General features: G+C 41.3%; 2 protein-coding genes and 2 pseudogenes across 2 annotated transcripts; 1 reads left to right on the top strand and 3 right to left on the bottom strand.

Moving 5' to 3' along the window:
* Positions 1–250: 250 nt before the first annotated feature.
* On the bottom strand, positions 251–7363 carry LOC124033395 (galactosylceramide sulfotransferase-like). Its single transcript, XM_046345419.1, has 3 exons — positions 6838–7363; positions 2543–2689; positions 251–2259 (listed from the first exon to the last, which is right to left on the bottom strand). The coding sequence occupies exons 2-3, from the start codon at positions 2668–2670 to the stop codon at positions 1104–1106; spliced, it is 1284 nt and encodes a 427-aa protein (XP_046201375.1). The 5' UTR covers positions 2671–2689; positions 6838–7363; the 3' UTR covers positions 251–1103.
* A 3243-nt stretch (positions 7364–10606) lies between these two features.
* On the bottom strand, positions 10607–43700 carry LOC124034567 (annotated as a pseudogene).
* Positions 43701–44725: 1025 nt separating this feature from the next.
* On the top strand, positions 44726–51863 carry LOC124033394 (P2X purinoceptor 2-like). The gene is made up of 12 exons (XM_046345418.1): positions 44726–44865; positions 45575–45710; positions 48573–48644; positions 48921–48996; positions 49122–49218; positions 49352–49432; positions 49706–49853; positions 50172–50302; positions 50601–50691; positions 50823–50888; positions 51004–51081; positions 51327–51863. The coding sequence occupies exons 1-12, from the start codon at positions 44726–44728 to the stop codon at positions 51432–51434; spliced, it is 1224 nt and encodes a 407-aa protein (XP_046201374.1). The 3' UTR covers positions 51435–51863.
* Positions 51864–57636: 5773 nt separating this feature from the next.
* LOC124033041 overlaps positions 57637–60948 on the bottom strand; it is a 6972-nt pseudogene continuing 3660 nt past the window's right edge.

The raw sequence follows: 60948 nt of genomic DNA, 5'->3' as shown, positions 1-60948 counted from the left end.
CCTCCCGGAAGCTGACCAATCAAAGACGGAAGCAATGGATAGAAAGGAGCCGCTGCGCTGAGATATCCCATCAATCTACATAGTCCTGTTTGGGAGAAAGAGACAGGGTAAACTCGGCATGCTGCGGGTTCAACTGAATCACATGGGCTGCGTTAACACAGGCAGCCTATTTCGGATCTTTTTTTCTACAGATGTTCTTCTAATTGGTCTAATACTTTTTTATTCACAGAATAATCACAGAAAAATGTAATATTATTACGTTATCAAGAAAAAGGTATTATGTTATCTGTTAAACAATTACGTTATCTGGTGATTTATAACATAATCCAGAAAGAGTAGTACATTATTAAAAGTTATTACATGACATGGTGTTATTACAATTATCTGTTGTTACAAGCATGACTTCTAAAGTGGGAGTAAAGTAGTACAATATAAGTTATTACATGACCTGGTGTTATTACAATTATGTTGTTACAAACATGACGTCTAAAGTGGGTGTAAAGTAGTACAATATTATAAGTTATTACATGACCTGGTGTTATTACAATTATGTTGTTACAAACATAACTTGTAAAATTGAGATGATGTGATTTCTAGATATACGTCTTGAAAAGTAAAGCAAAATGCACATCAAGACATAATTTTTTAACTATTAACTTTGCGAACAACCTTGATAAGTCAAATCAACAGACATCTTTTTAATTTAGTCTTTATTTCAAAAATACTCTAAGATTGGCAGGGCTGAGGGTATAAAGGGTATGCAGTATACTATACCTATAAACACATACATTTTAAAGAGGGATGCTTATGCTTATCTTCAGATTCTAACGCAAACGCTGCGGTTCTCAAGCACCTATCAGGTACATTACATACTGCAAACATGTACTGTATTTAAGGCAAACAAGTCAATACTGCTGACACAGAGGAAGAGTTCATCATACCATGATTGAGAAGGCTATGCAAAACCAAACCCCTTATGATCTTCTGCAGGCATTCAGGCCTTGGAGGCTATGCAATCCAATAGGGGCTCTCACACAAGCAGGCACACACCCACAGCCGCACTCTCTTGGTCCATGGCTCGTGTCTCTCTAATCACCCTCTAGTCACCAGTTGATCACGTCTCTCACATGACCCCACAGTTTAGTGATCCAAAGGTTGACCCCCAGCTCTGTCAGGTACTGCAGCTCTGGGGTGAGCATCTTAAGGCACAGCTTGCGGTGGGCCTTGTCCACATTATTTTTCAGGTTGTAGCCCATGATTGACTTCTCCCCGATGGGCTGCCAGGGCTGCATGGCTGTCTCCTGGATGCTCCCTGCGTCCACAGCATGGCCTCCCTCGATACAGACTGCCGCCATCACTGCGTTCCTCCTCTGGAGCTCCGCCACATCGTCGGCCATTCGCTGGCGTCCATATGCATCCACCTTCCTCCAGAAGGTGACGTTAAAGTGTTGGTAAAGCCTCCAGTCCACGGCATTCCACTGCAGGGCCTTGACCCTCAGCTCCGGGGTCAGTTTAGACACGGTGGAGTCCTTCCGGGCGTTGAGCTTGAAGAAGAGCAGGTCATCCATCTCCCAGCAGAGGGCGTCCTTGAGCAGCATGAGGGACTCATCAAAGTGCTCCACCAGCATGACCAGCTGGAAGCGGCCTGCGATGGCCCGGATGCCCTCCTCTACCCGCGGGTCGCCCAGCTCCAGAGTGTTTTCCTGCCCAAAGTCGAAGAACAGCAGATTCTTGAGGTAGAAGGAGTTGAAGCCATTGGGGTCAAAGTAGTGGCGGGGTTCGCGCAGGAACTCCCCCAACTTGTCCTCGCCTGGTATTTTCCAGGTCATGGGCACCAGGCGGCCAAAGTAATGGAAGGAGGATTCAAAGAGCTCAGCCGGGTCTCTGAGGATGGTGATATAGGAGGTGTCTGTAGGAAGCACCTTGGCCACCTCAGGTGCGTTGAAGCGCATGTGGTTGCAGATGATATTGAAGCACATGCCAGGCCTGTAGTCCTTGACCTGGGAGCGCTGGAATGGGTAGGGGTAGAAGAAGTCATTACGGCTGTTTGGGAAGGCAAACTTGAGCCGGTGCTTCTCTCCGAATCGGAAGAGAATGTTGAGGAGTGTGCTGCTAGCTGTCTTGTGGGTTTTCATGAACATGATGTCCACTTTGGGAGTGCAGGTGCCTGTCTGCCCCGGTGAATGGTGTGAGCTGTTTTTGAAAAGTCTGGTGTGGGCTTGAGCAGGTCGATGGGAACAGGAGTAAGGCACTGGACCCCTATGGAGAGCACGCGTACAAATACAACACATTATCAAATTACCAATGTTATTGACTGATTTACCATCATGCAATGTTATAGAAAACTCCTTTTGCCTCCCATAGTACAGTAGCGTACTACCATCATTCATATGGCAAATAAAAGTATCTGTATCATCTGTGGGCTATATCATATACATGTATATTGCTACTGAATGTTGTTGATGCAATATATACTTCAAAGGATGCCCAACCATTGCACCAACATCCCCCCCCCAGTAAGAAGAGTATGGATGAGGCTTACTCAGGCAGGTTGAAGTGGGCCTGTGGAGCAGAAAGGCAGTAGAGCAGGATCATACAGCTAGTGAGTAGGGTACCCAGGACAAGTCCTTTGCACATCGACCTCCATTGCCTCCCCTGCTTGCCAACCATGGTCCCAAATAGAAGTTATCTGAAGCAAAAATGTAAGTTAAGTTGAAGTTATCCAGTGTACCAAAACAATGGACTGGCAGTCCTGAAATCTATGGTTATGGTTCATCGATGACCTCAACTTTTTCATTGACATGGATTCTGCAAGTCCCTTGGATCCACTGTCTCCTGTGGCCAATTATTTGGGAACACACACAGCAGCTCAGTCAGATGGCTGTCTCCAATTAGGACATTGTGTGCCTCTGGTAATGGAACAACTCTTAGAAATCCACTCTGTTCAATCTGTTGAGGTTATCTCTAGGCATAATTGAAATTTCGGTAACACTTTACTCGACACCCAGCGTCCTAACACATTATGACACGGTCATAACCATGTCACAACAGTTGACATAACGTGTCACAATCTGTCATAATAGGTCATAACACTGTCATGACCCATATATTTACACCTGTTGTGATAAATATTGTGCTTTTTTATGGTTGGTTATGATAGCCTACATAAGAGTGTCAAACCCACATTTATTCAAATGTGTTTTTTCCCTGCAAATAAGTTTCCTTTTGTTTGAATGTTTGTTTCTTAATTCCTTTGTTGTTGTAATGAATTCTTCACAGTCGGAAGTAGAAAATACACTTTATGACTCTGTCAAGAAGCATTAGGACCATCCTGTGTCACTTTACTTGGACTAAGAAAATACACTTTATGACTCTGTCAAGAAGCATGAGGACCACCATAATCATATAAGCCAGATAGGCCTGTCACGTACATGCCCTTATGTCAGTCATCAATCAAAAAGAGGGTGTCTAGTCCTGCTCCTGTGTTCATCCCAGTCATCAGCAACAGAGCACTGGAGTAGGTGCATGTATGGTCAATTATGGAAAATGTTGTATAACAAACATACTGTTGACAAGAAGGCTATGGTGTAATGGAATGTTTTGCCTTGTGTGATAGGTTTCGTGGGTTTTGACACTCTTATGTAGGGGTCATTACCGGCCATAAAATAATGCTACATATGTCACAACAGGTCTAAATATATGTGTAATGACAGTGTTATGACCATATTATGGCAGGTTATGACAAATGAAATGTCTCATGTTATGTGCTATTATTAGATCACTATATTTCAATGACATATACATTTTTTTACGCAATATTGTTTTTTCAAAGCATGCACTTAAAGCATACAGTGGGGAGAACAAGTATTTGATACACTGCCAGTTTTCCTACTTACAAAGCATGTAGAGGTCTGTAATTTTTATCATAGGTACACTTCAACTGTGAGAGACGGAATCTAAAACAAAAATCCAGAAAATCACATTGTATGATTTTTAAGTAATCATCAGTGAATCAAGTACTTATTCCCCCCACTTTAACTTCACATCAACTACTAGGTTAATGTTGAGCAAATGTAAAAAAGAAAAGAAAAAGTGCATTCCTTGATCGTTTCAACCCACATACTGTTCACTGGACGTGCTACCTTGTCCCGGACCTGCTGTTTTGTACTCTCTCTCTACCACACCTGCTGTCTCTAACTCTGAATGATCGGCTATGAAAAGCCAACTGACATTTACTCCTGAGGTGCTGTTGCACCCTCTACGACCACTGTGATTATTATCTGATCCTGCTGGTCATCTATGAACATTTTAATATCTTGGCCATGTTCTGTTATAATCTCCACCCGGCACAGCCAGAAGAGGACTGGCCACCCCTCAGAGCCTGGTTCCTCTCTAGGTTCTGGACTTCCTGGGGAGTTGTTCCTAGCCACCGTGCTTCTACATCTGCATTGCTTGCTGTTTGGGGTTTTAGGCTGGGTTTCTATACAGCACTTTGTGACATCGTCTGATGTAAGAAGGGCTTTATAAATATATTTGATTGATTGATTGATACTGCATCCTTTATACAATTCCTAGAAAACTGCCCAATGGCATATTGTCCAAAGAAGGTATATGTCCCAGCACCTAATCATGAAAGTTGTATACTCAAGAGTTTATGATCATTTAAGTTGAAATGTTATAGAGACTTAAAATTGTAAGACAATATAAAGGCTTAAACATTCTTATAACAAGTTATAAGCATTACACCTGCATGCTTTAAGCAAAGTGTTGCCACTGTGCCTTTAATCGGAACAGTGCACAGTGAAGCTACACTACAGCAAGGTCGGATATACCCTGTGTTTCTGTGTCATCTATCCTTTAGATGAATAATGCATTGGGCTGGAAAGTGATCCAGTCTGAGTCTGCAGCTATTCACTCTGTAGCCTGGAATCCGATCGGACTGCACACAGGCTGCATTTACACAGGCAGCCCAATTCTGATCTTTTTTCCCCCCACTAATTGGTCTTTTGACCAATCACATCAGATCTTTTTCAGATCTTATTGGTCAAAAGACGAATTAGTGAAAAAAAATATACAAATTGGGCTACCTGTGTAAACGCAAACACAGTGACCCAGAGGCTAAGTCATCATTCAGTAGGTAACATGGGTCACCCGGTTTCCACCTGTAGCAGTGTGGAGAAACTATACTAAAGACAAACCAAATCAAGAAACCTCTATCAAAATACTCTTGACTTCACAGAAAGCTCCCAAATCTTTGTTTATGTTTGAGGTTTCTCCTCAAAACCACTCCTTGAAAAGATCAAAAACTAGTTTCCATAATTTTGAAATCTCTTAGAAACATTTGGGTCTAACATCAGCTAGAATCACTGTTCCAATTTTGCAGACATTTGTGTGATACATTTTTTTGTCTGATGGAAAAAAATAAGTTTTGTTACTGATAATTGTTGTGATGAAGTAGATAAAGTAGATAGTGTCTTTTGCTCCTTTGTCAGGGAGCTTCATGAAGGGGCCATTATGGAGGCACATGAGGGGCCATTCTCCCTGCCCTCAAACCAGCCCAGGCATTGGGATATATGGGAGACATTTGAGCACTAGTCCTCCTGAACAGGGGATTTTGCATGGAGCTGTTTAACCTGAAAATGGACCTTGGTATAGATTGATGTGTGCTTCGTTAGGCTGAGTGCTTCCTCTACCTCTGGGAGGGATGCACCTGGAATTAAACCTGAGGGGCCACCAGGGGCCTGCGTTTAACACCTGCTGGCAATTTCTAAACCCGAATGAAGTCATCATTTCAGATAATGATGGCTGTGATATAGAAATATAGAGTGGGGTCTGAAGATATTGACAACCTTGATAAAGATGAGCAAAAATTACTGTGTAAAATAAATAATTCAAATACTGAGCTATTTTGTATGCTCTAAAATTGTTTTGAAATTATATTATTTTATACTATACTGAACACAAATATAAACGCATCATGTAATGTTGGTTCCATGTTTCATGAGCTGAAATAAAAGATCCCAGGAATTTACCAAATGCACAGAAAATATTTATTTCAAATGATATGCACAAATTTGTTTATTTTTTAGCTAGCATTTCTCCATTACCAAGATAATCCACCCACCTGACAGGTGTATCCCTCGTTTACTCAAGCGTTTCCATTATTTTGGAAGTTACCTGTAGCCCAGTATTTGAATAGTTTATTTTAGAGTGTCATTTTTGCTCTTTATCTAGGCTCGCAATAATTTCGGACCCCATTTTATACTGTAATGGCATTGTATTGTTTGTTGGGCAGGTGTCTGTTAATGTGTCCCGTTTTATTGCATCTACTGTCTGAGTATGGTCTGATATAAGTAGGTGCTAAGACGTTATGCATACAATTCAAATCGAATCGTAAGGTGAAGGTCAAAGGCAAAAGTCACGCTCTCCACAAATTACATAAGCAGCAATGTATCCATTATCTAATGATGTCATAACCTTCAGTCACAGACGCACATAATGACATAAGATGCATGACGACATACGGGACAATGAACCCCCAAAAAGAGACATTCAGGAAAGCATTCAATATGAGGGCAAAGTTACTATGCACTCCATCTCATTGGCGATGCCCAAAGAACTCGTCTGAATGAAACTAAATGGGCTGCTCTATCGCATGGCAGAAACAATTTTCTTCAGCTCACATTTCAGAGCTCATAAACTTGAGATAAAAATATATTATAGTTGCAGTCTGATCATTCTATTAAACCGTTTGTCAAAGAATACGACCAAAAAACAATATACATTTAATTTTCAAATGATCCTCATATCATTCTCTTCGTAAAACATAACACTTACCCTGTTGTGCATAAATCCCGCAACTGCAGTTAGATGAAAAATGCAACTGAAGTTAAAACCTAAGACTGTTGTTTCTCCTCAGAGTGCATAGCAGTGAGTCTCAGAGGAGCTGTCCGGTCCACTGGTTGCTTGTGCCTGCTCGTCGGGTCACACACGGTGTCACAACCCCACCACATGGTCAAGTGCTTTCCTTTTCATTACATACGTTATGCGCAACGCTCCATAGCCAATTCATCTGGCAGGTGTGCTCGCTCTCTCTCTGTATATTATGCACACCTGATTCTTCTGCTCCACTTTCGACTGTGAACGAGATCCAGCTGAATACAGCCAACTGTGACATCAGGCTCCGTCAGGACTTGCACTAGTTTGTGTTTAAAAGAGAACGAGAGGGGAGGGAGAGACACAAAGGGAAAAAGAAAGAGGGAACGAGAGATGGAGAGGAAGAGGTGGAGAAAGAGAGGGGGCCAGGGCATGGGCTCTATTCTCTGGCTGCATACAGAAGGCTATTGAGAGCAGACACTAGTCTGAGCTGAAAGCTGATAGGAGGGGTAGCAAATAATATAAAAAGAACAATTGCAGAGAGCCAAGGCACAAAGAGCTCGATTGTGCCATCTTCTCCAAGCTTGCCGTCTCACTACAGTATTGCTCAAAAGTTGTTTTAGCAAGCTTTGCATATACTGTAGATACTTTTTACAAAAATTGGATGAATAGAATATACAAATATTAAGTTACGGCATGCGAACACATGGATTATTGTAAATAACACACAACCAAGGGCTGTTATTAGGAGTGACAGACAATAGATTATTGTCCAAATAAACTGAAAATAAATGGGTATTCCATTTCATGTAGTCTTTGTTTTGTGGTGAACCCAGTTACAGTACAGAATACATTTTAGAAACAATCCTAAATTAAATTCACTCGGAGGGAATGGCTGGAGAACTGTTACCGTTCTCAAATTAAAGGACCAACAGCCTATTTATATTTTGAAGCTATAGATTGATTATGCTTCTAAAAGCTTTTTGTATTCATTCTGCATTTTGTTTCAAATTGAGGCACTATTACCTGACTCAACCTACTACTGGACTAAAAAACAATTAATGGAAATTTGCCTAGCTAGTCTTTTGTATTTGTGAGAATATGGAACACTGTATTTTGTACCACTACCGGCCATTCTACAGCAGTAAGATGTCAATAGAGAACGACCATATGAACCAGGGATTGAGGAGTCCATTTGGCTCTGGGAGACAGGATGTGACAATATGTGGTCATACAGCACTGACCATTACAGTAACGGAGGTGGGCACTGTCCTACCCTTTCTGCACACTGTAGCCCTTCAAACCAGAGGGACTATACCAATAGTCTCCCCCCCCAGTCTGAACACTCAACCTTTTGTTGAGCGTGGAGCACCCTGGCGGGCACACGCTCCAAGTGCCAGGCCGAGACTCGGACTGGCATCTGTGGAATGTAGTTGAGGCATGCTGGTGAGTGGGAGGGTCAGTCAGTGAATAAGGAGATTGAGTAGCAGGAGGGACTGGCCCCTAACCCACTGAGATCACAGCATCAGAGGGCAGTCCCTCATCATTACCACCCACAGGTCAGGATAGTGGACCAAACTCAGCCCCCACCACATGCCTGATTTACCCAAAGCAGGCCAAGCCAAATGTACTGTGCTTTCACGTCATGGTTTCAGGACTTTTCAATGTAACCTTAAGAACACATTTTTTTTTTACAATGATGGCCTACCACGACCAAACCCAGACGACACTGGGCCAATTGTGCGCAACCCTATGGACAGTGGCCTACAGCAATGAAGGGGATGCATAATCAGGCCAGCTCAGCACTGTGGAAAAGGCTACTTTGATAACATGGCATCCTCAGCCTCTGGCCCCGCCACAGTCCTCATGATGTGGCATCAGATTCCACCTCTTTGGTATCAGAGTTGGTCCGACGGTGCCACCACCAGCATATACGGAACCCAGAAGGCTGCCTTCTGCCACAGACCGACACAACCGGCACCAATAAATGATTTGGCTCCCAGTGAGTGGTATAGTGAATAGAAGGAATAGTCAGGAATGCATTACAATAGGACACTGACACAGGTGTCTTAATCCAAAGGATCAGCACAACTTAAATCTTCATAATGGAGTCTTGAGAAAAGGTTGTAATGTGACAAAATAGTGAAAAGACATTAAGTTGACATGGGTACAGTTGAAGTCGGAAGTTTACATACACTTAGGTAGGCGACATTAAAACTAGTTTTTCAACCACTCCACAAATGTCTTGTTAACAAACTATAGTTTTGGCAAGTCGGTTAGGACATTTACTTCGTACATGACAAGTGATTTTTCTAACAATTGTTTATTTCACTTATCATTCACTGTATCACAATTCCAGTGGGTCAGAAGTTTACATGCACTAAGTTGACTGTGCCTTTAAACAGCCTGGAAAATTCAAGAAAATGTAATGGCTTTATAAGCTTCTGATACGCTAATTGACATCATTTGAGTCAATTGGAGGTGTACCTGTGGATGTATTTCAAGACCTACCTTCAAACTCAGTACATCTTTGCTTGACGTCATGGGAAAATCAAAAGAAATCAACAAAGACCTGAAAAAAAAAATTGTAGACCTCCACAAGTCTGGTTCATCATTGGGAGCAATTTCCAAATGCCTGAAGGTATATCACATTCATCTGTACAAACAATAGTACATAAGTATAAACACAATGGGACCACGCAGCCGTCATACAGGGTAGCCTAGTGGTTAGAGCATTGGACTAGAAACCAAAAGGTTGCAAGTTCAAATCCCCGAGCTGACAAGGTACAAAATCTGTCGTTCTGCCCCTGAACAGGCAGTTAACCCACGGTTCCTAGGCCGTCATTGAAAATAAGAATTTGTTCTTAACTGACTTGCCTAGTAAAATAAAATAAAATAATAATAAATACCGCTCAGGAAGGAGATGCATTCTGTCTCCTAGAGATGAAGGTACTCTGGTGCGAAAAGCGCAAAATCAATCCCAGAACAGCAAAGGACCTTGTGAAGATGCTGGAGGAAACAGGTACAAAAGTATCTATATCCACAGTAAAACGGGTCCTATTTCGACATAACCTGAAAGGCCGCTCAGCAAGGAAGAAGCGACTGCTCAAAAATCAGCCATAAAATAGCCAGACTACGGATTGCAACTGCACATGGGGACAAAGATCATACTTTTTGGAGAAATGTCCTCTGGTCTGATGAAACAAAAATAGAACTGTTTGGCCATAATGACCATTGTGATGTTTGGAGGAAAAAGGGGGAGGCTTGCAAGCCGAAGAACACCATCCCAACCGTGAAGCACGGGGGTGGCAGCATAATTTTGTGGGGTACTTTGCGGCAGGAGAGACTGGAGCACTTCACAAAATAGATGGCTTCATGAGAGAGGAAAATGATTGTGGAAGGCTACCCAAAACATTTCACCCAAGTTAATCTATTTAAAGGAAATGCTACCATATACTAATTGAGTGTATGTAAACTTCTGACTCACTGGGAATGTGATGAAAGAAATAAAAGCTATAATCACTATTATTCTGATATTTCACATTCTTAAAATAAAGTGGTGATCCTAACTGACCTAAGACAGGGAATTGTTACTTGGATTAATGTCAGGAATTGTGAAACTGAGTTTACATTTATTTGGCTACGGTGTATGTAAACTTCCGACATCAACTGTAACTTAGCGTTACCCTATGCATCGCTCCCTGCCCTCAAGTTCAAAGAAGTGGGTTACTTTAAACAAAAACGATTTATTGTAATTACACATCAAGCAAAAAGAGTGTCCTACTTTTTAAAAAGTATACAAAAAGTGTTGTTTTTTTGTTAGGGGAGGTTTCAAGCCAAGTTAATTTCTCTGATGACAGCAGGGCTTGTTGTTTATGTTATTAGTCATTAACAGTAAATGGAGTACACAGAACCCCATTTAATAGATTAAAATAGGGTTAATCAGTGGTCAAATCTTTCTTTTACAGAGTACTGACCAGAATGTCAGAGTTCACACAAATAAGAACAAAGCAGACATTCACCTCAACGTTTGACGAGGCAGGGTGGATAATATTTTGCAACAATGTGACTGCTCCAGTATTCCTTGACAAATGACACTAACATTGATCTCAATCTCCATGGGACCAACTCACTTTTTTTCCATAATAAACCCATGAGTTTCATGAGACGTTAACCTTGTATGATTGACAACCATACAAATCAAAACCAGTCCTTGATGAATTTCCACTGATAGGTGGCTACTGTTTCTTGGCTTTTTTCTGCTTCTTCTCTGCCTTCTGGTGTCTTCGTGAGCCTTTCTCTGGCAGCCAGTTTGTTTGCCTGCGAAGGGAAATCAGATTGAGTTAATGAACAGTGGAGTGACTGAATAATTCATGGGTGTGCAACCAAGGTCACATGCTCTTTAAGGGATTTGATAGATTCTAAATTACTGTTTTATATTACTTTTAGGAGTTTTATAGCCTTATATATTTTTAGTATGAGTAGATTGTTTTTATATCCTAAGAGATTAAAAGTACTGTTGGGAAATGTTCCCTCAATTGTTTTGGGGCACTGAGCAAATTTAAGGTCTGCTGGGCGCAAACTTGAACATTGTGAAAACTTCCGCCGCACATTTACTCTGAACAGAGGCAGTACCCACTTCAAGTTACAGTTAAGTGGTCAAGTAGCCTACTGTGGCTATTTGATCATAATGTTGAAACAATGGAGAAAATAACTGTTCTAGCATGCAGCCTACAGTAGCAGCCAATGTGCGGTGTTCAATGTAAGGCCTACAGTCCATGAGACTTAAATAAAAATGCATAATTATTCCCATACCATTATTACTGAGAATCAGACAAATTAAGCTAACCCCTGCCTACTTAGAGTATTCAAGCTGGTCTCAAAATACAACACTGCCCCTTTGAGGGGAAAAAAGCTATTAATTTGACTTACCTGACAAAGACGGCTAGAAACGCACACGTTTTGTGCTCTTGTAGGAAGCACCCACTCCCCCATTGTTGACAACAAATTATCTATAAATGGGCTAATAATTCACTGACAAGCAAAACATATGAACAATGGTGCACACACGTGGCTACATGTAGCTCTCACTTTGATCTCAAAACAAACACATCTACTCACGACTGTTCATGCTATAAACATAGTCCAGTTCAATGTAAATGGTACAGATCCATATATGGCAATTTGCATATGACCCTACTGCAGCTCTGATTGAATATGGCGCACCGGTTTGTGTAGAGTACGGACCGGAGCCATGCCCATCAATGCAATAGAATCCTACTCCAATGCACTCTGCCTACAAGAAAATCTCTCGCACAGTTAGTTTTGCATACTAAGTCTTGCATAGTTAATTTTGTTTCGGTAGATTACATTGAAAGTGGCTAATATTGCATTGATTCTAGCACAATTCCCACAGAACAGCGAAACACTATCAATGTTAACTATCCTTTCTAGAGAGTTCTATAAAGTTCAGTGAAGTTCAATCTTGTGCTTCTTCTACACGACCGTCTGAGAGGTTCAAACTATGGACCGCAGGAATGTGTACTCCCAATAACACAAAACCTCTCCTTACTGATCAGGTCTGTGATATGAACAGAGCAGCACAGAGAAATCCTGGTTGATGGAAAAGTACATATTTGTGGAAGGGGTGAGAGATAAGGGTAAAAGTGGACACTGCACTGTATTGAATGTGTGTATTCAGCTGTTACATCTTCGTTGAGTAAACATTTGAATCATATATATATTATATATATATATATTATATATTTGCCATTTAGCAGACGCTTTTATCCAAAGCGACTTACAGTCATGTGTGCATACATTCTACGTATGGGTGGTCCCGGGGATCGAACCCACTACCCTGGCGTTACAAGCGCCATGCTCTACCAACTGAGCTACAGAAGGACCACAAGAATCATCACTTGGAGTTTGGGCTCTTTTGCTTGATAAATATGCAACTCGATCGGTTAGCTGTGCAGGCTACACAGAAGCAGCACAGCTGGTAGGAGAAACCACTTGAGTCGCACAAATGGAATATATTGCGGATAAAGTTTGTAATTACACAATTTCATGTGTCCAATATCAAAAGACCTACATCGCTGTACTGAGAGTGAAGCTGTTTCTAAAATGACAGGTTTTTTGCCTTTATTCATGTTTTTCCGTAGCCCCCAAACTGCAGAACAAGCAATTAGGAAGTCTATTGTGGGTGGGGTAAGTTTCTCAAAACAATGTGAAATCTCTAAACCAGCATGGCTACCACAGCATTCTGCCATCCCACCTGGTTTGCACTTAGTGGGACTATCATTTGTTTTTCAACAGGATAATGACCCAACACACCTCCAGGCTGTGTAAGGGAAATTTGACCAAGATGGAAAGAGATGGAGTGCTGGATCAGATGACCTGGCCTCCACAATTACCCCGATCTCAACCAAATCGAGATGATTTGGAATGAGTTCGACTGCAGAGTGAAGGAAAAGCAGTCAACAAGTGCTCAGCACATGTCGGAACTCCTTCAAGACCTTTGGAAAAGCATTCCGGGGGTGAAGCTGGTTGAAAGAATGCTAAGAGTGTGCAAAGCTGTCATCAAGGCAAAGGGTAGCCACTTTGAAGAATCTCAAATAAAATATATTTTGATTTGTTTAACACTGTCTACTACATGATTCCAAGTGTTATTTCATAGTTTTGATGTCTTCACTATTATTCTACAATGTAGGAAATAGTCCAAATACTTTTGACTGGTACTCTAAATAAAAGAAAGAGAGAGATTTGGTTAAAAAAAAGAAGAAATTGACCAATTCTATTAGAAGGGGCTATCGTTTTAGTGTGCATGCTTTCCAGGGCACAACTATTCAAACCCTGTTAACCAGTTGGATTTAGGGGGCGCTATTTTAATTTTTGGATGAAAAACGTTCCTGTTTTAAACAAGATATTCTGTCACGAAAAGATGCTCGACTATGCATATAATTGACAGCTTTGGAAAGAAGACACTCTGACGTTTCCAAAACTGCAAAGATATTGGCTGAGTGCCACAGAACTGATGTTACAGGTGAAACCCAGATAAAAATCCAACCAGGAAGTGCCGCATTTTTTGAAACCGCCTCATGCCAATGACTCCTTATATGGCTGTGAATGAACTACGAATGAGCTTACGTTTTCTACGTTTTCCCCAAGGTGTCTACAGCATTGTGACGTCTTTTTAGGCATTTCCCTTGAAGAATGGCTGTAAGGGACCATATATGGCATGTGGTCACATGGTGTCTCCCGCAGAAAACCTTGCGTAAAATACTGAGGTAGCCATTTTTCCAATCGCTTCTTATGAGAAACCAACTGCCTCGACGGATATATTATCGAATATATTTGTTAAAAACACCTTGAGGATGGATCCTAAACAACGTTTGCTGTGTTTCTGTTGATATTATGTAGCTAATTTTGAAAAAAGTTTGGCGTTATAGTTGTAGCATTTTTCGGTCGATTTCTCAGCCAAGCATGGTGAAGAAACGGGAGCTTTTTCGCCTACAAAAATAATATTTTTGGAAAAAAGGAATATTTGCTATTTAACTGGGAGTCTCCTGAGTGAAAGCATCCGAAGTTCTTCAAAGGTAAATTATTTAATTTGATTGCTTTTCTTATTTTTGTGAAAATGTTGCCTGCTGCCAGCAGATTCTAGCATAGCATTATGCCATGATACACTTACACAAATGCTTGTCTAGCTTTGGCTGTAACGCATATTTTGAAAATCTGAGATGACAGTGTTGTTAACAAAAGGCTAAGCTTGTGTTTGAATACATTTATTTAATTTCATATGCGATTTTCATGAATAGGAAAAGTTTCTAGGGGTATTTATGTCCGTTGCGTTATGCTAATGCATTTGAGGCGATCATTACGCTCCAGGATACGGGTTTGCTCGTCGCAAGAAGTTAAACATTGCTACAGCTCAATAGGTGAGTAGTAGAGGTCGACTGATTATGCTTTTTCAATGCCGATGCTGATTATTGGAGGACCGTAAAAAGTTGATACGGATTAAAACGGCCAATTTATTTATTTAATATAGATAATGACATCTACAACAATACTGAATGAACAATGAAAACTTAATATAATACATAAATCAAATCTATTTCGTCTCAAAAAATGAAACATGCTCAATTTGGTTTAAGTAATGCAAAAACACTGTTGGAGAAGAAAATAAAAGTGCAATATGTGCCATGTAAAAAAGCTAACATTTAAGTTCCTTGCTCAGAACATATGAAAGCTGGTGGTTCAATATTCCCAGTTAAGAAGTTTAACGTTGTAGTTATTATAGGAATTATGACGCAACGACTATTTCTCTCTATACCATTTGTATTTCATATACCTTTGACTATTGGATGTTCTAATAGGCACTTTAGTATTGCCAGCCTTATCTCAGGAGTTGATAGGCTTGAAGTCATAAACAGCACTGAGTCAAGCATTGCTAAGAGCTGCTGGCAAACGCAGTAAAGTTTGAATGAATGCTTACGAGCCGGCTGCTGCCTACCACCGCTCAGTTAAGACTGCTCTATCAAATTATAGACTTAGTTATAATATAATAAACACAGAAATACGAGCCGTTGGTAATTAATATGGTCAAATCCGTAAACTATCATTTCGAAAACAAAATGTTTTTTCTTTCAGTGAAATACGGAACCATTAGGAATCTTATCGAACCCTAAGGCTAAATATTGCTGTTGCACAACCGTCAATATTATGTCATAATTATGTCAAATTCTGGCAATTTAGTTCGCAATGAGCCAGGCGGCCCAAACTGTTGCATATACCCTGACTCTGCGTGCAATGAACGCAAGAGAAATGACACAATTTCCCTAGTTAATATTGCATGTTTAAAAAAATATATACTTCTGTGTATTGATTTTAAGAAAGGCATTAATGTTTATGGTTCGGTACAGTCGTGCAACGATTGTGCTTTTTTCTCAAATGCGCTTTTGTTAAATCATCCCCCGTTTGGCAAAGTAGGCTGTGATTCGATGATAAATTAATAGGCACCGCATTGATTATATGCAACGCAGGACAAGTTAGTTAACCTAGTAATATCAACCATGTGTAGTTAACTAGTGATTATGTGAAGATTGATTGTTTTTTAGTTTAATGCTTGCTTTTTAGTTTAATGCTTGCTAGGAACTTACCTTGGCTCCTTGCTGCACTCACATAACAGGTGGTCAAGCCTGCCATGCAGTTCCCTCGTGGAATGCAATGCAATCAGTGTCCAAAAATGCCATGTACCGATTGTTATGAAAACTTGAAATCGGCCCTAATTAATTGGCCATGCCTAATAATCGTTCAACCTCTAGTAGGTACTAGGCACAGAGACCAGCCTGGTGGAAAGTACACTGCCAGTTTTCCCAAAATGCCCAATGGGGTCTGATTCTCTACCTCCCAGTTGAGGCTGGCTCATAAGGCTTGGAATGTAGTCAATGGCATGGTATCAACCACATGGAAACCACGTTTGATACCATTCCATTGACCATTCCAGCTATTACTATGAGCCGTCCTCCCCTCAGCAGCCTCCATTGCTACCTCCATGTATATTAACCTCTCTAGGGTATGTGGGACGCTAGCGTCCCATCTGGCCAACATCCAGTGAGGTTGCAGAGCGCCAAATTCAATTACAGACATGCTCATTACAAAAATTCAGAAAACAAAACATATTTGACATAGGTTTAAAGATAAACTTCTTGTTAAACCAACCACCGTGTCAAATTTATAAAATGCTTTTCGGCGAAAGCATACCTAGCCCAGAACACACCTAGCCCAGAAAATAAGTGGTTGTTCCACTGGATGTCATAAGAACACACCTGGATAAGAGCGTCTGCTAAATGACTTAAATGTAAATGTAAAAAAAATAGCCCAGTTGACAAATTATTACAAACAGTAACCAGCCAAGCAGAAGTGTTACAAAACTCAGAAATAGAGATAAAATTAATCCCTTACCTTTGATGATCTTCATATGGTGGCAATCAGAAGACATTCATTTACTCAATAAATGTTCCTTTCATTCGATGAAGTCTCTTTATAGCCAAAAAACGTTTTCTTCAGTAATCCATAGGCTCAAACTCAGATAAAAAAATCCAAATTGTATCCGTAAAGTTCATAGAAACATGTCAAACGATGTTTATATTCAATCCTCAGGTTGTTTTTTTTAGCCTAAATGAGCTATAATATTTCAACCGGACAATAACGTTGTCAATATAAAAAAGGTAAACAAGAAATGCACATGCGCCTGAAAAAAACTCTGCGTCACGTTAGGGTCCATGTAACGTCGTTCGTCTGTTGAATGAAGAGAGTCAGACCGAAATGCAGCGTGTAGGTTACTCATTACTTTAATGAATGAAAAGGTACATGAAATAACTGAATACGAAAACAACAAACGAAACGTGAAACTAATTACAGCCTATCTGGTGACTACTACACAGAGACAGGAACAAAAACCCACAAAATACAACGCGAACTCAGGCTACCTAAATACGGTTCCCAATCCGAGACAACGAGAATCACCTGACTCCAATTGAGAATCGCCTCAGGCAGCCAAGCCTAACTAGACACACCCCTAATCATACACAATCCCAATTAATACAAACCCCAATACGAAACACAACATATAAACCCATGTCACACCCTGGCCTACCCAAACATATACCAAAAACACAAAATACAATGACCAAGGCGTGACAGTCCACTCCTTCAAACTGGTCTTACTCCCTCATTTATAAGAATACAAGCCTGAAATGATTTCTAAAGACTGTTGACATCTAGTGGAAGGCATAGGAACTGCAAATGGAGTCCTAAGTCAAGGGATACTGTCATGGCATTGAATAGAAAACTACAAAACCAACAAACAAAAAACGACTTCCTGAATGGATTTTTCTCAGGTTTTCACCTGCTAAATCAGTTCTGTTCTACTCACAGACACTTCTAACAGTTTTGGAAACTTTAGAGTGTTTTCTATCCAAATTGACCAGTTATATGCATATCATATCTTCTGGGCTTGTGAGTTGCAATGTCAGTTAGGCAGGTGTGGAGTGGAGGGTACTCACCTCTCGTGTCGTCCTCTTCTTACCAAACATGATCTTGTCGTACAGGTACTTCTCCTTTTTTTCATCATCATGATTGCCAGACGCTTCTCCTCTGCCTTCTCCAGTCGAACCTTGTTCCCCACGGAACCAGTTTCCCAGGGTTTCACTTTGCCGGGGGTCACCTTTACCGCCAGAGTCTGCTGGGACAGGACAAGAGAGATACATATTAGTGTGTCTCCAAACAGGCCATTCAGATGGTCAATTGTGTAGATACTGCTAGGATTCTCTCACCTTGCCCTGTGATCGCTGATCCTCCATCTTTTTCAGATTCGTCTCCTCAGTCAAATCTTCATCGTCCACCTCATCGTTGTCCTCTTCATCATCATCATCCTCCTCCTCCTCTTGTACTGATTAAAACAAAAAGACTGGTTGAATATTTGAGTTATACACAACATTCATTGTGCAGGCCCAACAGAAACATGTGAACTAGAGGTTGACCGATTAATTAGGGCCACTTTCAAGTTTTCATAACAATCGGAAATCGTTATTTTTGGACACCGATTACATTTTTTTTAACCCCTTTATTTAACTAGGCAAGTCAGTTAAGAACAAATTCTTATTTACAATGACGGCCTAGGAACAGTGGGTTAACTGCCTTGTCCAGGGGCAGAACGACAGATTTTTACCTTGTCAGCTCGGAGATTCAACCTTCAACCTTAAGGTTAACTAGTCCAACGCTCTAACCACTTGATTACATTCCACTCCACGAGGAGCCTGCCTGTTACCTTGGCTTCTTACTGTATTCGCGTAAGTTGCTAGCTAGCATTAAACTTCTTATAAAAAACAATCAATCATAATCACTAGTTAACTACACATGGTTGATGATATTACTAGTTTCTTGCGTGTCCTGCGTTGCTTATAATCGATGCGGTGGCATTCGCGAAAAAGGACTGTCACTGCTCCAACGATATTTTTAAACCTGCATATTTAGTTAATATTGCTTGCTAACATGAATTTATTTTAACTAGGGAAATTATGTCACTTCTCTTGAGTTCTGTGCAACAGAGTCAGGGTATATGCATCAGCTTGGGCCGCCTGGCTCATTGCAAACTGTGTGAAGACTATTTATTCCTAACAAAGACAGCCAACTGGGGGATGATTTAGCAAAAGCGCATTTGTGAAAAAAGCACAATTTCTGCACGACTGTACCTAACCATAAACATCAATGCCTTTCTGAAAATCAATACACAGACGTACATATTTTTAAACCTGCATATTTAGCTAAAAGAAATCAGGTTCCGTATTTCACTGAAAGAATAAATGTTTTGTTTTCGAGATGAAAGTTTCCGGATTTTACCATATTAATGAATCAAGGCTCGTATGTGTGTTATTATGTTATACTTAAGTATATGATTTGGCGCAGTGGTTCAGGGAGCGGTACTGCAGCGCCAGCTGTGTCAGAGACTCTGGGTTCGCGCCCAGGCTCTGTCGAAACTGGGAGGTCCGTGGGGCGACGCACAATTGGCCTAGCATCGCCCGAGTTAGGGAGGGCTTGGCCAGTAGGGATGTCTTTGTCTCATCACGCACCAGCGACTCCTGTGGTGGACCGGGTGCAGTGCGCGCTAACCAAGGTCGCCAGGTGCACGGTGTTTCGTACGAGACATTGGTGCAGCTGGCTTCTGGGTTGGATGCGCGCTGTGTTAAGAAGCAGTGTGGCTCAGTTGGGTTGTGTATCGGAGGACTTTCAACCTTTGTCTCTCCCGAGCCGTACAGGAGTTGTAGCGGTGAGACAAAACAAATGGATACCACGAAATTGGGGAGAAAAAGGGCAAAAAATTTTTTTTTAAAGTATATGATTTGATAGAGCAATCGAACTGAGCGACGGTAGGCACCAGCAGGCTCGTAAGAATTCATTCAAACAGCAATTTGGTGCGTTTTTCCAGCAGCTCTTCACAATGCTTCAAGCATTGCGCTGTTTATGACTTCAAGCCTATCAACTCCCGAGATTAGGCTGGTGTAACCGATGTGAAATGGCTAGCTAGTTAGCGGGGTGCGCGCTAATAGTGTTTCAAACGTCACTCGCTCCGAGACTTGGAGTAGTTGTTCCCCTTGCTCTGCATGGGTAACGTTGCTTCAAGTGTGGCTTTTGTTGATGTGTTCCTGGTTTGAGCCCAGGTAGGAGCGAGGAGAAGAACGGAAGCTACAGTGGGACAAAAAAGTATTTAGTCAGCCACCAATTGTGCAAGTTCTCCCACTTAAGATGAGAGAGGCCTGTAATTTTCATCATAGGTACACTTCAACTATGACAGACAAAATGAGAAAATAAAATAAAAAAATCAAGAAAATCACATTGTAGGATTTTTAATGAATTTATTTGCAAATTATGGTGGAAAATAAGTATTTGGTCACCTACAAATAAGCAAGATTTCTGGCTCTCATAGACCTGTAACAACTTCTTTAAGAGGCTCCTCTGTCCTCCACTCGTTACCTGTATTAATGGCACCTGTTTGAACATGTTATCAGTATAAAAGACCCCTGTCCACAACCTCAAACAGTCACACTCCAAACTCCACTATGGCCAAGACCAAAGAGCTGTCAAAGGACACCAGAAACACAATTGTAGACCTGCACCAGGCTGGGAAGACTGAATCTGAAATAGGTAAGCAGCTTGGTTTGAAGAAATCAACTGTGGGAGCAATTATTAGGAAATAGAAGACATACAAGACCACTGATAATCTCCCTCGATCTAGGGCTCCACGCAAGATCTCACCCCGTGGGGTCAAAATGATCACAAGTACGGTGAGCAAAAATCCCAGAACCACACGGGGGGACCTAGTGAATGACCTGCAGAGAGCTGGGGCCAAAGTAACAAAGCCTACCATCAGCAAGGGCATTGAAGATGAAACGTGGCTGGGTCTTTTAGCATGACAATGATCCCAAACACACCGCCCGGGCAACGAAAGAGTGGCTTCGTAAGAAGCATTTCAAGGTCCTGGAGTGGCCTAGCCAGTCTCCAGATCTCATCCCCATAGAAAATCTTTGGAGGGAGTTGAAAGTCTGTGTTGCCCAGCAACAGCCCCTAAACATCACTGCTCTAGAGGAGATCTGCATGGAGGAATGGGCCAAAATACCAGCAACAGTGTGTGAAAACCTTGTGAAGACTTACAGAAAACGTTTGACCTCTGTCATTGCCAACAAAGGGTATATAACAAAGTATTGAGATAAGCTTTTGTTATTGACCAAATACCGTAATTGCTGGACTATTAAGCGCACCTGAATATAAACCGCACCCACTGAATTATTAAAAAATATATATTTTGTACATAAATAACCCGCACATGTCTATAAGCCGCAGATGCCTACCGGTACATTGAAACAAATGATCTTTACACAGCCTTTAAACGAAACACGGCTTGTAATAAAAATTAAACAGTGGCCTACCAAGAAAGTCATTGGTCACTATCTTCCCCCTCCTGTGCACTGAAACCACTGAAGCCATCTCCTTCGGTGTCGGAGTTGAATAGCCTCAGAATTGCTTCATCCGATGTTGGATCGTTTTCATTGTCACTCTCATCACTTTCATCCGGAGGCAAATACCCCCCTGAGCTCACGCTGCCCCTTCAACACGCAGCAGTCCAGCCTTTCGAAACCCGTTGATGATAGTGGATTTTTTGACAATGCTCCACGCTGTCAGGACCCACTGGCAGACTTGACCATAAGTTGTTCTTCGAATGCGGCCCGTTTTAGTGAAGGATTTCTCCCCACTTGTCATCCAAGCCTCCCACTGAACAAGGAGCGCCACCGTAAATGCACGATTTACACTGATGTCGAGTGGCTGCAAATACTTTGGGCCATCTGCTTTTCTTCCCTCTGAAAGCTGTTGTCTTTTTGCACTGAGTCAGTTCCTCACGCTGCTTTCCAACGTCTTATCATCAACTCATTAAGGCCAAGCTCCCATGCAGCAGCTCTATTTACTTTTCCAACAGCCAGATCGATCGCCTTCAACTTGAAAGCAGCATCATATGCATGTCTCCGTGTCTTTACCATGATGAGGGTGACAAAATTACTACCGTAATCAGAATGATGGGAAGTTTGAGCGCGCTCGATTTACATCACATTATGTGACGGTGCTCAGTTTTTTGGCGGCATGAATCTTGTGAAAGCGGGAAAAGTCCATAAATCATTGTATAAACCGCGAGGTTCAAAGCGTGGGAATAAAGTAGCGGCTTATAGTCCGGAAATTACGGTACTTATTTTCCACCATAATTTGCAAATAAATTCATTTAAAATCCTACAATGTGATTTTCTGGATTTTTTCCCCCTCATTTTGTCTATCATAGTTGAAGTGTACCTATGATGAAAATTACAGACCTCTCATCTTTTTAAGTGGGAGAACTTCCACAATTGGTGGCTGACTAAATACTTTTTTGCCCCACTGTATACTGTTACACTGGCAATACTAAAGTGCCTATAAGAACATCCAATCGTCAAAAGGTATATGAAATATAAATCGTATCGATAGAAATAGTCCTATAATTCCTATAACTACAACCTAAAACTTCTTACCTGGGAATATTGAAGACTCATTTTAACCTCTCTGCACACGGAACCCGCCAGCGGGCTGAAATTCCACAACATACGGTGATCGCTACAAGTGTCTCACATATATCGAAAGCCTAGAATCTTGCTAATCCAACTGCGTTGTCAGATTTAAAAAAGGATTTACTGCGAAAGAATACGATGCGATTATCTGAGCATAGAGCCCCATATTTTATTTTTTTAATTCACAGCACAGGCGTAACAATCACAAACTGCATTCAAATAAATAGTTTACCTTTGACGATCTTCGTCTATTTGCAATTCCATGGCTCATTGTTACACAATTAATATTTTGTTTGATAAAATCCATTTTTATAGCCTAACACGAAATATTTTGTGAACCGCTTGTGTCGTGAATTCCGTCTCATTCCATTCGACGACACATTCCAGGTAAATAACACACACAGAACGTGACTTCTCCAGTCATGTTTTGTTTCACTGCAATCAACTGGTTTGTTTGTAACACAATCAAACCTGATGGGCCATTTCGCAGGACGTATTGACTGAAAGAAACCGATTTGAAGACAACAAGTCATGACATCATTGTGCACCAATGATTTGCCCGCTGTTTCGTTGATTGACTGTCTTTTAACCCAATGAACACGGATCGTCTTGAAATCTAGCTGAGCTGAGCTAAACGGCAATTCGCCATGTTTATGTGTTGCAAGACCAACCCATGTAGTAAGCTCCAGCATAAAGTGAGTCATTAGCTATTGAAGTTTTATACCGGAAGGAGAAACAAATATTACGCACTGCATTGTTTGGTGAACGCGGAAATTCAGCTGTTTATATATCAATCATTATGGCGACTAAGTCAGGGAAAGCTAAATCTAAGTCTAGATATAGAGATGTACACACAATTTTTGAATAAATTGATTGGGAAGGTGAGACAGAGATTGTTGTTGGACGATTCATTTAGCAATTGTGGAGGAATATTTTTTGAACGGGAGAGGACATCGTTTTGGACTGGTAAGTTCTTATCATGCTAATGCCCTTGTTTTAAATGAACAATATAACATATTTGTGATTTAATTTTAATTTTAGAAGCAACATATAAACATGTAATGTCATGAAATGTGAGATGCATGTGTCTGCCGCCCCACCCCTACCCACATGAAATAGCCTATTTGAGGCTGTTGAGGAGAGGGCAGGACCACATCAATGGCCAAAGTGAAATGGAGACAGTATATACAGCTGGTCTGTTGTAATATAATAAAGACAGTAGATCTAGCTGAAATGTCATAATATAAAAGAGACAGTAGATCTAGCTTAAATGTCATAATATAAAAGAGACAGTAGATCTAGCTGGTCTGTCATAATATAAATGAGACAGTAGATCTAGCTGGTCTGTCATAATATAAATGAGACAGTAGATCTAGCTGAAATGTCATAATATAAAAGAGACAGTAGATCTAGCTGGTCTGTCATAATATAAATGAGACAGTAGATCTAGCTTAAATGTCATAATATAAAAGAGACAGTAGATCTAGCAGGTAATAATAATATAATAATATATTCAAGGTTTGCTGTGTCTGTCAGTGTAGTTTCCAGAGCATGGAGGCGCTACCAGGAGACAGGCCAGTACATCAGGAGACGTGGAGGAGGCCGTTGGAGGGCAACAACCCAGCAGCAGGACCGCTACCTCCGCATTTGTGCAAGGAGGAGCACTGCCAGAGCCCTGCAAAATGACCTCCAGCAGGCCACAAATGTGCATGTGTCTGCTCAAACGGTCAGCAACAGACTCCATGAGGGTGGTATGAGGGCCGATGTCCACACGTGGGGGTTGTGCTTACAGCCCAACACCGTGCAGGATGTTTGACATTTGCCAGAGAACACCAAGATTGGCAAATTCGCCACTGGCGCCCTGTGCTCTTCACAGATAAAAGCATGGTCACACAGAGCACGTGACAGAGTCGCCGTGGAGACGCCGTGGAGAACATTCTGCTGCCTGCAACATCCTCCAGCATGACCGGTTTGGCGGTGGGTCAGTCATGGTGTGGGGTGGCTTTTCTTTGAGGGGCCGCACAGAGCCCTCCATGTGCTCGCCAGAGGTAGGCTGACTGCCATTAGGTACCGAGATGAGATTCTCAGACCCCTTGTGAGACCATATGCTGGTGCGGTTGGCCCTGGGTTCCTCCTAATGCAAGACAATGCTAGACCTCATGTGGCTGGAGTGTGTCAGCAGTTCCTGCAAGAGGAAGGCATTGATGCTATGGACTGGCCCACCCGTTCCCCAGACCTGAATGCAATTGAGCACATCTGGGACATCATGTCTCCCTCCATTCACCAACGCCACGTTGCGCCACAGACTGTCGAGGAGTTGGCGGATGCTTTAGTCCAGGTCTGGGAGGAGATCCCTCCACCTCATCAGGAGCATGCCCAAGCATTGTAGGGAGGTCATACAGGCACGTGGAGGCCACACACACTACCGAGCCTCATTTGGACTTGTTTTAAGGACATTACATCAAAGTTGGATCAGCCTGTAGTGTGGTTTTCCACTTTAATTTTGAGTGTGACTCCAAATCCAGACCTCCATGGGTTGATAAATTTGATTTCCATTGATAATTTTTGTGTGATTTTGTTGTCAGCACATTCAACTATGTAAAGAAAAAAGTATTTAATAAGAATATTTCATTCATTCAGATCTAGGATGTGTTATTTTAGTGTTCCCTTTATTTTTTTGAGCAGTGTATATTTTTTAATCAATAATAATTTTTTCCCCTCAATTTTTTTTTTTGGGGGGGGGGTAGAAAACCATTTTGGTATAACCATTTTGGTATTTTGTGTATAGTTATTTGTTTCAAAATGTATACCTTCACCAATTTGGCCAGATTTGGGCTACTTGTGTGGGACACCTGGATGACTTCATGATAAATGTCATGTAGCACACTCATTTTGGAAGTTATCATTCTGAAACTTTGCACAAGTACTGTTGCCCTCTTGTATTTCTCACTGAAATTGTCCCCATCATCCTATCTGAATGTTTGTTATATCTTGTTCATTTTAAAGATACAAGTATGGTTTTCTTCATTGTGCTATATTCTCCTACATTCAGTTCACATGTACACAAACTTCAGAGTGTTTTCTTTCAAATGGTACCAAGAATATGCATATCCTTGGTTCTGTGCCTGAGCTACAGGCTGTTAGATTTGGGTATGTCTTCAGGCAGAAATTGCACAAAGTAGGGGGGGAGGTGTAAGAGGTTAAAATAGGTGTTCATTCAGTATTGTTGTAATTGTCATTATTACAAATACATTTTTTTATTCGTAAAAAAATATATATACAATTTTTTTTAAACAAAATAAATAAAATAAAAAATCGGCAGATTAATCGGTATCAGCTTTTTTCCCCGGGCTCCCAACAATCGGTACCGGTGTTAAAAAAATCATAATCGGGGGGGGATCACGTGACCCTTTAACGAGATGGCCGCGTGAACTAAGAGCTCCGCACAAGTAGTTTCCAATTCCTAATCTTACCTCCACTCCAAGTTCACACTCATTTAGCTTTAGTAAGAAAAATTCATGGCGGCTACAAAAGGCGACACTACAGGTGACATTTTTACCCGGACTCGAGTATTAGCGACGGAAAAAGCCTCCAAGAAGAAGCTAGCTTCAGAAAAAACTAGCGCCATTAGCCAGGAGCAAGAGAACCCGCTCCCCCACGAGGCACAACGAATGCCAACCTCGCACTCTGTCGAAGACATCCTTTCTGAGTTGAGATCCCAACGTACAGAACTAAACACCAAATTAGATGCCATTAACTCTCAGCTCAGTGCGATAGGGGGCAAGGTGACAATCCTAGAAAACGCATTGCCTGACATCAACAACAAGATAACCATAAACGCGGGGCGCCTGGACGAGGCAGAGGGGCGAATCCTATCCATGGAAAACTTATTGACAGATGCCATGGAAACAATAGCATATGCTAAAAAGAAAATTGAGCATCTGGAAGAGAAAACAGAGGACCTGGAAAACAGGGGGCGAAGGAATAATTGTGTTCTATTCAATCTGGGCGAAAAAGAAGAGGGAAACATGCCACTGATCCGCTACCTGCAAGACAAACTTCCCGAGTGGCTCCACCTGCCCACCGACAGGCCCATAGAACTCGAGAGAGCTCACCGAGCACTGAGGCCCCCACAAGCAGCCAGACAACCACCGCGCCCAATCACCATACGTTTTCTGAGATTCACCGACAAGGAACGAGTCCTACAGGCGGCGAAAAACAACACCATCACAGTGGGAAACGCCAAACTCACTTTACACCAGGACCTGTCAGCTGGAATACGCCGAAAGCGCAGAGAATTTGACGAAGTGAAGAAATACGCCGAAAGCTCAGGATTCTTCACCAAGGAGCCTTGCGACACTTCAAAACTCCCGAAGAGGCAAAACGTTTTTTGAAAGACAATCCTGGCCAATGAGAAACAGACCAATGACCAAATGCGATTAATGCCATTACTAAAGGAGGTAAGACGACATATAGCCGATATCCAGAGACCCACCCCCTAAATGTCATTATAGCCGTCCAATTTATATTTATTTTCCTTTAACTGAGAGGGATGGGCTGTATAGCCTAACCTAGGCCTACTAATGTTTCAGCCTACTTTTATTTCCCTGTTTTTTTGTTGTTGCTATTATTACCTGGGGTTCCCTATGTCCCTTGGGGAAGGTATATGTAGGCTGGGCTAGTGATTTTATTTTTCTCCCCTCTTTTACTGAGGTCTGGACGAGGGCAACTGTGTTATTTACTCAATGCGGGGTGGAGAGGATGAGGCATTTCTTTGGTGGGGAGAGGGAGACGTGCGTTGCTAACTGTTCCCGGTTTTTGTTTTATTCAGAACACAGAATTGAAACTGAGCGGGGGGGGTAATAGATCCAATGGGATGTGTCGAGTTGTTTGGGAACTCGGCTGGGGTGTTCAGAGATTATTATTTTATGTACACCATGTATTTTCCTTTTATGTGAACGCAGCTGTAATTACTATCCACTTTTACCCAGCGATGACTTGCACTGAAGTTCGATTACTGCTCGATGACGATGACTAGTACCTTAAATCTATTGACATGGAACTGCCATGGTCTAGGGCATGCAATAAAACGAAAAAAGATACTATGTGCTCTAAAAAAGGAAAAAGCAGACATTGCGCTATTTCAAGAGACACACCTCTGTGATGCTGAACATGCCAAACTCCGCAGAGCTTGGGTGGGACAGGTGTATTTCTCATCTTTCAAATCAAACAGTAGAGGCACAGCCATACTTATCCATAAAAATGTTCCATTCATAATAGACAAAAACATATCTGATCCGGAGGGGAGATTTATTTATTTTGATAACTGGGTCACTATATGGTCAACCAATTACTATATTAAACATATACGCCCATAACACAGATACTCCTGCCTTCATGTCAAAAATTATAACCCTGTTCAATGAGCATTGTGTCTCCTTTGGCGTGGTGGCCGGATATTTTAATTGAACCCTTAATCCAACCCTAGACAAATCATCTCAAGTCCCCACCACAAATCCTAGATCTGCAAAGATGTTGAACTCTCTTACTAAAGAGATGGGGCTGATAGATATCTGGAGAGAGAATAATAGCTCATCTATGGACTATACACACTACTCTAATGTCCATAACACCTACTCCCGTATAGATTACATTTTTATCCCAAAGAGTTTCATAAATTCAGCCACTTGTACAATCGGACCCATAGCACTTTCAGATCACGCCTTTGTCCACCTCCGCTTTGACCTCTGCAAAAACATCCCGAGGTCAAAGAGCTGGAAATTCAACACCTCCATGCTATCAAATGACGAGTTCCATACATTGGTAACTACATGGATAGACAACTACACACAAGACAATAAAGATTCCCCTGTTTCTCCGGCCACAATGTGGGACGCTGCTAAAGCCACACTAAGAGGTCATCTAATTGCATATGCTTCCTCTAAGAAAAAAAGCAATGGAAGCACACAGGCTAGATCTTGAGAGGGAGCTGGAATGCTGTGAAAAAAATACATAAACAATCCCTAGACAGCACCTCCTGGAGTCATCTTAAAGCAGCCAAAGCCAAACTGAATTTGGACTACACTCGGGAGATAAAAAAAAGTTTTCTTTACTAAACAGAAATACCATGAGTATAGGCCCAGTAGATTGCTTGCTTATCAATTAAAAAAGGAGCAGTCAGAGCGTACAATCATGGCTATCCGAACAGCAGAGGACGAGGTCACACATGACCCAAAAAAGATCAATTTAACTTTTCATGATTTTTATTGCAAACTATATACCTCTGAGAAAACACACAGAGGCAGAACTCCACTCTTTCCTAGAGGGAATCTCGCTACCTAAACTATCAGAGACCGACCAGGAAGATCTCAACTCCCCCTTCACTCCTGAGGAGATCCTGGAGGCAATTACCTCCATGCCACCTAATAAGTCCCCAGACCCAGATGGATTCCCCAGAGAGTTCTACAAAGCTTTTTGGCCCCAGCTCAGCCCTATCTTCATGCCAATGCTGGAGGATTTTTGCAAAAACGGAGTTCTCCCAGACTCAATGCACACAGCTCGCATTACAGTGTTGCTAAAAAAGGACAAGGACCCCCTATCCTGCTCGTCCTTCCGGCCCATAAGCTTGTTGGATTTCGACTATAAAATAATTACCAAATTGCTCGCCAAAAGTCTAAACACTCTTCTTCCCAAAATAATAAAAGCGGACCAAACTGGATTTATTAGAGACAGATACTCTTCTGATAACATTCGCCGTCTTTTTGATATTATTGATCAAGTAAACGCACAGAAGACCCCTGTCCTGCTGGCTTCACTGGATGCTGAGAAGGCGTTTGACAGGATGGAGTGGAGCTTTCTGTTTTCAGTCTTAGAAAAGTTCAATATGGGCCCAAATTTTATTAAATGGATCAAATCACTATACTCTCATCCAAATGCCATGGTGACTACTAATGGACTGAACTCTGACAGATTCCCTCTGGAACGGGGCACAAGACAAGGGTGCTCGCTGTCCCCGCTGCTCTACTTGTTGGGGGCGGAGCCTCTGGCAGAGCTGATAAGGAGCAATCCAAGTATTATGGGTGTTTCTGCAGGTGGCCTGCAGCACAAGATTTCGCTTTACGCGGATGATGTCTTGCTCTACATATCCAACCCTGAGAAATCCCTCCCTCTCATTTTAGACACAATTGCTCAGTATGGCAAGTTTTCAGGTTATAAGATCAATTTTAACAAATCCACTGTCTGCCCTCTCAATATTACACTCACCAGCTCTATGAAGACACTTTGTCCTTTCCAATGGAAAACACAGGGGTTTCAATACCTCGGGATCTTCATAACACCAAATCTGAATAGCCTTAAGGAAAATTATCTTCCACTCCTGGATCGAATCAAGAACAATCTCCCTCCCAATTAGCTTAGTAGGAAGAATTAATGTAATCCGTATGAACGTCCTCCCTAGACTGAACTACTTATTTCAGATGCTCCCATGCTACCTCCCAGTTTCCTTCTTCAAAACAACTAACCAAAGCATCACCAAATTTATATGGGGCAATAAAAAACCTAGGATCAAGTTTTCCACTTTCTCAAAACCTGAATCTAAAGGTGGTCTTGCCCTTCCCTCCCTTCAATTGTACTACTGGTCTGCCCAAATCCACAACATGCTAAAACATGGATCACAAACAGACAAGAGTCAACGTGGATTAAGATGGAAGCCCAATCCTGTGGTTCATTGCCCTTAAGCTCAATTATATTCATTAATAACTTTAGTGAAGTGGGCAACATAGCCAAAACCTTTGCGATTTACATTTACATTTACATTTAAGTCATTTAGCAGACGCTCTTATCCAGAGCGACTTACAAATTGATTTACAGCACCCTACTAGCGTGGAGGGACTGTAAGAAATACCTGGGCATTTCCTCCCAAATATGTTCTCACTCGCCAAAAGCCCTGAGGGATGCCAGCTTTAATCTTTGGCATACTCTAGGAATCAGGACCTTTTCAGACCTATTTCATCAGAAAACCACTACACTGAAATCCTTTCAAGAGCTCTGCAGTGAATTCGATGTGCCAAGATCCCTTTTTTTTTATATCTTCAAATTAGACATGTAATTTCCTCATTTACCTCCAAGAGGTGGTTTAGAACTCAGTTGAACGAAGTTGAAACCCTTCTTGTCACAGCACGATCCATTAAAGGCAAAATATCTTACATCTATAGACTCCTTTCTGAGAAAGGAAGCTCCTCCTTTACTCCTTTAAAAATAATCTGGGAAAGGGACCTTGGTCTGACTATTAGTGATGAGTTATGGGCGGAGGTTTGCGACAGGGTATACTGCTCCTCTACCAGTGTAAAAATGAAATAATCTAATTACAAATTTTTGTACAAATTTTATTATACTTCTTTGAGACTCCATAGAATGAAAACAGATATGTCTCCTAACTGTAAAAGATGTACCTCTGAATGTGGAACCTATATGCATGTATTTTGGAGCTGTAGGGAGATTGCCAGATTCTGGCAATCTGTACATACTGCTGCACAGAAAATACTAGAGGTACAGTTTGATATGACTCCGTGTATCTATCTTCTTAATGCCCAGCAGGACTTTGTTCTTGATCCTGACAGAGAAAAATAGCTTATGACTATTACATACTTTGCTAAGAAATGTATTCTTCTATTGTGGGCCTCTAATACCCCCCCTACATTTAAAATGTGGATTGACCAGATTGTTGACTTTCTTCCTCTTGAAAAACTCACTTATGACCTCCACAAGAGACAGCCCAAGTTTGATAGACTCTGGTCCCCACTATTCAACTATATTTCAAACTGGACAGAGTGAACGGGGTGACTAGGGAAATGCGCAGATACATTTTGTGTAAGGTACTGTAAAACCTAAAACTAATTATTGGCCCATCGTCTCAGCGAATGCTTGAAATAGCTGATAAGAACCTTGATAGTGCTGCTGCAAGTGTTTTGTTTTTATTTTAATTTAGTTTTTGAGTACGTGTGCGTATGTGTGTGTATGTATATGTGCATGTATGTATGTAGGTATATATATGTACCAAGGAAAATATATAGATTAAGAAAAATGGGTGCTTTTGTTTGACTTTGTCATTAATTTAGGTTGTGTTTTTATTTTTTCAAATGTATTATTCTTTTTTGACTTTTTGTTTTTTTGAAGCCTGTCACATCTGTGAATGTGGAATGTGTTTTGTTGGTTGATTGAAAAACAAAAACTTAATAAAACTTTAAATTGAAAAAAAAAAAATCATAATCGGTCGACCTCTAATGTGAACATTCATCATGCAGGCCCAACATAAACATGTGAAGCCATGGAGAGGCTCAGCTCTTACCGTGCTTCTCGCCACACTGCAGGGCCATGAGCTTCAGCTTCTCCGGGGGCACATAGTCACCGTCCTTCTCCTCCACAAAGGGTGACAAGTGGGGCGGCAGCGTCACCCCCAGGAAGTAGTCCTCCACGGGCAGGCGCATCTTGGCGTTGACCGAGTCAAACACCCACTGGGGCTGGATGTAGTACCTGGAACAGAACACGACCACCAGTTAGTTACACACCAGCCAGTCTCCTTTACGGACAAGGTTTCTACATAGACATATCAAACTTGGTTCAAATAATAGTTGTCTTCTTTCAGATACTTTTCTGGAGTACCAGATGGGTGTGGTTTGCACCTTTGGGATATTTATGCCCAGTCAGTAGAGTCAACCCACCTTTGAATGTAACATTTCAAAGTTCCATGAAGATTGGAGACCATTTACACATTAGCAAGTTGTGGATGTGTTGTATGTACATCACACTACAGTCGAATGTAATCACAACAACCAAATGAATGAATGTGGGCAGGAGTTAGCAGGCCCATAATAGAGGCATTATGTACCCTATGTACAGCTAAGCTCTATGAAGCGACATAAAGGAAGAGGACATGGTCTGTCACGCATGACTCTGAACCCCCCACCCCTCCACCCACTCCCTTGATAACAGGGGTCTTTTGAGTGACCAGAGCAGGAAGAGCCCTCTCAAAGGGGCCATTGTGGGGATGAGCTGAGCCCATCTCTGTGGGGGGGGGGGGGGGGGCTGAAAGAGAATGCAAACAGAAAGCCTCTGGTCCCTTGGGTCTGTAAGTAGCCTTGGAAAATACATTTGTTGATTTGAAAGAGGGGTTGGGTTGTATCAGGGCCGACATTATGGGCAGCCCATCCTACAGTACCTCCTTGACCGTCCAAATAAAAGATTGGCCAAGACACGTGCCGACAGACTCATTAATCTCAGTTAAAGCATCAGAGCGAAATCAAGATATTTTCTACCGTTTGAATTTGTCGGCTTTAGGCCTATGTATTTTACCTAGTTGACGATGGAAGATAGGTCTACTGCTGCATCGGAGTTCTACACTCATTTCTGGATCAGTGTATCAATGTCCACATGGCAGAGGTTAGTGCACTCACCATAGTTGAATTTGAACTTTAATATGTTTATTCAGATATTTATGATTAACCACGTGCAGATTATTTTGAGAAATGAAAACATTATTGAAATTAAACTGTTCCATGAAATACGTATAAAAATGTATCAACTGGCACGCAGATCAGTAGAAATTGTAGGAAAAATTGTAAACTCCCCCAAACTTGAAACACACAAGCTGCCTATGTTCTCCACTATTACATTCATTAAAAAAAAAAAAAAAGTAAAATGCACAAACGCGTGCACACATAAAATGTCCCTTGAAAAAAAACACACCCCCGAAAGAAAATGCCCGTCCAACTGATTCGTTCTGGCGCTGGATCTGGGTTGTATCCAGTTTTGTTTCTTCCTAAAGATCATTCCAATATTTTTTATGAATTGCAAGACATTTGCAACGGCTGTAACGACTGCAAATATTGGTAGATCCAGCGGGCCTGTTCACCTGTTGATGTACTGCTTGTCTATATCGGGCCTGTCCACAATCTGATGGGTAATGGTCTCATCAGTCACGTCGTAGGTACCACCGATGCAGAGGGACTTGTCCCATGACACCTCGGCACCAAAACACCTGTCAGATAGAGAGAGATCAATAAAAATAAACGATGGATCACTTCGCTCTGCATCAAAGCTCTTCTTTGAGGTGCGGTATAGCATGGAACCAGTCCCTAAAGCCTTCAGCTTGCGTTTGGCCTGCTTTTACTTCACAAGGTGCAATAACATTATTGAGCAGCCCAGACTGGCTGGGGTGTGTGCAATGATTTATAGATACACACTAGATGACTGATAGGGGAAACTGTGTTGAAGCCACTGTGCATTCATCATGGCACTCCCCCCATCAATGTAAACTATTTATTTTAAGCTATAGAAATGCATTTATTAATGTCTACATTTGAATTTGCCACATTTATTCTATTAGACATCTTAATGAATACTTTTACATTATAGTATGTGAGCTAAACATTAAAATATATAACATTCTCCTTATAGTATATTTTTTTGAGATTAACAATGTTACTGTCCCACGACAACAAGAAAAAATTAATAATTGAAGTATTGTAGAATTCCACTCACTCTGGAGGACTGCTCCTACCGGGGAGTGCCAATACGGCCTACCGGTGGCTTCAAAGCCTCTCAATGGCCAATACATAGCATCACCAATCCAGGGTTTATAGAAATCATTGGGTGTGTGTGGTGGTGGGCTGGTTATCACCTCAGGATAAAAGCCAGTGACTCTCTGGGAACTTCCCTGTTCAGGAAGAACTTGAGCCCCTCAAAAAGTATATTCTGGGCATCCTGCTCTTTCTGCTCCTTCTCTCTGGCCTCCATGTTCTCTACGTCTTCCTGAAGAGACAAGGGGTGGGTGGGTGGGGGGGTGAAAGGAGATGGGGAAAGCAGTTGGTGGGATGGGATTGGTTTCTTCATGTTGTTTACAAACCTCATCCCTTGAAAACATAGGTGTGCTCCCCAGTCTTAAGCCTTCCGTGTGCTTCAGTTTGCGCCTAGCCGAACTCAGCTAGGTGAACTGAACAAGTGTGCTTGCATACTCCCTTAATATCTTTGCTTGAAAAATGAGAAAATAAGCAGCAATTGTACCATTTGTCTATCTTGAGACATTAAAATAGTCAAGAAATCAGTAATCAGTTGTGGTGAAGCAGTATCCATTGTAATGCAGACTTTTCGGTCTTGACTGAGTCCCCAGGAGGCAAGAGCGTCAATGAGCCCCTCTGCTATAGCGTCACCCGTGTGATCGTCGGGATGATTGGAGGCATTTATTTAGAAGATTCCACTCTATCAATATAGTGGATAGTGAGGCTAATATAAGGCTGACGTGCAACTAGACCACAGATCAGTAGTAGTAGCAAAATCTGTCTTGCGCTGTTCCTCAACTTTATCCCTACACTCGGTGTAATGTTTAGGCAGTGCGGTGTGAGAAATGTTTGCGGCCGGGGAGCGCGTACCTGGGGTTAATAGTTGATAAGCCGCTTGAAACCTTCCTTTTCGACTGTACTAATTGGTAGCATGTCCTTAGCAATGCATAATAGCATTTGTGAGTGTCTGTCTGCTTGATGTTGGCTCGTAGGGAATAAAAGCGGTCAGTGTTTACTGCATCGGGCGAAGATGCCTAGATTGGCTTTTAGCAATACCGTGGCGCAAACTCAAACTTCAAAAGGGTGATTTTGCTTCAGATGGTGAAAAAGTTGTCGTATTACCAGATTTGATAGCCACCTGTCTACGGCACAATTTGCACCGGATATTGCTCTGCTCTTTGTCCGACGTCAAAAAGTCAAACCACTACCAAATAAGTGAACCCTTTTTATCAATAATTTCTTCGTTGGAAGCTTCTCCTTCTCCATGGCTATCACTGCCACTGTTTTCACCTACATCACTCATTTTGTGGTTAATAGTGGCTTCTCCATCACTCGAGGTGCTAAGTGGTTTTTAGTGGGCGTATACCTCTCCACGTGCATATTGTTAATTCTCTGCATGTTACTGCTACGTCAGAGGTGAAATTGACATTATAGAAAATTAATCTAAATATGTTTTATATCGTTATTGAGGGAAGTAATTCTCAATAATTATTGATATTGATTTATCGCCCAGCCCTACTGTACACCCTCATCTTGAGAAACCAAATCAAATCTGTCTAACAGGAGCTCAAACCGGTAGACATACATAATACAAGCACTTGGCCCCCAGTACCATACAATTGTCCAATTGGCAATTACAAAACTGGTTCTACAACGCAATTTCCACATTGGGGAGCATAGGTGATGAGCAGCGCTCATGGTGGGTCTACGCCACAGTAATAATTCATTTTAACAACAAATTCCAAATGCAAGCTTCATTAGTAAGTTATCAATGTCAAGCAATTGTTACATACCAAAAGACCAATAGGCCTATGCTAGTAATTGTTGCCCCATTGCTTGTGAGCTAGCAAAGTAACAGTTAAGGTTGGTGATCAACATTTTTTTGGAAACACACACACACACCATGGTAAGCCTCTCTCCCTACAATTTGACATTTGCGCTGCACCCAATTCTATAGCTGTACAGCAAATCAATCTGTTCGCTAGCACACCCGACCTGTGTTGATTGACAAGTTTGCTGGTCCAGAGTGCCAAGTGTGTGTTTGACTAGACAATCTGTTGCAGCTGTTTTTGTGCAAAGGCGATGCTGCAGCTACTGTCTCTTGCTGAGTGTAGCGTAATCCACGAAGACCCAGAAAACAAGTGACAAAAGATTGCAAACCCTGGCCAGATAATTTTAAGTCATCAGACATTAAGTCAAGTCTCAAGTCAAAGTTGTGACTCAAGTCAGACTTGAGTCCACATCTCGATCTCCCAACATATGTCCCAGAGTCGGTTTAGATTAGGCTATTTCTTTCTAAGGAAGCTGACCAACATAATAGGTCAACTTTTGAACAATGGGGGAGAGTTGATTGACATAGGCTATTGATTTTGCTGTTCATTACTCATCTTGTTGCCTAAGGAAAATTAAATGTGCACAGTTGTTAACGTTTTCAAAGTGCACATCAGAAGTTATAGAACACACATCATTACATCCTCAACTTGCATGTTGTGTAAATATGAATTACCATAATCTAAATGAGATTGTCATTCTGAGCACCGTGGGTGGACACTCTAATCAGGTTACTCACCCAATGCATACGGGTCCGGCAGACTTCTCAAATGTCCGGGAAATTAAAAATGTTGCCGGTCAAATGTCCGGTGACAAATTTCGAACAGAAACCATGGTTCACAGGTAGCCATTGTTATGTAAATTAAACTGAAAAGTACCCAGGCTCCAGGTTAGAGCAGGTCCGCAGGAGCCATGGCCCAGAGAGACACACGTGACAGTCCGCGTAGATGGAAACTGAAAAACACCAAGCTAAATCTTCAAAGAAAATGCACCATAATATGGTGAATCCTTGGTGGAGCTTTTCCAATCAGCTCTTGAGCAATCATTTAAATGCCTAGTATACAATACATTGGCAGGAATGAACCCTTCTCTGTAGACCGAACATTTGACCGGCAACATTTTTAAGGACATCAACATCAAATAGAGGATGACTTTTGTATAACTATCCATTCAAGATGAGTGGAGGCTACAAATAGTTCCTTCACATACATCCTGAAGATTTAGCAAAGAAAGTGATTTCTAAATGGAAACAATGAAATGTGACCGTGGGACGCATTGGTTCTAACACACCCCTGACCACCTGGTAGCCAGTTTATTCAGTGTGTCACCTTACCCCGTCAGCAGGGAACTGGTCGAGCTGGTTCTCCTCCTCCTCCGCGGTGGCAACCACACGCACCAAGCTGGCACTCAGGGCAGACAGTTTCTGTAGAGAGCATGAAACCCACCGGTTCAGTTTTCCTCACACACCGCTTCAAAACTACACATCTCTACTGACAGTGTAGCATCAAGGTAGGGCAGGTAGCCCACAACAATGGAGAGAGGGCTGGCTGTCCCTCATCAAGCAAATATAACTTCTATCCATTTATTTGTATCAATACATATGTGATGAAAGGCCCACCTCCAAGTAGCTCTCAGAGTCCATGGCGTAGTCCTCCTCGTGTTAGGCCTTCAGCTCCGACTCAGCTTTGCTGTCCAGCTGGAGGGAGGGTTGTGGTTAGCAACAGCTCCGACACACAACAATTAGCAGGCCAATGATCTCTGTATATTACTAGACTATATACAGTTGAAGTCGGAGGTTTATCTACACCTTAGACAAATGCATTTAACCTCAGTTTGTCACAATTCCTGACATTAATCCTAGTAAAAATGCCAGTCTTAGGTCAGTTAGGATCGACACTTTATTTAAAGAATGTGAAATGTCAGAATAATAGTAGATTATTTTTTTCATCACATTCCCTGTGGGTCAGAAGTTTACATACACTCAATTAGTTTACAGGCCTTATTCGCACATGCTTTTTCAGGCCTTGCTCGCACATGCTTTTTCAGTTCTGCCCACAAATGTTCTATAGGATTGAGGTCAGGGATTTGTGATGGCCTCTCCAGTACCTTGACTTTGTGGCCTTAAGCCATTTTGCCACAAAATTGGAAGTATACTTGGGGTCATTGTCCATGTGCAGTTGCAATCCGTAGTCTGGCTTTTCCATGGAGGTTTTGGAGCAGTGGCTTCTTTCTTGCCGAGTGGCCTTTCAGGTTATGTCGATATAGGACTCGTTTTACTGTGGATATAGATACTTTTGTGCCTGTTTCCACCAGCATCTTCACATGGATTGATTTGCACTTTTCACACCAAAGTACGTTCATCTCTAGGAGACAGAGCGCGTCGCCATACCTGAGCGGTATGATGGCTGCATGGTCCCATGGTGTTTATACTTGGGTACTATTGTTTGTACAGATAAACACCCTTACCTTCATGCGTTTGGAAATTGCTCCCAAGGATGAACCAGACTTGTGGAGGTCTACAAAAAAAATTCTGAGGTCTTGGGTGATTTCTTTTGATTTTCCCATGATGTCAAGCAAAGAGGCACTGAGTTTGAAGGTAGGCCTTGAAATACATCCACAGGCGCACCTCCAATTGACTCAAATTTTGTCAATTAGCCTATCAGAAGCTTATAAAGCCATGACATCATTTTACAAGCTGTTGAAAGGCACAGTCAACTTAGTGCATGTAAACTTCTGACCCACTGGAATTATGATACAGTGAATTATACGTGAAATAATCTGTCTGTAAACAATTGTTGGATAAATTACTTGTGTCATGCAAAGTAGATGTCCTAACCGACTTGCCAAAACTATAGTTTGTTAACAAGAAATTTGTGGAGTGGTAGAAAAACGAGTTAATGACCCCAACCTAAGTATGTCAACTTCCGACTTCAACTGTACGTTCATCAACAGAAGGAACATCGTGATTAAAAAAGCACTGCTTATGATGTGCGATGGCTGAAGTCAGTGAAGAACAAATTCTTATTTTCAATGACGGCCTAGGAACAGTGGGTTAACTGCCTGTTCAGGGGCAGAACGACAGATTTGTACCTTGTCGGCTAGGGGATTTGAACTTTCAACCTTTCGGTTACTAGTCCAACGCTCTAAACACTAGGCTACCCCGCCGCCCCTGTAGCAAAACGTTTTGCAACAGGATAACAAAAACAAGCATTTGTCATTGGACGGGTTAAGGAAGTCACTCCTTGTTTCAGTCTGTTATCTTCCCTTGGTGCCTAATGAACACAACCCAGGTTTAGGCCAGGTGCTGGGTTACCTTGGGTGGGTAGACCAGGTTAAGTGTCTGGTAGAGGCGGAAGTTGATGAAGCCAAAGAGGGTGGTGTACATCTCCGTGAAGGTAGCCATTACTCTATAGTCCACATCTGTTGGGTGCTGGGGGACATAAGACAGACAGATTATTATTAGTCTGAACGCTTGTATTGTAAAGTCTATTTTTATTTTATCTTTATTTAACGAGGCAAGTCAGTAAAGAACAAATTCTTATTTTCAATGACGGCCTTGTCAGCTCGGGGGTTTGAACTTGCAACCTTCCGGTTACTAGTCCAACGCTCTAACCACTAGGCTACCCTGCCGCCCAATGTTGAGGCCCCATCAACCACATGTCAAGCTACTTTAATTTAAAAACAATTAACAGCATCAACGTAAAGTATTTAACCCCCCCCCCACTTTGAGAGGGGGGCCACTTTGAGAGCCTATTGTACACACACACTGAATGGGTTTTAATGTTGTAGAGTAAGCTTGGGCCCTGCTAGTCAAGCAGGATGTTAAGAGAGGCAGTATCATAGCACTGCTGTACAGTTCTGCTACCTTTGTAATCAAACTATTTCATATGGATCAGAAATGATCTAGGTTGAATTTGATTGAGTTACTTTCTTCACCAGCTTTTTGAAAGAGGTTGGAATCAAAGTATGATGGCATGGTACTTAAAATCAGATACCACCGTTCTATCATGTATTAGCATATTTATGTTAGGGAACGCCAACTCTATAAAGTACGCGTGTGCAATAACAAAATTTGCCCCTGCACTCAAACAAAATGTGTTGAAACTTTGGCAAAAGGTAGTCTACAAAACTAAGTCCACATTGTAACAAATTCTAGTTTTTGGAACAGAAAAGTGTATTGAAATCAAATGTTTCATCAATGAGAAAATTCCCAGAATGTTGGCCAACATCCATCTGGCTCCATCTTCTCCCACTGGGCTTCCTCTCATCACCACATTTGGTGGTGAGTGGAAATGCCAAACGGATGCTTCAGATTTATACATCCAGTGAAACATCTGGCTCACAATGCTGTAAATTGGTTAATAAACCAATAACAAAGAGTGTTCTAAAACCCTCTGCCAATAACAGCTAGTTTTGCCCTCACTCACAGTCCTAGCAAAATTGTTGCTTGTGAAATAGTATTTTGCTAAAAATATATTTTGCCCAATTAAAAGGAAATCTATAACAGTAAAGTACTTAAATTGTTACCCAGAAATGATCTAACATAAAAACAGCTGCATTGGGTCGATTATGGATCATGTACTTTTTACCTTAACAATATCGACCTCTGTAAAAAAAAAAAAAAAAAAAACCTGCACTTGTAAGAAAATAATGTTGTGTATAATATTGCCACCACAGTTGACCAGGCTCTCTGAACTACAGTCTGCCTTCATTGTATTCCAGAAAAACTTTGACCTGAAATAAGTATTGAATGCAGGTATAACTAAGTACATGTTGTTCTCTAGAGCACATAAAAATAAACTTGATGATTTAAAAGATATGCACTTTGGATGATGTCCACATTGATTGTGTCCCTGCTTACATATCTTTCAAAAAGCATTTGATGAGTTAGATAAGCGGAGAATAAAAATGGGCTTCTATAGAAATGGATCTTGCCTCTCACTAAACAGTAGAAAACAGATTCAGCCACGTTCCTATCGGTCCGAGACTAGGGCAACATCTATATGAATGCAACTGCCCCTTCATTAAAGCCTCTAGATGCAGTTTATCATAGCGCACTGCGCTTAATTATGGTGAAAATTTCAGTACTCATCACTGCATTGGCGATCTGATGTAATGTAGGTTGATTCATTGCTATATTTTCATTTATAAAGCCCCTTTACAAAAAAATCCCACTGTACCTAACATCATGACTAAACTTTAGACGTATGAGTTCCGGTCCGGGGATGGTTAAGTCTGGAAATTCCTTTGGTCTCTACGGAGTTTGGTAAATCAGGTTTTAGTTCTTGTATCTTATTTGTGGAACAATCTTCAAAATGTGATGTTCTGATGCCTCTAGGGCAATTCAGAAAGCTGATTGAGGGTCTTGTGAATGTGTGTTGAAGGACTATGTTGTTTCTGCTTGCATTTTGTATTTATATTGACGTGTGTATTTTCTGTAATTCAGGGATCATATACGAAAGAGACATTGGTCTCAGTATGACTCCCTGATAAAATAATGTAGAAATAAAAAAAGAGGCTTTTAACACAGTGACTGAATACATTTGAAATGGCTCTTTGAGCTGCTGTGAGGTCACTCACCACTTACATCATGGGCAAACTGGTAGGGCACAAGCCAGGTTATGAGCTGTCCAAGAACCTCTGCCTGATAGTAAATCCCCTTGATGGAGATTAAAACCTGCCAGGGAAAGCAAAACCAGGTCAAGGGTGCTGGGGACTACCAGTTATTCTCTTGCCAAATAGCATACATCTCATTCAGACATATCCACTGTGGACTAGTAACCACAACAACAAAAATCAGTACAGTACCAGTCAAAATTTTAGACACACCAACTCATTGAAACGTTTTACTTTATAATTACTATTTTCTATATTGTAAAATAATAGTGAAGACATCAAAACTATGAAATAACACATGGAATCACCAAAAAAGTGTTAAAGCTGTCATCAAGGGAAAGGGTGGCAACATTGAAAATGCTGAAATATACTGTTTTGGTTACTACATGATTCCATATGTGTTATTTCATAGTTTTGATGACTTCACTATTATTCTACAATGTAGAAAATTGTAAAAATCCATAAAAACTCTGGAATGAATAGGTGTGTCCAAACTTTTGACTGGTACTGTACGTGTATATGAAGTTAAAATTACAATTCAATTTCAGATGCTATTGTACCTGTAACAGTCCGTATCATTACTTAAATCATGCCTGCACTTTGTCTATCCACAACATGGAGATTTTCATTGCGGACCAACTCTTTATGTTAGTGAGGACACGTCTGTACTATTGTCCTTCTTACCTTCCGGAGAGAGTGAGATGTGACTACGTAGTTCATCCACTCCACGGTGAGACGCCGGCATAGCGTGATGGTCTGGACGTGTCACTTTCCTGTGCGGGCAAAGGTGGAGAACAGGAAGCACATGGAGAGGGCGTCATCTATGTCACGGAGGGCATCGATGAATGTGGGGTACCTGGCACACAAATAGAGCAATTAGAACACAACGCTCAGATAAACACGTAGGACATCCTTTACAAATGTTATACTGATATGAACCATAAACAGGGCACAACACGAGTTCCTATTAGATTATTTTCTACAGGTAATTTATATGCTCAATACTGCCATCTGCGGTTTGAAGTTGGCGCTGCGGTGGATTGAGACCTCACCTCTGATGATGTGGTCCAGTTTGTAGCCAGGCTTGTTATCTCGCAGTCTCTCCACCACTGTCCATTCTGCCTTACCATAGGCCTTCCTCAGTTTACGCACAAACACCTACCAGAGATGGAACAAGTTCTTGACTGAATAATGTAAACAGTAAAAAACACAAAATGGAACAATATCTGTATCTCAGTCAAAACAATAGTTTAAAACATTACCTTGTACTCTCTAAATTTCCTAATGATGGGCTCGTGCAGGAGGAACCGGATGTCTTTAAGCAGATAGAATGTGCGGGGAGCTGTGGAACCTTTGTTCACCTTCTTGTGCTTGGGTTCATGAGGGTAGATGCCCTTCAGAATGCACAGGCGTCTGTGTGGAACAGTGGATGAACATGCAGACAGTGAATTTGGCATTGCAGAAACTGACACCAGAGGTTGTGGTGGGTCAGTAGTACTTAGTACCTGAAATATGCCAGGCTCAGCTGCAGCTTCTTGCGGGTTTTGTTCCTTGTGATATAGTTGGTGGCAGAGCCCCTCTCATACTGAAACAAGACACATAGGTTTACAGTTACTCACAAAACATTTAGACAGACATGTGTGTGAGGTATTGGAGGAACGTATTTCTAGAACACGTGTAACTAGACATAAGATTAAAAAGCTTGATGCTGGCAATGTTCTGCAAAACAATTGACTATTTAGTACTCTTTACTGCTTTTTTTATGCACTAGACAGGTGAATATGTAACAGCTAGGCTAACGTTAACTAGCTAGCTGGGTTGAAAACAACACGCATCAACTGCACAGGATTCAAAGACTAGACGGAAATCGAAATACAATAAGTGAGTAAGTTATCTAGCTAACGTTACATAAAAGTGTCTCACACTAGCTAGCGATATGTTATTGCTCGCCAGCTAAACCATTTCGGCCTGAACTCATAATTCCGTGCTCAGAGAAAACTTCAGTAGGTAATATAACAAACAGTGACATCCTTACCTTCTTTTTCTGTAGACCCCCCATTTACAAAATATCTGTTCGTGTTATTCTGTAAATTAGTTAGATTTGTAGGTATACTTCAGTAGACAATCATGTAAACACAAGCGCCAACAAAAAACACAGCGGGCTGTTGCACGTGTTGTGTGACAAGTATATCTTCTGACATGCGCGGATTGAGCTCCCAGGACCCCGACACATCAAGTCATTTTTAGACCTGAATATTATTTTTTATTTTTAGTGTAAACCAGTCAATATTTAAACACCGTATATTTATTCCTGAGCAGCTAGTTTAATTTCTGAAGGATTCATTCATTATTCATTCAAACACACACGCACAGATGCACTCAAGCACACACACATTGTTTTGCAATGTTTTGCATTGTTTGTATAAAGGGAAATTGTGTTCTTTTGTATCAATTTTATGTGCCTTGTTTTTTTTACTGATTGATGTGCTCCTTTGATTTGTGTTTATTTTTGTTCATTGATTACCTTTGATATTCTACATTATTATATGCACTATTGAGTTTTAGACCTGCAATAAAAATGTGCATATAACAAATAAACTTGGATTTGATTTTGATTTGACACAGAGAGAGAGACAGACAGACAGACAGACATAATTGTTGATTTGAGAGACATTGCCTATCTGCTACCAGCATAAATAAAACTTGTGTTTTCTGTGTAGGTCTGAACAAAGAAAACAAACACTATATTTTCTCCCTACCATGATCAATCCACCAAATTAGTGAATCACATTTTATGTTGAATTTATTGATGCAATTCGTTTTTGAGAACAGCATAACAGGGGATGAGGGAGGGGTGTTAAAGAGAGGGAGAGACAGAGAGACAGAGAGACAGAGAGACAGAGAGACAGAGAGACAGAGAGACAGAGAGACAGAGAGACAGAGAGACAGAGAGATAGAGAGATAGAGAGACAGAGAGACAGAGAGACAGAGAGACAGAGAGACAGAGAGACAGAGAGACAGACAGAGAGAGAGAAAGAGAGAAAGAGAGAAAGAGAGAAAGAGAGAAAGAGAGAGAGAGAGAGAGAGAGAGAGAGACTGACTGACTGGCTGACTCATGACACAAGCTTGGAAATATCTGCGAACAAGTCACTCAGGACCTCACATCTGAACAGACAGCTGATAAACTCAGAAATCACAATGGGACTGCTTCAGTTTATAAAGGATTATTTTATTGGTTTCTTGGACTATGAGACCCCCAAGGTAATGGTGGTTAAAAACAAAAAACTTGGAGTCATATATAGAGGGGTTCAGTTTTTTGTGATCACCTATTTCATCTGGTAAGTACTGGCCTCCTGTTTATGCATGCATTTAAAAATAGATAGACAATGATGTGATTTGAATTAGTATTGTCTTTGTGTGTAACTATTCTGACTTTTTCTGTGATTGAGTATTTCTGTTGCATTATCTGTGACCTGCCTTAAATAATGCAGATATTTTGCCAATCAAGGCAACGTTAAGTCTGGTTTTGGAAAGCATAGGAAGAAAATAATGGTTAAAAAAATGGTTGGCTTGTAAGCTCAGAAGGAATATTCTGTCAGTGTACCCATATTATTGCTTTCAAAAGCTATACAAGCCACTGTGATGTGAAATGAGTAATTTGCTGAGAATAGCCACTTTGTGGTGAGGAAATGCCTTTCACTCGCAATTAAATACATTGATGGTAACCACATACAGATTGCTGTCATTAAGCGGGACTGCTGTATTCTGATTGGCCATTACTGACCACCGTCATTGTGTAATGTGATCCAAATAGGCCGATTTTCATTTTAAAAAAATGTAATGGTGCTTTAGAGGAAGATGTCTCTCTGTCTACTGTACTGAAACATCATATTTCAGCGTTCGATTTTAAAATATTTCTAATAAAGTTGATCATATTTAAGTATCGCTCAAAATCAATATATCATAACCCCTAAGAGATCTGAATTGATATTGAATTTGTCCTCAGAACAGAAGTTAATCTGCATCTGTCATGTCGCCCTACTACAGGTATGTCTTTATCAGTCAGAAAGCCTATCAGGACAGTGAGACGAGGCCAGAGAACTCAGTCTACACTAAGATGAAAGGCACAGCATTGCAGGGGGACCACGTTCTGGACATGGTAGAATACGTCCGACCCTCAGAGGTGAGCCAACTTGAGGACATCAATTTCGCTCTGTCCCATAATCACTGACAGTAGATACAGTGGGGCAAAAAAAATATTTAGTCAGCCACCAATTGTGCAAGTTCTCCCACTTAAAAAGATGAGAGAGGCCTGTAATTTTCATCATAGGTACACTTCAACTATGACAGGTTCTGGGATTTTTGCTCAACGTTCTTGTGATCATTTTGACCCCACGGGGTGAGGTCCTGCGTGGGAGATTATCAGTGGTCTTGTATGTCTTCCATTTCCTAATAATTGCTCCCACAGTTGATTTCTTCAAATCAAGCTGCTTACCTATTGCAGATGCAGTCTTCCCAGCCTGGTGCAGGTCTACAATTGTGTTTCTGGTGTCCTTTGACAGCTCTTTGGTCTTGCCATAGTGGAGTTTGGAGTGTGACTGTTTGAGGTTGTGGACAGGTGTCTTTTATACTGATAACAAGTTCAAACAGGTGCCATTAATACAGGTAACGAGTGGAGGACAGAGGAGCCTCTTAAAGAAGAAGTTACAGGTCCATGAGAGCCAGAAATCTTGCTTGTTTGTAGGTGACCAAATACTTATTTTCCACCATAATTTGCAAATAAATTCATAAAAAATCCTACAATGTGATTTTCTGATTTTTTTCCATCATTTTGTCTGTCATAGTTGAAGTGTATCTATGATGAAAATTACAGGCCTCTCTCATCTTTGTAAGTGGGAGAACGTTCACAATTGGTGGATGACTAAAAACTTTTTTTTGCCCCACTGTATTTAGGATACAAGGTGATTTGTAGATCAGTCAGTCTGCAGTCAATCCTGAACATGCAGTTTGGCTCTGAGCTCATAAAGCAAGGATTATGGGTCAAATATATCAAATCAAATCCAAGCAAATTGAATGCAACAGGTGGACCTTACAGTGAAATACTTACTTACAAGACCTTAACACTTGTATTTCTTAAAACTGCATTGTTGGTTAAGTATTTAATAAAATAAACTGAAGTAAAAAATTGATAGATAAATACAATTAAAATAATGAAGAAAATATAAAAAAACAAATAATTTAGGAGCAACTTGAAAATAAGTATTGAGGCTATATACAGGAGGTACCGGTACAGAGTCAATGTAGCGGGCACAGGTTAGTCAAAATAATTTAGGTAATATGTACATGTAGGTAGAGGTAAAGTGACTATGCATAGATAATCAACAGAGAGTAGCAGCAGTGTAAAAATGGGGGTGGGGGGTGGGAACAAAGCAAATAGTCCAGGTAGCCATTTGCAGTTGGGGAGTTTTAATGCTTGGGGGTAGAAATTGTTAAGAAGCCTTTTGGACCTAGACTTGGCACTCCGGTACACCTTGCCTTGCGGTAGCAGAGAGAACAGTCTATGACTAGGGTGGCTGGAGTCTTTGGCAATTTTTAGGGCCTTCCTCTGACACCGCCTGGTATAGAGGTCCTGGATGACAGGAAGCTTGGCCCCAGTGATGTACTGGGCCGTACGCACTACCCTCTGTAGTGCCTTGCGGTCGGAGGCCGAGCAGTTACCATACCAGGCGGTGATGCAACCAGTCAGAATGCTCTCGGCGGTGCAGCGGTAGAACCTTTTGAGGATCTGAGGACCCATGCCAAATATTTTGAGTCTCCTGAGGGGGAAAAGGCGTTGTCGTGCCCTCTTCACAAATGTCTTGGTGTGTTTGGACATGATAGTTTCTTGGTGATGTGGACACCAAGGAACTTGAAGCACTCAACCTGCTCCACTTCAGCCCAGTGGATGAGAACTGGGGCGTGCTCGGTCCTCTTTTTCCTGTAGTCTACAATCAGCTCCTTTGTCTTGATCACGTTGAGGGAGAGGTTGTTGTCCTGGCACCACACTGCCAGGTCTCTGACCTCTTCCCTATGGGCGGTCTCATCGTTGTAGGTGATCAGGCCTACCACTGTTGTGTCATCAGCAAACTTAATGGTGGTGTTGGAGTCGTGCTTGGCCATGCAGTCATGGGTGAACAGGGAGTACAGGAGGGGACTGAGCACGCACCCCTGTGGCTCCCGTGTTGAGGATCAGCGTGGCAGATGTGTTGTTGCCTACCCTTACCACCTGGGTCAGGCCCGTCAGGAAGTCCAGGATCCAGTTGCAGAGGGAGGTCTTTAGTCCCAGGGTCCTAGGCTTAGTGATGAGCTTTGAGGGCACTATGGTGTTGAACGCTGAGCTGTAGTCGATGAATTGTATTCTCACGTTGGTGTTCCTTTTGTTCAGGTGGGAAAGGGCAGTGTGGATTGCATAATCTGTGGATCTGTTGGGGCGATATGCAAAGTTGAGTGGGTCTCGGGTTTCTGGGATAATGGTGTTGATGTGAGCCATGGCCAGCCTTTAGAAGCCCTTGATGGCTACAGACGTGAGGACTACGGGTCGGTATTCATTTAGGCAGGTTACCTTGGTGTTCTTGGGCACAGGAACTATGGTGGTCTGTTTGAAACATGTTGGTATACAGACTTGGTCAGGGACAGGTTGAAAATGACACTAAAGACACTGGCCAGTTGGTCAGCGCTTGCTTGGAGCACACATCCTGGTAATCTGTCTGGCCCTGCGGCCTTGTGAATGTTGACCTCTTTAAAGGTCTTACATCGGCTGTGGAGAGCGTGATCACACAGTCATCCAGAACAGCTGATGCTCTCATGCATGTTTCAGTGTTGCTTGCCTCGAAGTGAGTATAGAAGTTATTTAGCTCGTCTGATAGGCTCCTGTCACTGGGCAGCTCGCGGCTGTGCTTCCCATAGAAGATGCAATGTGTAGCTAGTTACTGTATGTTTTTAACATATAACCAATGTAATTACCAACATATACTGTACATTCTTCTGTATGGCATTGAACCTGCAGGGCGGTGACGTGATCAGCACAATACTGAGACGAGTGGTCACACACAACCAGAGGCAAGGCACGTGTGCTGAGGTGAGAGGTCACAACCATTCTCCACACTCGTGTTCTCCTGAAACCAATATGAGCTAAATAAAACTGCAGTCGTTTTCCCATAATCAATACTAGGGCTTCATGTTGAGTTGTGTGCTTTGCTCCATACTCTAATATTGCAACTAGCACTGTCTCCTGGAAAAGCTCTGCATGATAATGTGATAAAGATCTATCAGTATCATTACCAGTCTACCACCACAGAGAAGGAAAGCCAGTTAATGCTGCCATCTGAACTATTAAGTTTTATTTTTTTCTTAGCATTTTACCGTTCCCAATGCCAACTGCTCAAAGGATTCGGACTGCATCTCAGGAAAAGTGGACTTTGATGGCAATGGTACGCACTATAAAGGAGGGGATGAAGTGAAAAGTCTCACTAAGCCAGACATTCTATGAGTCTGTCTGTCTGTCTGTCAGTAGATGGTTAGTCCTAATGCATTTAGACTGATGTGTTTCCTGTAGGACAGAGAACTGGCCGCTGTGTTCCTTACTATAACCAGACCTTCAAGACCTGTGAGATTCAGACCTGGTGTCCTATTGAGGACTATGCGGCAATACGGTAAGGGTCAATATCAATTTGACATTTTAAATAGGAAGTAGTCAAACACAGAACTACTGTCTCCCTAGTCTGGAATAAATCACTTGTAAAATCATTGTGGCACAAGGGTCTAAACTGTTATTGTCTCCTCCAGGGAGCCGGCATTAGCAGAGGCCATCAATTTCACTGTTTACATCAAGAATGCCATCCATTTCCCCAAATTTAAAGTGTTTAGGTATAGTATGAACCTCAAAAACACACACACATGCATGCACACACAGTCACACACACATCAACCTCAACAACACACAGAATGCGCTCGCAGACTGCAAAACCCATGCACACACACACACACACACGTACATCAGGCTGCAATACATGGTCAATACACTGACAAGGAGCCATACGTAGGTGATATAAAGAACTGTATAATATAGGAAACCGTATCCCCGTCAAATATGCAGTCTCAACTCTTTCTGCAAGCAATCTTCTCTTGTCTCTTTGGCAGAGGAAACATCAAACCAAACAAACGAAATGGGCAGAAATATCTGAATAAGTGTCATTACAATGAGGAGAAACACCCCTACTGCCCCATCTTCCGGCTGGGTTACATCGCAGAACAGGCCAGGGAGAAGTTCAGCGAGCTTTGCAGGACTGTATGTTTACACCTGCAATATACATACATACAATCAAAATGTATATCCCATTTGACCAATCATATTAACTGTAGAGAACCCTTACATTGCAGTGCTCACAGGACACACAAAGACACAATCTTCCATCTAGGTCTAATGTCTCTAACAATATGTGTGTTTCTAATAATTCTGAATCTGACAGTGATTACTGATAACGTAATTAATAGATCATGGAAATAAAAAATAAGAGACAATCAACAATAGTGAGGAATGTGAAGATGAGCTGGACAGAGCGCTGCAATGGTTTAGTTAGAGAACTCATGGATTGTATCTTGTCAGGGGGGTGTGATTGGAGTCTTCATTAACTGGAAGTGTGATCTTGACCTGGACCCCTCGGAGTGTAAACCCACATACTCATTCCGTCGCCTGGACCTTCGGAAGAACCTGCCCAGCTCTGGTTACAACTTCAGGTTAGCCTCTTCATAGCATCTTGTGAATGCTTGGGTCATATTCAATAGTGCACACTGTAGCAAGTGTTTTTCAACAGAAACAAGTGTTTCTTATTGGACACGTTTAGGTGGTTCCTCATCGTTTTAGTATGCTTTCCTCCGTTTGGTGCTTAGTGAATACGACCATATATTTACTCTTGCCATCTCATTGACATGACCTATTGTAACATTTTAGACTATCTCTGCTGTATCTTGGTAAGGCATGGAGGACTCTTTCCACCTTTTTCTACAGTTGTTTGACCTAGAAAATTCTGTTTAGATTTGCCAAGTATTACAGCAAAGATGGAGAAGAGTTCCGGACACTTATCAAGGCCTTTGGGATTCGTCTTGATGTAATAGTTCATGGAAATGTAAGAATTTCCTACTTTAACCGCCTTCATAGGTACTCAATTAATCAATAACCAGTTGATCAGAACAATTAGTTAGTGACATATGGTTATAGACTTCGTCAAAGTCATACTCTTAAATAATTCCTCTCCAGGCTGGACGATTCAGCATAATCCCAACTATCATCAACACAGTGACAGCCATGACATCAGTTGGAATAGTGAGTTTGATTCAGCACTCTTGTGGTATGAGTTGATGTCTGTTTCTACCAGCTTCCAGTAATGGTTGTACCAACTCCTATCCATTCATTGACATGATACTTTTATCCATTCCAGTGTTCCATTATCTGTGACTGGATCATGCTCACTTTCATTGACAAGAACGCTATCTACAGTGGCAGAAAGTTTGATGATGTAAGAAAAAAACTACTTGATTCCACACATATTCATGATCATATTTTTTTCTTCTGTTAACCATTTTCTGCTATATCATAGCCCTTATCATTGATTAAACACCCAGTTAGGTAATGTAACTCCCAAAGAATATAGGAGTTTAATGTGTAAAAGTATTAATATAATGTAATACTTCTGTCTTAGCCCCTATCTGTGAGTTTGCATGGTTCCAAAATATAAAAAATTCTGACCGTATATTTCTACAGGACAGTAAAGTTCCCAAACCCAGCCAGACCTTCACACTTCCCACAGAATTCACCATCATCAGCTATGGCTCCACCCACTCAGACCTGTCAGATGGAGTGGCCCTGTGACATCCCATCCCCACAGTGCCCTCTGGCCACATCAGTCTTTGGCCACATGCATGGATGATGTTCTTCCTCAGACACCTGACTGCTGATCAGACGGATGGGACAGACAGATGACCTTTCCCCCTAAGCAGTCTCAGATGTCCTCAGAGAGACCTCCTTTATGGGTCAACCTCTGTCCCTGCGGGATTTAACTGAAAGACAGCTAAGACCACTAAAACATCCTACTTAGTTAGAGTGCCACCAGTTCTTTCACTAAAAGCAATTTCCTATGATGGGTTAGTGTAAATCTTTTATGAAAATTCCTGGTGATTCAGGAATTGAATTAAACTCCAATGGAGAAATTCCATGTCCAGTTCAACTGACAGGGACTGAAATGGTACTCACCCCAACTGAATCTCAAATAACTGCAAATGATCTGAATTTAATCCAACCAATGAAAAATAAACTAAATAAGTTATCGCAATCAGCTAAACGTGTTGGAGTACATTATGCTGAGAACCCTCTTTTCCTGTCTACCCTGAACCAGGTCAATAACTGTATAAGCTATACATGCAAACACAACAATAAATGTCTAGCATCATCAACGTATAACTTGTGATCTCTGCCAGTCAATCATATACTGTACATAGATCAGATTGGAAGAAATAAAGAAAAAATATTTTGGCAGATCATTTTTCTGGTTTGAAAACACACATTTCAAACAATGGGTGAATCAAAAAGATCGTGGTGGGTAATTTCAGTATATTATGTTCAGGGATAACAGTCTCTGGGACTATATTCCCTCCAATGTTCATGTAGAATACTGATGCTGAGCGAGATGCCTAAGAGGAGAGCTACACTCAGAGAGAGTAATCAAATAATGATGATATTTCCCACAAAATGGTTTCTATAACAAGATTGTGGGGGAAGTGTGAATCCATCTGGACTCGTAGTGAATAATAGAAACATCGATATCGAAAAGGACTCATCTCTGAGGTCTACTGGATCAGTGACTGCCTTGTGCAGAGGAGGCTGGTGGGAGGAGCTCAAGAAGGACGGGCTCATTGTAATGGCTGGAATATAATAAATGGAAGGGAGTCAAACATGTCCCACTGGGCAAAAACGTCAATTCAATGTCGGTTCAACGTCATTTCCTTGAAATGACGTGGAAACAATATTGATTCAACCAGTGTGTGCTCAGTGGGTTGGTTTCCATATGTTTTATGTTTTTGATACCATTCCATTTACTCCATTCCAGCTATTAAAATTAGCATGTCCTCCTATAGTTCCTCCCACCAGCCTCCTCTTGTATTATGCAATAGATGGACGGCTGTTGTCTGTTGACAACCACCAATGACACTTTGGAACTAAGTGATATGAACAGACCAAGTCAGATATCATGCCTGTAACTAGAAAAACCTAGGCAATGCTATAAATGCTGTTTTAATGCAGAGTTCTATATTTATTTAATTTTGGAAGACATGATAAAATTGCAATACATTTTCCCCTCTGTAACATGATGTCATAATAAAATATAGCATAAAAAGGGATATGGTAAGTATATTGGGCTCTGTACAGTAAGTACTTCACTCAATCATTTGAGACAAGCTATCAGTCGTCAGGGAACCCAATGCAACCAATCTAATTGTAAGACTCAGCTTCAGCGTAGATGTGAAATCAGATTATTGGTCTGAGAGAGAAATGCCCATTAGTACACAAAGTGAGTTCTCTGGGACAATGAGGTTATCGTGATGGAGGTTGGTGGGTTAAGATCATTTTGATCTAGACTGGGGGATGCTATAACCAGTGGCTGTTTTTTAAAATGTTTTTTTTTTTTAAATCTTTTTTTTTTTTTACAGACGACCACAACAAAGGGAGCTAGGGATGAATGTGCACTCTTCCTCATCACTCCAGATAGACTAAATCAACACATTTTAAAGCCAAGCATCACTGCACTAAACTGTCATTTAAATTCCAGGAAACTCATGCTCAACATCAGTAGTATACTAATGATAAAAAGCTGGTCTTGGAGCAGCAGGCTCTGATAGAGCATACTGTTGAAAGCTGATTCCACAAAAACTCAAATGCATCCTTAAAGCCAGGTGTACAGTCGTGGCCAAATGTTTTGAGAATGACACAAATATTAATTTTCGAAAAGTCTGCTGACTCAGTATGTATGATGTGAATTTGCATTTACTCCAGAATTTTATGAAGAGTGATCAGATGAATTGCAATTCATTTGAAAAGTCCGTATTTGCCATGCAAATGAACTGAATCCCAATAAAACATTTCCACTGCATTTCAGTCCAGCAACAAAAGGACCAGCTGACATCATGTCAGTGATTCTCTCGCTAACACAGGTGTGAGTGTTGACGAGGACAAGGCTGGAGATCACTCTGTCATACTGATTGAGTTTGAATAACAGACTGGAAGCTTCAAAAGGAGGGTGGTGCTTGGAATCATTGTTCTTCCTCTGTCAGCCATGGTTACCTGCAAGGAAACACGTGTCGTCATCTTTGCTTTGCACAAAAAGGGCTTCACAGACAAAGATATTGCTGCCAGTAAGATTGCACCTAAATCAACCATTTATCGGATCATCAAGAACTTCAAGGAGATTGGTTCAATTGTTGTGAAGAAGGCTTCAGGGCGCCCAAGAAAGTCCAGCAAGAGCCAGGACCATCTCCTAAAGTTGATTCAGCTGCGGGATCGGGGCACCACCAGTACAGAGCTTGCTCAGGAATGGCAGCAAGCAGGTGTGAGTGCATCTGCACGCACAGTGAGGCGAAGACTTTTGGAGGATGGCTTGGTGTCAAGAAGGGCAGCAAAGAAGCCACTTCTCTCCAGGAAAAACATCAGGGACAGACTGATATTCTGCAAAAGGTACATAGATTGGACTGCTGAGGACTGGGGTAAAGTCATTTTCTCTGATGAATCCCCTTTCTGATTGTTTGGGACATCCGGAAAAAAGCTTGTCCGGAGAAGACAAGTTGAGCGCTACCATCAGTCCTGTGTCATGTCAACAGTAAAACATCCTGAGACCATTCATGTGTGGGGTTGCTTCTCAGCCAAGGGAGTGGGCTCACTCACAATTGAATAAGCCATGAATAAGGAATGGTACCAAAACATCCTCTGAGAGGAACTTCTCCCAACCATCCAAGAACAGTTTGGTGACGAACAATGTCTTTTCCAGCATGATGGAGCACCTTGCCATAAGGCAAAAGTGATAACTAAGTGGCTTGGGGAACAAAACATTTATATTTTGGGTCCATGGCCAGGAAACTCCCCAGATCTTAATCCCATTGAGAACTTGTGGTCAATCCTCAAGAGGTGGGTGGGACAAACAAAACCCCACAAATTCTGACAAACTCCAAGCATTGATTATGCAAGAATGGGCTGCCATCAGTCAGGATGTGGCCCAGAAGTTAATTGACAGCATGCCAAGGAGGATTGCAGAGGTCTTGAAAAAGAAGGGTCAACACTGCAAATATTGACTCTGCATCAACCTCATGTAATTGCCAATAAAAGCCTTTGTCACTTATGAAATGCTTGTAATTATACTTCAGTATTCCATAGTAACATCCGACAAAAATATCTAAAGACACTGAAGCAGCAAACGTTGTGGAAATTATTATTTGTGTCATTCTCAAATCTTTTGGCCATCACTGTACACTACATGACTTTAAAAATCCTAACATGGCTGAGACTCTCACATTAAACAAGGGTATTTTCTGTCATTTTTTTGTCTTGCCAATGAAGTGGTGCACACACTAAACTAAATGTTACAGACAGGGTGTCACACACTATAATATTCTTCACTTGGTCGTGAGGATTGTCAATACCACGCTGTCTTGCGAAATGATACCGTTAGATTTAACATAGATCCAACAAGCTGTGGCTCAAAGCAGCAGTGGAAAAAGTTTTTTATTTTATCTAACCAGGCAAGTCAGTGAAGAACAAATTCTTATTTTCAATGACGGCCTAGGAACAGTGGGTTAACTGCCTTGTCCAGGGGCAGGACAACAGCTTAGTAACTTGACAGCTCAGGGGTTTGAACTTGCAACCTTCTGGTTACTAGTCCAACACTCTAACCACCAGGCTACCCTGCCGCCCCAATAATAACGTACCCAATATTCATACTTTTTCATACTAAAAGTAAAAATATCTTAAAAGAAAATGACTCCAGTTAAAGCTAAAGTCACCCAGTAAAACACTACTTGAGTAAGTCTAAAAGTATTTGGTTTTAAATGTACTTAAATATAAAAATTAAAAGTATAAACATTTAAAATGTCTTATATTTAGCAAACCAAACAACACAATTTTATTCTTATTTATTTTTTATTTACGGATAGCCAGGGTCGCAGTTGAACACTCAGACAGTACAAATGAAGCATTTGTGTTTAGTGAGTCTGCCAGATCAGAGGCAGTAGGGATGACCAGGGATGTTCTCTTGATAAGTGCCCAAATTAGACAATTTTCCTGTCCTGCTAAGCATTCAAAATGTACTTTTGGCTGTCAGGGAAAATGTAAGGAGTGAAAAGTACATTATTTTCTTTAGGAATGTAGTGGAGTAAAAGTAGTCAAAAATATAAATAGTAAAGTACAGATACCCCCAAAACTACTTAAGTAGTACTTAAAAGTAATTTTACTTAAGTACTTTACACCACTGCAAAGCTGCCTCATAAACATTTTCAGTCAGACACTCACACCTGTCATAGAGTGTTGAAATGTCTAGCTAAAATTTAGAATTCAGTTGAATAAAATTGAATTGAAAACCGCTGTGAAATACATAACAAAAATATGGTAATTTCTGCTGTTTGAAACTGATGTACAAACCCAAACATAATAGTATGCATAGAAATAGCACACATAGAAACGTTTAAGAAGCGGTAGATCTGTTCTATGTGAATTTGGTCTGTTCGCCCAAAAAGTTACATATTGCCACTTTAAAGATAAGTACAGGTACATAATAGTAGTAGTCATCGATACTGCTCTAGAGTCTACACATTCTGGATGACGCGAAACATTGTCATCTCACTGGCTTCCTCTCTGACGCGCTCTCCTTTGCTAAACGTGATCATTGTTCTCAAAACTAGTCATTGCACATCTTACACTACAAGAACATTGCAGATTTCGTACCGGTAAAATAAAACATGTTTGAAAATATCGGGACGTCTGGTACTGCTCAAGGACGAGATCGGTAGCCCTCAGATTGCATCTCTGACCAGCTAACCTGAATTAAACGAGCGTCAGTGACGGCCGGGCGCACCGAGAAGGCAACAACATTGGGATTTTGTCTGCTCTCAAAAGCTTGTCTGGGACAGCTAAATTGCGGCCAAAATCGTGTAGCATCATAAAATTATCCCCATAAACATCTGTCAATTTAAATGAGAGATATCTGCGGTGGAAGGTGGTTGAGCTACAGCGGTGTTTGTCAGACCACGAGACATCCCGAAAATTGGTATTCTCAAGAAAACTTCTGTAGCAACCGAACAAACTACTTCTGCTCTTATGTCTGAGGTCTGTAACGCCAACTTGTCTGTAGCGTCGGAACCGTTTGGGCTACAAACTAATGCGCCACAGGACTCTTCTGTTTGAAGGTTACCTGGTACAGGTTTAGAAACTTTTCTGAAAGTATGGAGGTAGTTTTGTGCCCCCCCCCCCCCAAAAAAAGGGGGGGGGGGTTAAATACATGTCCGAAAAAAATACAATATTTTCTTGGCTTTCTATCTAGGAGATACAGGAAATACACTTCAAAACCTGTCTGTTTTACCATTTATGAATATGCTATTGAATGCGTTTCTATGGGCTATAGTAGTAAAGGGCAAATTCTATAATGTATAAACCATGTTCTTTCTTCATACCTACAGGGGTCCTAAAATGCTAAATCAAATAGCTAAACAATCCATGGTATGACCATCTTAAAACAATTCCATATGTTAGCTTGTATAGTTTTTTTACTGTACCTGTCTGTTTTGCCATTTATGAATGAATTATTAAATGCAATTCTTTGGACTATAGTAGTAAAGGGCAAATTCAATATTTTATACACATTTTTTCTTTTTTATACCTTCAGGGGTCCTAAAATTCTAAATCAAATAGCTTAATGTTTTTTTTTTACTGTAAAGTGTGTTGTGATTTAAAATGCGCTTCAAATATATTGATTTGATACAATGCATCTTGTTCTAATGGCAGACAGGCAGAGAGACATGACTTGCAGGACTCATCATTAGCTCATCTCCAGGGAGATCATGGCCCTGAAAGCCATCAGACCGAGAGGATAAATGGGTGAGAAGAATGTAGTCTGGGCCCAAATCAGTGCGTAAAAACCATTAAATAAAAGCTCATACTATTCCTGTGAGGCACATTAGCATCTGATTCCAGAGGGAAGAGGTACCACAGGATATTTAGGACTGATGGGGGTTCCATATCTCAGCACTCAGCACTCAATCAATGACTTACTTACCATGGCTAGGTCAACAATAAACAGGACAGATATATACAATTGAGAGGGTTTCAGAGAAGAAGAAAAACTATGATTTCGCTTCGGAAAATGTCCAATGAAAATAGAAACAGGCACCCAGTCAGTTGTGTCATTTTCAAAAAATATTTATTGACAAGAATATTAAGACAAAAAAAACCTTGACAATAGTACTATATTTTTTGTCATTGATGAGATTTCCTATACAAAGGCAAAACACACCATATCTACAATTTTGGCTGGAGACTAGTAAAGACTGGAAAGTTGATTGACGCGATTGGCAACTCATTTACGTTTACAGTACCTGGGTGGTCAAGAAATGTCATTTATATGTTGTTTTTACAGCTATAGAAAATCATAGAGGAATAAAGATGCATGATCATAATTTCTTGTCACATCAAAGATAGCAATATGCCCACCCTGTCCATTCAGCCTTCAATCAAGGCTTTTTTTGTCTGCCCAATGCAATCGTGAAGTAGTCAAGATTTTGGCTCATGAGACTGCTCTGAAAATAATCATAATCACCAAATATTTTTTAAATATCAAGTTTGAGAGGAGTAAAACAGTGAGCTAACATTCCCTTTTTATCTATGCATTGTAGGCAGGCCCACATTATTTGAGCTATACAGGTCCCGTTTTGGAAGTGTGTAAAAACCCCTCCATGATGTAGGCTACGTGTCCATGCCCATTATGCAACGAGAGATGATATTTGGAAGTTATCTGTAACCTGTAAAATGTGCTTATTTTCCAGTTTCACATGTTCCAAACCCAAGCCCTCCCTTAGGCCTACAATAAGACTGGTTCAACAGCAATGCGTGTCTTTTATCCAGGCAATTTTATGGCATCATTACATTTTACATGTATTTATTGTTGTTTAATTATACTACAACTAAACTTATTAGAATTATTCATCTCAGCTGCGACCCGTCATTCAAGGCATGGTATTTTGGCATTAATTCGTGTCACATATCAGTTTGAAAACAATGTAAAAATATCTATATATCATTGAGTTAATAAAGCCGCATACAAATATGGTCTCTTTTTTGTTTTCTTGAGTAAGGCAGCTCCAAAATGCAGGTGTTTCAGCCTAGCTCAGTGCTTTCTGTGGTGGTGGGGCAAGCCAGCAGAAAATATGGAGCGTTACGCCGTGATTGGCTCAGTGTTCTGTCATTCATGGGGACACTACGTCACGCCAAATGTAAGGGTAGACAGAAAATTCTAGCCCATTGGGTGCTGCCATATAGCTACATTAGAAGTGCCCATCCAAGAAGGCTCAAGGTCATTGCCCCTGAACAGGCAGTTAACCCAATGTTCCTAGGCCGTCATTGAAAATAAGAATTTGTTCTTAACTGACTTGCCTGGTTAAATAAAGGTTAAACATTTTTTTAAAATTGGTCACAGATATAATGACGTAAAATCACGTTATATCTACAGTAGCTTTGATTGAACTGATGTCAACGTCATACTTCAAAATCTTAGCTAGCAGTCATCATCATCATGAATCAACTGAAAACAACTGTTTACTCCGAAACTGCAAAATCTGACATCAGAGAGTTCAAGACAACTGGGAACTCGGGAAAAACAAGCTACGTATTGGAAAATACGTTTTGAACTTTCATCCAACTCGGAATTGTAAATAGGGAACTCTGGCCTCTTTCTAGAGCTACGACCTGAAGATCAGTGACGTCAACATGATTGAACTTTTTTTTTCTCGAGTTCTCAGTAAATCCAGAGAATGCCAGACTTTGATGAAAAAGTTTGATGACAAAATTTGACCACGACGAAGTGCATAAATTATGTAATATGCCTGGGAGATATGAATACTGTAGCTAAGAAAGTAATACTAAGTGTATGTTGTGTAATAAGCTGTTAGTAGCCCATGTGCCTCATCCTAACAATTTTGTCTATTTTCACCTCTTAATTTTGCCTACTATTCTGAATTGGTACTTGAAATGATATAAGTAGAAATGTAAGCTGTAGCGTTTCACTCACCTGTGCCACTGAGGGATCCTTGCAAAGGTCAACATCGCAGCAGGTTGTGGTGATGGCAGATGACCTTGGGCAGGAAGTAGGAGTTTCAGGGGTCGCGGAACTGGGCATCCTCCGAAAACTCACCCACGTCCACCAGGCTCAGCAGGTCCCTCTTTAGCTTATTCACCATGTTGGCGTCCAGGGAGAGCACCTATAGGGGAGGGTTGTATTCATTAGGCATGAAACAGAAGAAAACAGAACTGAAATGCTCATTTTAATTTTTGAGTTACGGAACACTTTGAAACAGTTGCACTAATGTATATGACACTGGGGTGTATTCACTAGGCACATAACGGAAGCAAACGGGCCAGGACTACCTGAACTTGTCCAATAACAAACACTACTTTTCATTGCAAAACTTTGACATTACGGTGTGACCCGTGTTCCCAGTCACTGACCTGGCAGACGTATTTGATGAACTCCAGGGCTGGGTTTCTGAGTGGCAGGTGGGAGCCGGGCAGTAGAGCTCTGCTACCCGACACCGACTGGCCCCAACATTATACATCAAGTTAGGGCTGGCTAGGACCTGTTTTTTCATAAATAACTAGGCTACGGGCAGGGCTCAGGTATCACTACATTTATCACCAAAATTTTGAAGCTGAGCCATTTGCTTGTAGTCTTGTTATCACCAACCTCAGTGAGTCACAGCTGTGTAGTCATGTGGGTCACGCGTCAGCCATGCTAATTTGTTCGTGCTCTGCTGTGCAGTACAGCCATATCTGACTAAGATCATAACATGGTGTCAGAAGTGCTTCAACCACATCAAAAGAAAGAGACAGCGAGCTGCCTGGGTGCAGGGAGTCAGTGACTGACAGAGAATAGCAGCTAATGGGTTTACTAACAGAGGATGTTATTTTTGATTTCGGGCAGAGCCGGGCTTTAAATTTGGCAGAAGCAATCAGGCCTGGGTAGGGTAGGGCCTGAATGTCACAGGAATGGGTTGGGTTTAAAATTCATGCCTGTGCTTGGCTCTATGGGGAAGGACAGGGAACATCTCTGAGGGCTGGGTCACAGTCCGGGTGCCTGTCA

The sequence above is a fragment of the Oncorhynchus gorbuscha genome, linkage group LG04 (genome assembly GCF_021184085.1).
Source record: "Oncorhynchus gorbuscha isolate QuinsamMale2020 ecotype Even-year linkage group LG04, OgorEven_v1.0, whole genome shotgun sequence".
Lineage (NCBI taxonomy): Eukaryota > Metazoa > Chordata > Actinopteri > Salmoniformes > Salmonidae > Oncorhynchus > Oncorhynchus gorbuscha.
The sequence above is the reverse complement of the archived record's forward strand: the minus strand, read 5'-3'. Positions and strand labels throughout refer to the sequence as shown.

What these genes read in the sequence shown, in the direction of transcription:
- LOC124033394 (XM_046345418.1), top strand. Translation starts at nt 44,726, where the DNA reads ATGGGACTGCTTCAGTTTATAAAGGATTATTTTATTGGTTTCTTGGAC. An exon ending in GAGGACTATGCGGCAATACG is followed by an intron (nt 49,219 to 49,351) that starts GTAAGGGTCAAT and finishes TGTCTCCTCCAG; the next exon opens with GGAGCCGGCATTAGCAGAGG. An exon ending in AGCTCTGGTTACAACTTCAG is followed by an intron (nt 50,303 to 50,600) that starts GTTAGCCTCTTC and finishes AATTCTGTTTAG; the next exon opens with ATTTGCCAAGTATTACAGCA.
- LOC124033395 (XM_046345419.1), bottom strand. Translation starts at nt 2,670, where the DNA reads ATGGTTGGCAAGCAGGGGAGGCAATGGAGGTCGATGTGCAAAGGACTT. An exon ending in GCCCACTTCAACCTGCCTGA is followed by an intron (nt 2,260 to 2,542) that starts GTAAGCCTCATC and finishes TGCTCTCCATAG; the next exon opens with GGGTCCAGTGCCTTACTCCT.